The sequence below is a fragment of the Ziziphus jujuba genome, chromosome 11, assembly GCF_031755915.1.
Source record: "Ziziphus jujuba cultivar Dongzao chromosome 11, ASM3175591v1".
NCBI classification, from domain to species: domain Eukaryota; kingdom Viridiplantae; phylum Streptophyta; class Magnoliopsida; order Rosales; family Rhamnaceae; genus Ziziphus; species Ziziphus jujuba.
Window position 1 is genome coordinate 17,351,536 of NC_083389.1, and position 65,128 is coordinate 17,416,663.

Genomic DNA, 65,128 nt, shown 5'->3' on the forward strand with positions numbered 1-65,128 from the left:
ACCCATGGGTTTAACATCCAATTGGATCACCGTTGTTTTGTCCAATCCAAGCCACCATCTATCTACACATGCTAGCAACCCATGTTGCCAATCTCCGGGTGACTAAGCTGGTCAGAATTAGCGGTTTAAAGCCAAGGACTAAAGTTCCACACTTTTTAGCTGTTTGGCCATTTTTCGACCATTCCAGGCCAACTCACGCACCCATCTCCCTATTTTTGGACTTTTTGAATCCATTTCCATGCTGCTTTTACCAAGATTCATCACCTTTAAAAATATATCAAAGTAGAGTTTCACCGAACTTTTCGACAAGTTTTCCAACCATCGGAACACTTTTGGACGAAGATGAGCACACCATTGTATTCTTTATTTCTTGGGCTTTCCATTAATATAAAGTTTATAAATTTTAGATGTTATTTGATAATTTTTCTATTTTTTGGTCATTAGATAAATAACAGATAAAATTGGACTGTGTTTGGATAAAAATTGGTCAAATTGGAAAAAATTGAAGTTGAATTAGTGTAATTAAATACTAATAGGACCCATTGAAAGGTTCAATTTCATAAAATTAGCCTTTAAGTGAAAAATCCCAATTTTGGATACCGGCGTCCTAAGGGTTCATGGTATAATTGGATTGTACGGTGTTCAATTTATGTAATTTTAAAATATATAAATTATTTTAAAATATTTCATGCACATAATTATTTTTTGTTTAGTTGTTAGAGCCCAAGAAATATTTTATTATATGACAAACACTTGTATTGAGCCTGAAGACAAAACTATAGAAAGCAGGAGGGATCATTGATAGTACTATAAGTGGTTATATCTTTTTAAAATGTTTTGGGTATGCTAGTATAATATATATATATATATATATATAGTTTGAATATAATTCCATATACATTGTTTGATTTAAATATTTATTTTATACATATATGAATATTTGCTCTCACATATATGTGTTATAATTTTATGCGACTTTTGACAAGATTTTAAATAGTTTCTAACTCTATTGAATTCATAGTAAACTTGTGGATCATGGTATTTAAATATCTTAATATTTAAATTAAGATTTTATCATTTTGAAAAATAATTAATTTTGAGAAAGCAGATTGGAAATTATATATTTTTAAACATGTTTAAGTGTTTATAATTTTATGTGTTTAAAAATGATTTATGGTGATATATATTTCATTGTGGTATTTCTAATTTTGGCATTAAATGATAATTTGGAAATTTTGAAATATTTAAACAAATACTTGGATTTGAATATTAAATTATGTTTTATGATATAATATGGTTTGGAAAAGTATGATTTTACAAAGATTATTTTATAGATACTGTATTATTTACTTTTGATTGGTGTATCATATAATACCACTGTTTTGGATCAGTGTTAGATTATAATACGTAGGTTTGCCATTATGCCTATAGTATGCAAAGGGTCGTGAGCTTAGGTTTATTATTGTCACGATATATTTCGTACATTAAAAGGTGTGAAGTTGAGTTTGTCCCACAGGTTTATATTGCCAAGACACATTTAGGACGCTAAAGGTCGTAAGTTGGGTTTATCCCACAGGTTTTATTTATTTTACTGTTTGGTGGTGTTCCGAAATGCCATGCACCATTGAGCATTAGAGATATTGTATGGTACATTATTTATGCTTATGAGTATATTATTCGATTTTCTTATATTTATGGCTTTACTACATTTTTATAACTCTTTTGTGAAATTATGTTTATATTATTTTATGCTCAACATTTACAATATAATTGATCCAGTTTATATATATTTTTTTTTATGGACATTAATTTGTATTATTTGAGCATTAGTTTTATGAGCTTGCTTTGGAGTACAAGTTTAGTTGAAATGATTTTTAATCAGAGAACCTTTTAAAAGAGTGAAATGAAAGGTCTTGAGAGAAAGTCTTATAGAAATAAAATATTATTTTTTCAATTGCATCATGCTACTCACAAAGGTATTTTTATCTCACATTTTATTTGTTTTTAAATTCATTCTTCTAGGTCCAAGTAGTTAGTTCATAATCTACCTTGTGCATCGCCCATTGTCCTGCGATACCCACAGCAGCAATAGTAGTTATCTTTTCTTATTTATCTTTATTTTTCCAAGCTTACTTGCATCAATTGTATTTGTAAACTTTACAAATAGTCTTAAAATGCTATGACCTAAATATTGGACTTGTAGTGACCATATTGTGTATGTATAGTTATGGTCTGTAGTATGACAGGCTATGTTTGTGGGCTTTAGTTATGAATTTGCATGCTGTTGTGGCTTTATCTTTATATTAAGGTATTATTTTCTATGGCATTTACTGTTTGTCCATAATAAAGGTGAGGTTCCATTGGGTATTCTATAAAAATTCCCTAGCGAGACTTCATTAGGTGAGACCATCTGGGGGATCTTGGGAGGATTCCAAGGCTTTCCTGTCAATGTCGATCTGCACCTCTTCATCCAGCTTAGCTCCCATCATCTCTGCACGACTAAAATGCCCCATTATCATGAGGCAATGTCCCAAACACTTCCTCCAGTTATGCAAGAGTATATTAATATCCCTATGTAGAACCTTGACCATTTTTTATGCATCTTCTAGATTGGATATTTGCTTATGCAGATGACTGGTAATTTTGATAAGAACATAACAGCAAACTGTAGTATTCGTCCGTTAACAATCTGCATATCTCATCTTAATTTCTTCAGATGCATTAGCCGCATGTTCTTATGGCTTTGGGGTTATAAGGATAAACTTGATTCTCCCAAACTCAAGGATAATAAAAAGAGATATTGGCAGTTATACACCCCGAACTTTATCAGGGTTGATACATTGCACCCTAAACTATTTTTCCTAGCATTATGCACCCCAAACTTTTATTTCCCTTGCACCGTAAGTTCTGTTATAAAAATGTTTAACGAAATGATCACGTGCTGCGCACGTGATCATCAAGCGAGGGTAGATCAGGTCATTTTCTCGTGTGTGTGATTATGGATCAAGGACCAGTGTCCTCGGATAGGGATTTTTGGATGGGAAAATAATCTTAGGGATTCATCAAATGATCTTATTGAGTTGCATTTGATTAAAGTTAAGAGTTTGGTGAAAGAAATTTGAGCAACGTGAACAGAATTTTAAGAGTAGTTTTACTCGACCAAAAATTGAAGGAGCTGAGCTTATCTCAGAAGTGAAGTTGGCAGATAGAGAATGTGCAGAATGAAATCCCCAAATATCGTAAGTGGCTCTAAAATTTTAAATTTATACTTCTTTGTTTGGGTTGTAAGTTTTTTAGCATCTTTGTTTTTTGGCATCTTTGTTTGGGATGTAGATTTTATGCTCTGAAATTTTCATTTTTATGGTTTGAAAAGTGAAAATGACAGAGATTGTGCTAGTTTTGGGTCTCATATCCCATCTTTAGTAAAAATCTTGTTCCCCACCGCAGACACATGTTATGTATTAAATTGACTTGTTGTTAGGTTTGTGGGTGAGGCGTGGTCCCAAATATGGATTTTTTTGGGTGGGATGTGGTCTCAGGTTTGGGTTATTTTAAGAAGTTTGTATTTGTATGTGTGTAAATTGAATTAAAAAAACAATGTGAACTGCATTGTGGTTGGTGTATGTGTAATACGCCTGAATTAATTATTAATACTTTAACTTTAAGCAATATGCCAAATAATGTGACTAGTAGTAATGTAGTTGTTTACAACTATGTTTTCTTGTCCAACATCTATGTCACTACATGTCTATTTATTTATTTGTTTGTGTTGTAAAATATGACTACAATTGCTGGGTCAGGATACTTTACCTTAAAAGCTCACCATGGTGGTGACTTATTTGATAGAATTGGTAAGACAATGTACTTAGGAAGGAGTGTTGATTTTTTAGACTACTGCCATGCTGACACTATGTGTTACTTTAGCTTTGATAAGTTTGCAAAGCTAATTGGGATCAAAGGTCTCAATGTTCTTACTTCTATCAGATTCCTAAGAAGAGCCTAAATGATAGTTTGGTTAGGATACTAGGAGATCAGGATGTGGTAGACATATGCAATATTGTGCCTAGTAGTAGAGTTATGGAAGTATATTTCATTCAGCAAGTGGCTTTGGGATTTTTGACCAATAAACCTCACAATTGGGAGGAGAAACTAGGCACCCAACAACTTGAACCCCAAACTAATCCACACCAATCCCAAGACTCAGGTTTAGATACCCTTCTCCAACTAGAAAATGATATTCTTGATTTTAACCTACATGTTAGTGGAGGTGAAGAGAGTGATGAGGGCAATGTTGGTGGCAATGATTGGCCTGATTTTGACATACATGTGAGTGGAGGTGAAGAGAGTGATCATGTTAGTGAAGGTGATGATTCTGATTTTCAGCAATCTGATTATGAGTTGTCAAATGACGAGGTTATTTTTAGGGATAATGTAGACAGTAATGTTGAGTTTGCAGGTATTCAATCTTCTAAAAATCCCACTACTTCCACTGATGAAATCCACGTTGAGTCTGATCATAAGTATGATAATGATGTATTGATGAGTGGGCCATCTAGTGATGAAGAAGACATTAGTAAGCATTTTCATGAGTTTAATTCTCAAACAGATATGAGAGATCCTCAATAAAGTTTAAGAAGAATTGCAGTGATAAAGTTAGAACTGTGTGTTCGAACCCCAGATGTGAGTGGTTTGTATATGCGTCAATGTTGAAAGATAAAATGACCTTTCAGATTAAAACATTGAATAATGTACATATAGACAGATGTGCTAAGTTGTTTAGGAATTCAAATGTCACATTTACTTACCTAGCTAAGAGGTTTATAAATAACTTCAGAGCTTACCCCAAAAGGAAGTTAAACCCTTTTTTAACAACTGTGAAGGAACAGTGTAATACGGAGGTGAGTGAATGGCAGTATTACAGGGTAAGAAGAAAGGCTCTTGCTGCTATACAAAGGACTATCGAAGAGCAATATCACAGACTATGGGACTACTGTAAGGAGTTGAGAAAAACTAACCCAAATAGTATTGTGGTGATAAAAAGTGAGTTCGAAGATAATGTAAGCAAGTTTCAGAGGATTTATATATGTCTGGGAGCCTGCAAACAAGGGTATAAAGAAGGATGAAGGCCAGTAGTTAGCCTTGATGGTTGCCATATAAAATGTCACCATCAAGGTCAATTACTGGCAGCTGTTAACATTGATGGTGATAATGCAATGTTTCCAATTGCATACGCGTTAGTAAAATTAGAGAATAAGGACATCTGGAGTTGGTTTCTTGAATTTTTTATTAAAGATCTTGTGACAAGGAACTTTCATGAGATGATATTCATTTTTGATAAGCAGAAGGGTTTGGTTAATACGTTGGAGGAGTTACTACCTGAATCTGAACATAGACACTTGTACAAGAATTTTTTCCTCACATTCAAAAGTTTAGCTTTGAAACAGAGGTTGTGGTTTGTTGCCAAGGCAGAAACAGTGGCACATTTTCAAACGGAGATGGAAAAGCTAAAGGAATCGTCACTTGATGCATTTAAGTGGCTGAATGAAAAACCTCATAGATATTGGTCTAGGTCACATTTTGGCACTTGGCCAAAATGTGATATCCTTTTGAACAACCTGTGTGAGGCATTCAATGGATCAATAGTGGGGGCAAGAGATAAGCCTATTCTAACTTTGTTGGAGAAGATTAGGTGTAAAATCATGAGAAGAATGGCATTCAAATGTGAGGCAGTTGCCAAGTGGAATGGAGAGATTGGACCAAAGATTTTCAATAAGCTAGAGTCTTTAAAGGCTAATAGTAGGCAATGTATAGCAGTATGGGCTGGTGAGATGAAATTCTAGATTACAATTACCTCTGGCAATCAATATGTTGTTGATTTAAGGGCATACACATGCTCCTGTATGTACCGGGATTTAATAGGCATACCTTGTTCCCATGCAATTTTAGCCATTTTTAGTAGAAATATGGAACCTGAATCGTTTGTACATCATTGGTACAAAAAAAAATACATATTTCAAAACTTACAATCCCATTGTCAATCCAATGAGTGGTCTAGATTTATGGTCTAACACTAGAATACCCCTTTTGCATCCACCAATGTTTAGAAAACAACCAGGTAGGCCAAGAAAGGTAAGAAGAAGAGATCTAGATGAGCAACAACCTGGTACCATGAAGAAGTTGGGGAGAAAATGGATCGTCATGACATGTAGTAAATGTGGGCAGCAAGCGCATAATATGAGGTTGTGCAGGATATCCAGATGCACATCCAAGTTTCAGGTAATTATGTTCAATTCCTTTAATTTTAATATCAGCAATGGCATTACCTTGTCAATTTATATGTTTATATTCATTTAAGACATCAAGTAGCTCAACAGCCCCATCTGAGGTAATGAGGAACACAAGGAGCAGAAGGAACACAACTTAATGAGTTCTACTTTGTGCATGCAGGTTAAGAGACCACCTAGGACAACAAATGACTGTTTATTTGTGTTGTAAACACAACTTGGTTTTTATCTATCTTGTAAAACGTAGCTACTATACAACTATTTAGGGTAGTATATGTTGTTGAGTTGTGAAGTTAACCTTTTGTGACTACTATATGGCCAGGGTTGTTTATGTCCTGTTTAGGGTAGTTTATATGCGTGGTGCCATGAATTGGGCACAATGGTATTGTATAGATGTATTTTGGATTTGTAAAAAGGTTATCATGTATTTAAATACTTGGACATATATTTTACGACGTATTTGTCACTACATGCCTTAATAAATTTTATTGTATTGTTCAATACAAATTCTTTGGCCAGATTAAATTTACAAAATGGATAAACAAACTAAAAATATTAATAAGCTGGTAAATATAATCTGGTAACATATTCACAGGGTTGAATAAATACAAGAAAACATTTATAGAAGCTACTAATTATATATATATACTACATACAAAGTTGATACAAGCATACTAACATTAGGGATATTGGCAACTATTTCATTCTATCTACAAAGTTGATACAAGCATGCTATTGTCTTCATCAACTCTATTACATATAATAATAGGGATATTGGCAGCTATTACATTATCCATTTGTCATCATTCTATACACCAACAATACACATACAACAAATCCAACACAAATTATTTTCTTCAGTTTGGCCTTATCTTCCTCCAACTTCCTCCAACTTCGTAATATCTCTTAGTAATCTAGGCATAACCCTTGTTGAACGCTGACACATTGGTGGATCATACCATTGGAAGAATCCACATCCTTTTCTCACATTTTTATGCAAACATAAGCCAAAAAAATTAAGAAACAGTTAGTAGCAATGGAATTAAGAAACCAAATTTCCTACTGCATAATGATCTTATATCAACATTTCACTCAACAATATCAAAGATGTACTATCTTTAGATATAAAAATATGATCTTTGTTTTTTCTCTCTGTTTTCTTCTATATATATTTAAAAAATGTTTACAAAATTTTTAAATATTTTTCATAAATGCGTAAAATATACGTTATATTTTGGATACCCATGAAATCTCCTTCCTGGGTTAATGTTAGTCCATGAAGTTCTTTCTACGGTTGGCATTCCACAGTTGCAGAAAACTTCCTCCATCAATTTCTTTGTTTGTTAATATTTTTCAATGAAAATTCATTCATTTGCTGCAACTTGAGTTGCAGTGTCTCCACGAGGTGCTTTCTTTTGCAGCTTGAGCTACTTCGTCAACCTTCTTAAGTCCTACAGTCCCTTTCTCACCTTTTTGCAACTTTTTGTCACTTTCTGCAGCTTAACTCCTCCATTTCGCAATTAGGGCTAAAACTCCATTTTTTATGCCCTACTTTCTAAGCTCAAAACAGTAAAATACCCTGATATACCCTTGCTTGATGATCACGTGCGTAGCATGTGGTCATTCCGTTAAGCATTTTTGATAGAAGAACCAACGATGCAAGGGAAAATACAAGTTTGGGGTGCATAATGCCAGGAAAAATAGTTTAAGGTGCAATATATCAACCCCGATAAAGTTTGGGGTGCATAGCTGCGAATATCCCTAATGAAAAGGTTGGTTTTTGGTTTTTCATAATCATTTCCATCCATAGGCTTTTGACTAAAAAAGATTTAGGTTTGAAATTTTCTAAAAATAAAAAAAAGATGCTCATATATTAACACATAATTTCCACAACAAACATATAAATATGCAAATTTCTTAACTATTTATTTCTTATGTTTATTGTAATAATAATTTAGTTTTTATTACAAATACTTACATTGGGTAAAACATTCGTAATAAACTAAATTTTGAATATGGTATATCTAGAAAATGTGAGGTGGGTCTCAAAGTCCATAAAAACCTACATCCTTAGACAAAGTCTTCCTAGATACAATAACACCTACTACTTAAAATTGATTTTAGTAAAATCTACCTCTTTGAATATGATATATATAGTGTCCTACTAAGTTAACTCTGAGAAAATGTGAGGTGGGTCTCAGACTTCTTCAAAATCTACCTTTTTAAACAGAACTTTCTTAGATAACACTAAAATATACCATTTAAAATTAATTTTAGAAAAATAACCATTGTTCCAATATTTTTTGGCCTTTTAATAGTATTGACAAAGCCTCATGGGAATGATTATTAATATTATTAAAATTTAATGTATTAGCCATTAATTTCATTTCAAAATTCTCTTAATATCTAAGAATTGTCAACGTTGGGCCGTACAACCTAATTAAGATTTTGAAATTAATTTAGGCCCAATACGATAAAACCTAGTTATGCTTATTCAATGGGACATTACATAACCATTTTATTATTGGATCCTTAATGAAACCTGTAGGTTGTAAATTAATTAAATTAGTTTTAACATTTATCCATTCAATGTTTTATAATTAAATTAATTTAGGGATTTTCCATAATAATATAATCTAAAATATATATTATTATGCACATGTATATATCGTATGATGCAATATATGGCACCACCTATTATAAATGGCATACAAGCACAAATAAACATGTTATATCCATATAGTTTGAACAATTAAAAAAAAAAAAACTGAATAATAAATAGGGTTTTAATCCATGCTTTCCTAAAAAGAAAAAATACAAGCCCAATTAGGGTCACAAAAACCAAACTTGATTTTTGGCCCATTTCTCTTCCTTTCTACAAATCTTGCAAGTCCATGGGTGTGTGGGCCACGCTAGCTATAGTTTTCTAGGGTTTCTAGGGTTTTAAGCCCAACAGCACAAAACCTTAACTTCTTTATTGAACTTGAGCACTGAAAACATCATTGGTTGCAATAAAAAACTCCAATCACTGTGAAATTTTAAGATAGTAGACCATCACTAAAGGAAGCTACCAACCAAAAATTAGCGAAAATAGACCTCACACCCACCCTCATGTGCCCAAGGAAGCCATGCAAGTGAGATCCACTCGTAGCCACTTGCGGTGAAGCGTGTGGGAGCATCCAATGGCTTCTAGTGGTGTTCCAGTGCTTGTTGGCTTCATCTCTTTACATGCTATCTGTTTATGATGGTTGTGTCTCAAACCAATCTCCAAAATGTCTTGAAAATTGATGGACAATAAAGATTGCACATTTTCTATTGGGTATGTTACATATATTTTTCCTAAATCCGATTTTATTACAAAATAAAAATATTGCTAGAAAGATAAATAAATAAATCAAGGAGGAAACATAATCTTATGATTAGCCTCCTTTTCACATCCCAAAAAAGAGAAAAAAATACAAGCAAAAATCTATTATAGATTAAGGTCAAAAACCAATCATTCATTCATAATACCAAAATTATAAATAACATGAATATTGTAAACCTAGGTGCCATATATCTAATAAACATCATCTATACATGAAATTAAAATTATGGATCCAATCTATCACACGCTGATTCAATTGGTGCTCTGATAGTAATTGTTGGAATCATAAAGCGGGAAGCCAAAAATCGCACAGTTTACAAAAATATATGATAGATATATTTTTATTATCCATTATTGACATGTAGTAGTGTAGATAATATCTTCTTGAATCCATAGGACCTTCCAAACTATTCTCTATATGATAGATCTGCATGTGGGTGCACCTAACCACAAAAGAAACAAAAACATTAATCTGAATAAACACACTAAAACCTCATAGTTTCTGCTTTCTCTCAAGGTGTTTGATTTCCTTTTGAGATTTTCAATCTTTATAAAATAATATATAAAATCTTATATGACTGGAGACTAGTAAGCAGTTTATTTATAGATTGCTAACCCTAATTCTCTTACAGTTTCACAACATGTTAGACCCAATTAATTGGCTTCTTCTTGTATTTTAATAATCAGTTAAATGAGCTCTGTCATTTAACGAGATATTTTGGGAATCCTACAATCCATTATTAATCAAGATTCCTGATCAATGGATTAGCTTACTCCAAGAGCATAAATCCAACAGTTCTTACCGATGAAGTTTTCTTTAAAAAGAAATCAAGATCACTAAGAGTTGTCGCTGTAAGATTTGTGGTGCTGTAGTTGAAGATCGTCTTCATTTGTCTAAAGATTGTATGAAAGGTAAACATATCTGGTTGCTACTTGCAACTTGGAGATCTAAGTTTTAATCTTAATTTTTTCATCCAAGATTGAAGAAGTTGGTTTACTAGAAATTTGAAAGAGGTTTTCAATTTACTTGATAGTAGTAGGATGGAGTGTAAATGGAGGCATATTCTTATTACTTGTTGCTAGTTCTTTTGGAAATGGAGATGTAATTCCATTTTTTGTAAGCATTTTATGCTTCCTAAAAATGCTAGAAATATAATTCTGGATTATGAATGGTAAAGATATGATGAAAAGCTTTTGTAAAGATATTAGATATCCCAAAATTTCAAAGCTTTTAAGGTGTGAATTTCCAACAAATAGGTGGGTCAGACTAAATATTGATGGCTGTTGGAAACCCAATTTTGGCTCCTACTAGCTCTAGAGGTGTGATAAGGAAGTCTTCTTTTTTGTGGGTAGCTGATTTTATGGTTTCTTTGGGTAGAGCCTCATGTAATGTTGCTGAATGTCGGGGTCATTATTATGGTCCCAATTTGAGTTGGAAGCTGGAAATTAAAAACTTATTGTTGAAAGGTATTCCTTGGTTGTTATTAACCGGGTGAAGGAACGTGTGTGAACTGTTGGTTCATGATTTTGATTGCAAAAGAGTGGGAGGTGGTTTGGCATCATTAGTGACTAACAACTTCAATCTTAGTTGTGTTTTAGGAGTTAAAATACTTTTAGGAAGCTCCCCTGCATGAGCTAGCATGTAAATACAATGACTGACACCGAAACACCTCCTATCCACTCAAATCCCTAAATTATTTCCATTTTATATATAGCTGTTTTCAAGTTTCTCTCGTGCATTTCAATTTCATGCTGTGCTTTGATGTTGTTGTATTTGATAACGATCAAAACCATCAAATATATTGGACAATATTCATGATAGCTAGCCGCGATTCCAAATAAGACCAATTTGAAAAAAATACCATATACTTATCGTGAATAATGGAGCCAAATTAAACAATATATATATATATATATATATATATCTATTGGTTACAACATTTTCCTCCAAAAAGAAAAACGTTTTCAAGATTTTTCATATATATATATATATATATTTTGGATGGGTTTTCATAATAAGAAAAAAACAAAACCAAAATGCCGTGTATAATTTTGGATGGGTTTTCATAATAAGAAAAACAAAACCAAAATGCCGTGGTACATACGTTTGTGCTATATATATATATATATATATATATATAATTAGTGCCTGAATTCGATGTATGTATAAAATCAAACCCATTTCAAATTGATTCAAATGCCAAACCACATGAACACAGATGTACACATACATAATTTATAGAGCAAAACATTAGGTCTAAAATTCCATCTAAACAAAACATTACATCTAAAATTACTACTACGTACACCAATTTCCATACATATACTAAATACCATATACTTATCGTTAATAATGGAGCCAAATTAAACAATATATATATATATATATGTATATTGGTTTCAACATTTTCCTCCAAAAAGAAAAACGTTTTCGAGATTTTTCATATATATATATATATATATATATATATCTATTGGATAGGTTTTCATAATAAGAAAAACAAAACCAAAATGCCGTGTATAATTTACATACACACATACGTTTGTGCTATATATATATATATATAATTAGTGCCTGAATTCGATGTATGTATAAAATCAACCCCATTTCAAATTGATCCAAATGCCAAACCACACGAACACAGACATACACATGCACAATTTATAGAGCAAAACATGAGGTCTAAAATTCCATCTAAAAAAACATTACATCCTAAAATTACTGCTACGTACACCAATTTAGAACCTATGAATCCATTGGCATCCTTTGTTTGTCGACATTCTGTACGGTTTAAGAAATCCATCAACATCAAATTTGGCCGAATTTTTGACGTGTTTTTTTGTTACTGGCGATATTCTTAGACCAAAGTGATCTTAGATTCTTGTTATCTATTCCACAAGATTTCCATTAATATAAAATTTATAAATTTTAAATATCATTTGATGATTTTTCACTTTTTAGATTAATTAATTTAATATCGGATAAATTTGGACTATGTTTGGACATAATTGAACAAATTGGACAAAATTGAAGCTCGAATAGTGAAATTAGGTGTTAATGTGATCCAATAGAACATTATTTCAATAAATTGGCTTCCAGATTAAAAATCTCAATTTTGGATATCAGGTATTTTGGGTTCACAGAATAACTGGACTGTGCAGTGTACAATTTTAAAAATTTTAGAGTTATTAAATTATTTTGGGACATTGGTATGCATCCAATGTTTTTGGTTTAATTTTTTGAGCCTAAAGAATATTTTATTATTATTTTAGATACAAGATATTGGAGCTAACTTCATGAAAAAACTGATTTGAGCTGTGATCTGTAAGTGAACTTTATATTCTGATATGATTTTGAAAATTATTTGTTTAGTTACATGTGATATATAAGCTACTCTATTATTATTATTTCTAGAATTATTTGAATTATATACTTTATCACATACAGTGAAATAATTATTTAATTTATCATATTATAGTATACAAAAAAGAATGGTTTGACTTAAATAACTTATGGATTATGGTTATATAAGTACATATATATATAGATATATCTATATATATATATATATGTGTGTGTGTGTGTGTGTGTGTGTGTGTGTTTATAGTCGTATGTGTGGGAACATTTTAATAAGATGATTATGAGTATTATTTAAATAGCTATATAAATATACTTGGTTGTGCATTATTATACTATACTATGGATATTAATTTGTTGGACTATGGCTACGCGCGCTTATTTGACCATTCTCTGCTTAATCACAAGTATCTTGAGGTTGGATGGGAAGTCCCAGTCTACAATGCCTCTAGGATGTCGAGGGTTGAATTAACAGTTTCCCCTCTCTTTGGTAGTCGACGTCACATTAAGACACTAGTACGATTGAGAGATAGGCTCTGGTAGTGGATATGGTACACAAGGTTGTTGTTATATTGTGTTATAGTATATAGTTCTTTATTTTAATTTTATTACCAATAGTTATAATTCATAACTTGTAAAAATATTATTTTATTATAAGGTGGAATATATCATCTGATTTTAATTTTCTTATCCTACAATTTATGAAATTGTTATGCTGGAAATAATTAAAGATTTTGTGAAAACTTTGTCAAAATATGATAACTTTCAAAGAGTGAAAGTGAGGTCTTGAGATAAATTATTTTTAAGAATAATATTTATTTTCATAATACTGTAACTGTTCACTCATTGAGCTCGTCTCATAGTTTTGTATATTTTTTTTTTTTAAATTGTTTCCCTTAGGCTTCGGCTGACAATTAGTGTGTACTATATTTGGGCATTATTCCATCATCATCATCACCTTTATATATTGTGTCATTATCGCATCTTTATACTCGACACTTTTCCACTACTAATGTATTGTTGTTTTCTTGCTTTCTTATAAGACTATCATTTATTTTATTTTATTATTCTGTGGTAGATTGACCTCATAAGTATGCTCATTTCTATTTTTCTTTCTCTTGAATTTGAACCCTTAATGGGCATGACTATGATTTCAGAATTCCTATTAAAAACAATTATTTTTTTCTTTTATATTATTGGATTATATCCAATTTATGTGGAGTACCACTAAACTCTTGGTATCGACTTAGTGGAATTTCCATAGGTGAGGCCATCTTGGTGCCTTGAAAGGGATCCGAGAGTGGTCATGTCAAAAACAATAAAGCTTTAGATAACATATTTGATAATGTACATTGTTGGTTTTTAGGGATTGATTAAATAAATACCTTTATATATAAACATATACACACAGAGCTATTATGTTACAAACATGTTTCTAGTATAAAATGAAAATCTTATAACATTTAAATATAGAATGTGATTTAAATTAATCAATTAATGTTAAAATTCTACTTAAATAAGTAGAAACTCTTAGCATTTTGTCATGTCATTAGGTACTAAACATAAGGTGCAAACTATGTTTCTAATCGATCGAAACTATATATATATATATATATATACACACATAGTCGGGTTCACATTAGGCTAACCTGATAGTTTTAGTATATTTTCCTTTACAAATCATTGGATTACTTTAGACGTACTAAAATTTTATTTGATGAAAATGAACTTTGTATAGATCCAATAAACAATAAATAAATTTTTAAATTCTAGCATTTGAAGAATCTGAGATATTAATGCTAAAGAAATATTCCTTGACTTGGAGGTTTAGTAATAACAGTAAATTCTATTTTGATTTTGGTTATTTTCTAGCAAGTGGAGAAAATGGTTTTCAAATTTATGATTGGAGAAATATTTGTTGTCTCAAGGTTATTAATCCTAGAAAAATGCATTTTGGATGGCTTTTAAATCACAATAAACTTCTTAGCAATGAAGTTTGTTTTAAAAGAAATCAAGATCTCACTAGTTAGTACTTGTATGATTTGTGGTACTGTAGTTGAAGATCGTCTTCATCTGTCTAAAGATTGTATGAAAGTTAAACATATGTCGTTGCAACTTGCAACTTGGAGTGCTAAGTTTTAATCTTAATTTTTTCATCCGGGACTGGAGAAGGTGGTTTACTAGAAATCTGAAAGAGGTTTTCAATTTCTTACTTGATAGTAATAGGATGGAGTGTAAATGGAAGCATATTCTTGCTACTTGTTGCTAGATTTTTGGGAAAAATTGAGATGTAATTCCCTTTTTTGTAAGCGTTTTACGTTTCCTAAAAATGCTAGAAATATAATTCTAGATTATATATGGTAAAGATACGATGAAAAGCTTTTGTAAAGATATTAGAAATCCCAAAATTTCAAAGCATTTAAGGTTTGAATTTCCAACAAATAGGTGGGTCAAACTAAATATTGATGGCCGCTGTAAACCCAGTCTTGTGTCCAGCTAGTTCTAGAGGTGTGATAAGGAAGTCTTCTTGTTTGTGGGTAGTTGATTTTATGGGTTTTTTGGGTAAGGCCTCGAGTAATGTTGATGAAATGTCGGGGTCATTATTATGGTCCCAATTTCAGTTGGAAGCTGGAAATTAAAAACTTATTGTTGAGAGGTATTCCTTGGTTGTACTTAACCGGGTGAAGGAAGGTGTGTGTAACTGTTGGAACTGTTAGGTTCTTGATTTTGATTGCAAAAGAGTGGGAGGTGGTTTTGCACCATTACTTTGGAGCGTGTAACAGAGTTGCTGATAATTAAAGGGACCAACGACTTAAGTCTTACTTGTGTTTTTAGGAGGTAAAATACTTTTAGGAAGCTGCCATGCATGAGCTAGCATGTGCATTCAATGACTGACACCGCAACCCCTCCAACCCAATCAAATCCCTAAATTATGTTCATTTTATGTATAGCTGTATTTAAGTTTCTCTCATGCATTTCAATTTCATGCTGTGCTTTGATGTTGTGGTACTTGACAGACATCAAGAAAATCAAATGTGTTGGACCACTTTTTATCCATGATAGCTAGCCGATCAATATCCTTTCAGCAAACAAAGATAGCTAGCCCCTATTCCAAAAAAGACCAAAAGTTATGGTTGAAAAAAAAAAAAAAAAACCATATACTTATCGCTAATAATGGCGCCAGATTAAATAATATATATTAGTTTCAACATTTTCCTCCAAAAAGAAAAACATTTTCAAGATTTTTCATATATATATGTATATATATTTGGATAGGTTTTCAAAATAAGAAAGAAAAAACCAAAATGCCATGTATAATTTACATACATACATACGTTTGCGCTATATATATATAATTAGTGCCTGAATTCGTATATATCTATAAAATCAACCCCATTAAATCGATTCAAATGCCAAACCAAACGAACATAGACATATACACAATTTATAGAGCAAAACATTAGGTATAAAATTACATCTTAAAAAAAACATTACATAAAAAACTACCACTACGTACGCCAATTTCCATACATATACCAATATACCATAAAACCTCTCCCAGTTCACACAAGCATTCATGCATGCAAGCATGTATAGATCATTCAAAGGGCCGATGTGATAAAAGTTTTCGACGTCCCGGCGCCGACGCCGTTGGTATTCAACAAGCCGTCCAACTCCTTCACAAATCTCTCCATCGCCGGAGCCGGCAAGCAAACAGGCACAACAATCCCACTTTCCCCTTTGTGATTCTTAAAGGGTATATAAAAGCTAGCCACACCAGGAATAGCTCCGACCCCACCTTTGGCTGGCCCACCATAAGCCGCTTTGCCCCACCCAAAATCCACCTCTCCAAACCCGGCACGTGTAACATCCGACACCAGATAGGACCGTACAACAGTGAAGTGGGGCCGACCTTTGATCACCATCAAATCAGCCAGCGATTTCATATACTCCTCGGTCACATCGTCCTTCGCTTTCTTCACCAACTCCAATGCGTACCCCAACGGCTTCTGACAAAGCTTCCCGGCGTTGGTGAGCGCCACCGGGAAAGCAAACCCGTTGCCGTAAAACCCCTCCGGCAAAGGAGGGTTGAATTTGGCACGTGCGTTGACTATGCACAGCACGCGTACCTCTTCCTCCGGATCCGGCTGAAGTGCTATTGTACGGCAGCGCCAGAGACAGGCCGTGAGGACTTCGAAGGTGGAGCACTTTCGTAGGTTCGGAGGGACGAAGCGACGTAGTGCGGAGACCTCGGTGGGCCCGAAGAAGAAGGATCGGTGGGTCATGTCGTCTAGTGGGATTATGGTTCCCTTCGTGTCAGCAACCTCATCGTACTCGTGGTGTGTGCACGTCACGCGCGGTGGGACCCGCGAGTTTAGTAGTTCTCTTCGCCATAATGGTGTGACAGATGGTGCACACGCGCCGCGTGCCATTTCGCCTATGGCCGCCATGAATTGAACAAGTCCTGCTGCGTCGCTCATTGTGTGGTTCAGGCGTAGTGCGAATATAAAGCCACCGCACTTGAGTCGCGTAACCTGCAAACTCCATCCCACGCGATACACGTACATTATGTGAACTAAATTAATGAGAATAAAAAAAAAAAATCATAAGCTTTTTTTTTTTTTATCATTGTAAAGATCATAAACATAAACCTATCTTTTTTTCTTCAATTATTATAATTTAAATATATATATATATATATATATCTGTAACAACAATTCAAACTTGAATTTGGCAATTATATCTATGGTTTTTATACTAGCTTAGCTTAAAAAGTTTAAGATTACTAGTTAAAATGAATAACTCATTAATTTGACTTTTAGTTTAAATTGTGAAGGTGTGAACAAAAGAAGGCATGGATAGTGAGGTTAATTAATTTAAAAGACATATTTTATAATTTGGAAAATCTTTTCTTACAATAATAATATGCTGAAAGTTGTTAGAAAAAGATTAGTTTGTGGTGTTGAGAGTGCTCAGTATGATGATCTTTCCCATGCGTTTCTGCCACCTATTGGAGTTCCTTTCAAGCTAGAAAACAAATAATATTGCGGGCACAGTAGGATACTCATATATATATATATATATTATGTGTGTGCGTTGTTTGTTTGTTTATAGAAATGGAATGTGGTTAATATTTTATATTAGTTTGATTGAACCGGCCTCTCAATAATTATTTGTTGTCGCTGCGGTGCGATGTGCCGTTTAATTTTCCGTTCAGTTTGTTTCTTGTCAGCTCCTTTTAATGGTGATTGAATATTTTTTATCAGTTACAACAATTCATCCTCTGTTGTCTAGAATTTACCCTTTCATAAATATAGATTTTTATAAATATACATGTGAGAGGCATAAACACAATCTAAGGTTTGAGGTTTGACCTGCATGATCTGTCACTAATTGATGTTTACGGAAACATAAGAGGGTTTGATACCGATTGCGTTAGCTATGAACCGATTCATGATTTTTTCTTTAATTTCAGATGGACAACATATTAAATTGAAAAAGCAATTCTACAAAAGCATAGAATTATTTTCCCGTTTTGTGGGACATATATACCCCACACATATTATTTCATTTTTCATTATCAGATGTCTTATAAAGCTAGGTATTAGAAGGTAAGGTATACAAAAGAACTAATTAAAAAGATATTACTCAAATAAATTGTGTTATAAACTTCATATGTTTCAAAAATATCAACGATATGTATATATATTTGAAGTATTTCTTAAATAATTTTATTCTCTGTAAAAACATAAATCATAAAAAAGAATATCATATACCACAATGATTGTGTGTGCTTTCGAGTCCCTATAAATTCCCGGACAAACGAAATAAAAAAAGAAACTGAGACATCCTACCATAAATTTAAAAAGAATGACTAATAATAAAATATAATTAGTTGTAGCGCTTGCAAATTTTTGTATGGATTCTAATAGCAAAAGCATATGAGTTTAGTAGATAATATTACCTGAATAAGCAACAGAGGACAATCAAGAACTCCTCCAGAACCAGGAACATCAAAAAGAAGCTCTTCCAAACAAGGAAATGGAGGCTGAAGAGCATCTCCAAATTCCTCCAACCTAACATCCGCGTCTGCCTCGATAAACATAACACCTTCGCCCGTACAATCCACCGAAAGCTTCCGTTGAGGCCCTTCCCTGAGTCTACCGGCGAAAGGGTAATAATAAACGAGTGTCTGTGAAAGTGCCCTTCTTATAACTTTTACAGGGTCTTTTCCTTCCATGGAAGGGTCATATTTGTAGAACTGTATCACCGGAATCTGAAACCTGAGACCTTCTTGGTCATCAATGTCGGAGAGGGGTTTAAGCTCGCGGGGCGTCGGCATTGCCGGAGCAACCAGTTCCGGCTGCTGCCTCCTCACTGTGAAAGTTAAAGAGGTGGGTGGTTGAGCCATGATGGAAAAACTAAAAGGTAGGTACAGTGAATAGAGGGAAAGTAGTGATGGATAGTGTTGGAATGTCTTTTTTGGGATGTTAGGATGGAACCTGTATTTATAAAGGCCAAGAAGACATATATGTATATACATAAAAAATAAAATAAAATAAATGAAGAGACTGGACTATACTCCATGTCTTTTATGTAAATTATTTCTAATTGGACTGGCGTGCGGTGGGCTGACGTGGGGTTGGGTGGTTGTGTGAAATTGCGCAGAAGACTTACTAGGATAATGAAAACGTATTGACTCAATAATGGACTTTAGACTTCGACCACCACATTCTTTTGCTTTTAACTTTTATACTGTTTTTTTTTGCTTTAAAAAGGTAAAGCTATAGATTCTATTAAATGAGATATCAATTTTTATTTGGTACGTGCTAAGTGTCACATTAATATCTAGCTATGCACCTTGCCATTTAGTTAATTATTTCTTATTTATTTGAATTAGTGATAACTCATAAAATATTGTCTATAGATATATTATTTTTTTATATGGACTCCATGAGCATCTAAAATTTTGAGATTTCCTATTTGTCATTTTTACATTGGTGATTAGTATAAGTAAAATCCATTATTGCGAGGATAAATATTAGTTGAATGTGTTTAATTATATTTTAATATTATAAACTAAAAAACTTAATATCAAAAAGTGTACTTTCTTAACAATCAATGAAACTGTTATATAGTGTTTGGATTTCACTTGTAATGTTTAATAATGATGATAGATAATATTAGTTTTAAAAAAAATCCAATCAAACATTAATTATATTACTAATTAATGGTTGCCACCTCGATTTTATATGTTATTCTTTCCTATTTAAGTATATTTTTAAAAAAATAAAAAAATATATATTTAAATGATATGTTATCTTTTAGATGATATGGGTCGCAAAAATAAATAATTTTTATCCACAATAATTGGTTTTAACTATAATATTTATAGCTAAAATTTTCTAACCAAATTATTATTGGTCATAACATAGTAACGACACTTATCAGGCTAAAAACATTTGGCCACAACATTTCTTGGGGCTAATACCTTGTTCTTTTTTAGTGATATATATTACATATTTTGCATTTAAGTTCTTTGAACTATTACATGTTTTGCAATTTATCCCCAAATTATAGAAAGTGTGTGTCTCCCCAAATTGAGATTGCCTGAATGGGGAATGTCTAAGGTTAGCTTGTCTTGGGAAGGCCGAGGTATGCATCTAAGTTATATGATTGGCGTTCTACTTAATGGTTTCTAAAATACGACATCATTTCTACCTATTCCATGTGGGAATTTTACCTTCGTAAAATATGGTTATGTGGTTCAGCTTATTAGGGTTTAGTGAGCCGGTTTCCTTATTACACAAGGATTCTAATGCTAATATAAATCTCACTATAATCACGATATAGATACACAACTCTTTCGAAACCTTAATTAATAGCAATTTAGCATCCAAAACATTTTTACTGACTTAAATTTCGAAGTGTGTTTGATCGGTACCATATCGGTAACTCAAAGATCTTCACATTCATTTATTTTCATGCAAGAATCAAGCCAGAGATCCATAAAATTTAGTATTGCAAAAAGGCATTTCTATAAATAATACTCGAAAAGGATGGCGTTATTCGTTCTTCTGCTTTTGATTCTTAATAAAATGTATACTTTCTTTAAAAATAAGGGAGAAAAAAAAAATGGAAGAAGAAGAAGAAGAAAGAAGGAGGGAGTTATAGTAATGGTTTTAATTAGTTAATAAAAATAAAAATAAAATTTTGTGAAATATGAGAATGTGCTAAAAATAATTTATTATAGATAAAATAACAAGAGGGACACATATTCTTTTTTTATCTTTTGTTGTGAAGACACAAACTTTATATCGAAGAATGAAAATTTCCATATCTTTAAGCATTTCATCAGATTTATTTTATTTTTTTTTTTTTTTTTTGGGAATATTCTCAATCAAATTCCCTTCTAAGGAAAAAAAAAAAAAAAATTCCTTCTGTCAAAACACAGAACGAAATATATTGGGGATCATTTGAATGTTATATTTTTGGGGCTTACTTTACTTTTTTAGGAAAAAAATTTCCATTGCTATGGGAGAATGCTTCCTCCTCTCGTAAGCATGTGCACCCACAGGTGTGGATCCAACATAGATTGAACCTGTTTGTCATACGAGGGAGTAGTGCTCCCAGGAGAACTGAAAATTTGCTTATTTTTCAGAGTTTTCTTTCTTTTTTTTTTTTTTTTTCCCTGAATATATAATCAATGCCTCTCGACTTTGGCCCAAGTTGGCAGATTTCCCCACACAAACAATGAAATTAATAACTACAAAAAGGATTTTCAACCAGTTCAGAAGTTTAAACATTAAATATTAAAATATATTTTTAATGGTTTTACCATTTGATAAAATTTATGGATGCAACACCTTTTATTTATTTATTTATTTTATTTTACGCATGATGCATATGGGACAACTTGGCATTTTAAAAATAATTTTTTGAATCAATTCCTTTTACATGATTCTTTTTTTGTTTTTTTTGTTTTTTTTGTTTTTTTGTTTTTTTGTTTTTGTTTTTTTTTTTTTCTTTTTAATAAGCTCGCTAGAATCCTTTTACATGATTCATGAAATTGCAATTGTCCTTGAACCATGAAATTAACAGCGTTACCTCAGCTCAAAAATAAACAATAATGTGAAACAGGTATTCTTAGGGAGCACAATTTTTGAAGGTTCCAAAGGCTTGACTCTTTACAACTTTAAGCATAATTCAGGATGGATTGGTGAAAATAACCCATTAAAAAAAGGAGATTTATCAATTTACTGGCCTGATAGAAAACAACAAAAGAACTACCCGAGATCTTTATCACTTTCCCTAAAAAGACCTTAAACTCCAGCTCAATGCTTGGTTGGTGGCCTTCATATTGCAATTAAGAATTTCAGTAGCTACGTACGGCCGGGGATAATTGGTGAAAGATGAGACAAATTCCAGTGGCTAAAGGGGATAAGTATTGGTGGATGATGAGACAAATCTTTTTTATTTTTCTAAAAATTTTTTATACTTGGGGAATTCAGTATGAAAATTATTATCTAAATAAAAATAATAATTTTATCATCGACGCAAATCATATTCAATTAATTATTTTATATTCTTTCTATAATTATATTGTTGAAATATATAAAAAAAAATTTCCTCTTTTTTTTTTTTCTATTTATTGTAACTCAATCAGGTGAATATAATGTTGTTTGAAACATTTATTTGTTACCTCTTAGAATTTTATATTTTCTTTAATTTTGTTTGATCAGTACCTACGAGGACTTCAATTCAGATATTGAAGGGCATTGGTGTAGACATAGGAACATATATATATATATATATATATATATATGAAATATGTAAGTGTGGACATAGGAATATATATATATATATATATATATATATATATATATATATGTATATGAAACATGTAAGTGTAGACATAGGAATATATAAATGAATATGTAAGTGTGGACATAGGAATATATATATATATATATATGTATATGAAACATGTAAGTGTAGACATAGGAATATATAAATGAATATATATATATATATATATTATATTAGCGTATATAAGCACCTAGTGTTTCTTATAAGTAAGAAATATGCTGTCTTACGTTGCAGTTCATAGGGCTTTATTAAATATCCAAAATTAATGGAAAAGCCAAAGATAGAGACCATTTCCAACCCAATGAAAAGAATGAAAGAGCAAAGACTAGCGAAGAGTCTTTAGTCCTAGAATTCTCATTTGACTAGTTTTATTTTTTTCACACACCTTGACTCATTCAAACGCCTTGGTTGTTGACATCAAATATCATTTTGTCATGTTCTTTGGAATAACTTTATATCTTTATTTACCAAAATTATAGTATTATTCCTATAGGCTAAAGGAACCATGATATGATTTAGTAATCGCACAAAGATAAAATGTTAGTCAAATAACATACACCATGAAATTTCCAAGTAAAAAATGAGCTCGACTTCAATTGGCTAATTAGTTATAATTGAATTCATTCATTTGAAGGTTATAAATTTCTCTTTAAAATATGTGGGTATAAAGACCCATTATACTTAGCCCTGAGAAATTTAATATGCGGAACGAGAACAAGAAAGAAATTGCAGAGAATTTTCCTGGGAAAACAAGGAAGAAAGAAGGAAAAAGACAAAAAGCAAAAAAAAAAAAAAAAACAAAAGAGAGAGAGAGAGAGAGAGAGAGAGAGAGAAGGATTTAGAGGAAAGAGGAAAGGTGTCTTTATTATTGTGAGATTCATTAATTGCACAAGGAAAGCTCTAGATGATGTTTTTTATACATATATATATGATCTAAGTGGACGTTTTCCACTTCCAACAAGAAGTTTATCTATAACAAACCACACAGTTAGGAATCCAGCTACAAGCTGAGCTGTACAAAGATTAGTAACATACAAAATTACATAAAAAGAGCTTAGCTTAACTTAACAGAACAACTCTGAGAAGCCAAAAAAAATAATAAAAATAAAAATTTAGTATTCTAACAGTACTTACATATGGTCAATAAATTGCCAATTGATGTGACTGTACGTCATTAGAACTTTTATTTACATTATAAAATATTGCAAAGATTGCATTCATAGAGAAATTGCCTGGAAAATATCATATATCGCTTTTAAATTAAATACTGTTCAAAGTAAACTAATTTCTTGTAAATTTATGAGGGAGTATATTTAATTTGATATTTAATAAATTTTAAAAAGATGTTTTATATTTTATAGGTTGTTATAGAATTCTATAAATTTCGATGATATTTTTTTCATAATTTTATTTTTTAATTATTTTATATGTATTAAAATTTATTATTTTTTAAAAATATTTTAAAATTAATAATTTTTTAAATACTTTTAAATTTTATAAAAATTTTACAAAATCCTTATTGAAATATATTTGAATTTTAATGAATTTTTATAAAATTCATTAAAATTTTTATTGAATATTACTGAATTTATATGAACTTCTTTAAAATCATAATCTAGATTTTAAAACTTTTTTAAAATCTTCCATATGCTAAATTGAATACAACTCTTCAGTATTAAACTTGTACAACATTTTTGTCTCACCTATTAGCTTAGGTCTTTATAAGATGTGTTTAATGGTGCTTTGGCTTTTGGATTTATTTTACAGTCTGCAAGATTTTAAAAGAATTTTAAAATTTAGAGATATTTGATTTAGATTTTAAAAGAATTTATATAATTTAAAAAAATTTTAATTTAAATTTTAATATATTTTATAAAATATTTATTAAAATTCAGACGTATTTAATCAAGATTTTATAGAAGTTTTTTAAAATTTAATAGTATTTAAAAAATTATTAGTTTAAAAAATAAATAAAAATAATGGATTTTAATGGATTTGAAGATATTTTAAAAGTGAAATTCTAAAAATTTAGAGTTGAAAGGATTGTAAAAGAATTTAGAAGTATAGAGGCTTTCAATTTAAATTTTAAAAAAATTCATTCAAGTCAAGGGGTATTTAATTCAAATTTCAATGCATTTTATAATAGCATCTCCAATGGCTCAGTTTATTGCTGGATTTTTTTTATCACATCGAAAAATAGATAGCCTAAAAAAACTATCCCAATGGTTTAATATAACTACTCTGACAAGCTGATGTGGTAAGAAAAAAATTTGCACCGTCAAAGTAAACTTCTACTTTTAGAATTTCTATTAAATATTATGAAATTTTCTCAAAAGCAAATATTTTTGAATTTTTTTTTAAAAAAAAATTTAATTAATAAAATATATATAATAATTAATAGTCATAAATAATTTTTTATATATTACAATTGAAGAATAGTTTTAAAATTAATTTTATATTTATACTAGTAAATTTAGATGATAATTTTCTATATGATTTCTATGTTATATAGAAATTAATAGACATTTGCAATTAAAGATATTCTCAAAGCTTATTAAAATCCAAATATATTTAATTAAGAATTTACAGAAATCTTTTAAAATTTAAAAATTTTCAAAAAGCTATTAATTTTATAAAATAATAAATTTTAAAAATAAAATTGTAAAAAAAAATATAATATAAATAGATTTTTATTCTAAAAATTTTATTGCATTCTATAAAATTTTATAATAATCCATAAAATTCTTTAAAATCTATACTACCATTTAAATACATGTAATTATATATAAATTGAAACATCCCTAACCACTTGGCAAAACCAAAGTTTTTTCAGTAGAGTATGTTCTGAATTCAAATTATTTTGAAAAAAATAAACTAAAATAATGATAAATATTAAGTATTTTATGTTGTACTTAATTTAGCTTCGATTGAAATTTTTGTTATTGAACATTTACGTTTTTATTTTAGCTTATATCATGCATGATCGTCTCGTCTAAATATTTTAAACGAATAAAAAAAAAAAAGTCATACAGCATATGATATAATTATCTATATTATTCTTTTTCAATATTTTAAAAAATCTGACCCCAATATTAACTTCGTGATTGGTCGCTTTCTTCAAAACATTTGGCCCTGTCTTACTCAATTATTTATTTATTTTGAACAACTTACTCAATTCTTTAACATTAAAATTCAGAACATAATTGCCATATGCATATAATATATACATAAATGCATTATATGAATCATGATTTACTTTTTATTTTAGCCAAAAAAAAAAAAGATTTACTTTTTATTAAAATTCATAAAATCGTACCTTTTTTTTTTTAAATATTAATTGATCGTTCTTGTTCTTGTTGTTAGAAGGAAAGAAGACAAGACTTGATACACCTGCTGCATAGAACTGCTTCTCTTGTATTTAAATATCTTATTTTCATTTTAGAAAAATATAAATAAAATAAAGAAAACAGTCTTTTGGATGCAGTTATTGGTCGGTGATCTGAAAGATGCTTTCACATGGATGAGAGTACCATGTGTTGCAGGGTCCTATATTCGAGAGCAGCTTTGCACTAAGAAATTAAAGAGGCAAAGACATAAGCCCAACATTTATTTTTTTTTTTTATTTTTTCAACTACTAACTGGGCCAATTTCATTTATTAAATCAACATAAACAACATCTTACTTGATTGCAACTCTTCACGTGCTTTTTTGAATGACAGCTCAAAACAAATTATTATCAAGATATAAGATTCTAAATTGAATTTAGTACTTCAAGAATTATATACCCTTAATTATCCTTGAATTTTTTCTTTTTAAGGGATGTAAATGATGAAAAATAATTTTATTGGAATTTATGTGAAATTATAGTAAACTTCAAATGAGGTGCATGGTGTTGCTCCGTAGCAAAATGTCTGTCGTATTCTTTCGCCGTCATTTTTAACTAATTTGGATAGAGGGCAAGCTATGTAATTGATGAAAAACAATTTTGTTGGGATTTATATATAATTATAGCAAACTTCAATAAAGATAAATGATATTTACTTTAAAGTAAATAATAAAATAATAATTTAATATTTGTTAAGGCATATAAGATATAATTCTTATAGGAACTTGGTAAAAGATTATTATTATCATTATTATTATTATTATTATTATAAGATAATTTACATAATTCCAAATTTTGCCACTAATTATAAGTAGTTCCTAAAATATTTTTTTTTAGCATTTTAGTCTTCAAACTCATAGGAACTCACTACTGTTAGCCCCAACCATTTTCCATTTGTTTTAGTAATAAATTTCTAGTACCTTGAGAGTACTATAGATTTTTTTCCCTTGTAAACCATTTAGGTCACATAAAATATAGAACAATTTACATAATTAGTTTCCAAATATTATTGCAAGTTATAAGTTGATCTCTAAACTATATCACGAATGACAAATTCATTGTTAAATTAATTTTTTGGCATCTTAATCCCTGAATATAAATATAGTTCATATAATTTTAACAATCTAAAATGGATAGAAAATTTATTGGGGACTAACAAGTTTGCGTTTCTACAGATTTGGTGAGTAAATGCTAAAAAAAAATACTTTAGAAACTGGTTTATAATAAGCAATATAGTTTGAGGTTCAATTACGTAAATTATCTTCTTCTTTTTTTTTCTTTTTTTTTTTTTATGGTAAGTAGAACTAAACCCAAAGTGCTAAGTGATCATTTCCAAACATGAGAAGGCCTGTTGATAATTACTTAGAATCTGGAGGGTTAGGTATACTTTTGTCAAAAACAAGGAGATAAATAAAAATTTCTTTATCATATATATATTTTCCATATGGTTTATTGTTATGGGTGGTGAAGATTTTTAAAATCATGCGTACATTAAATAATCTCATCATATTATAACTTGTCTCTCTTTTTTTTGAATAGATTATAACTTGTTTTTCATATGAGCTTTTCACCTTTGAATATCCATTAATCATTTATATCCTATAATCATTAGCCTCCAGCTCATCAAGATTCAAGAGATGGAATATTTTTCATCAACATGCCAACCAAAAAAACATATATATATATATATATTTAATAATAATTGAAGCAGAACAAAAATTTTAAAAAAAAATGGTAATAATGTTAGACACTCATAACATAATATTTTATACTATTAGAATATTATTTACTTACAACTATTTAAATCTTTTAGAATTTTTAATTGAGGAGCTATTACCAATGGGACAATTGTATGTATATGTTTTCCTCCACCTTTAAGCAAAAAGGTTAATTGCTCCACCAACCCTACTTTCTCCTTTTAGTTGTTGAAGAGATCGAGAGTGGTTAGAAAAGAAAATGCAGTCCCAGTTCTTATCAATTTAGCAAATTATTTAATTTTTAACATAAAAATTATCTATATTAATTTTTGTTTGCAATACCCAATATATTGTTTTTAATTCAGTGACATAGCTGCGCAACATTCAATCTAAAAAAAAAAATTATTGATATAGCTGCGCAACAACAACAAATATCCTTTTATTACACTAAAGCCCAAGTACATTACTTTTATAGTGCCATTCTTGGAAAGGCATATATAACTCGCTCATGTTCAATGTTCCATTAATAATAATAATAACTCGCTCATGTTCTCTCTGAAATTAATTAAACAATTTCATTTATGTTCTCTAATTCCTAGAACTAATATTTCTGAACTTTTTACTTTTTCCTAAAAGGGTGGAATGACGTGTAAGGCCTTGCAGAGTTCTAATTTTAATTATAATATATTGTTTGACTACTTTAACATTTCTCGTTTTCGTTTATCTTTTTTTATTAAAAAAATTTAACATACATAAATAATAAATGATTTCTAAGACAATTAATAATGACCAAAAAAACATTTATCAAAATAAATCTTATTTATGAAAATTTTGAAATACTTTTTAATTCATTTTTTTTTTAAGTTTTTGTAGCTAGTATTTGTAACTTGTAGCTTAGAAGCCTAACTATATTTTGTTTTAAAAGATATGTATCATAAATATAAAACCAAAAATATAAAATTACGTATAGTTTTTTTAATTTTATCTATTATTTATAAATTTGCTAATTAGTAAATTTCACAATTTCACATCTTCCATACAAATATGGTGACTCGTGATGGACTTCAAATAATCTTGCAAGGAAGTTGGCCCAGTCTTGTCTTCACCCTCACAAACCAATCTTGGCTTCATGCTTACAGTGGCCGAGTCCAACTCGTCTTTTAAACCCAACAGGGTCCAATAAGGTATATTTGTCCTGGAAACGGAAATAAAAAAAAAATATTATTGAAATACAAATACAAAATGCAAAATCTAAAACATCTTATATATGGGGAAACAAATTGCAATTAACAGAAACTATGTGATGTATCTACAAAAAATGCGAAATAAAAAAGGCTATCTTGAAATTTAAGAAAACAATACCTAAAATTGACTTGAATAAAATAAAAGGTAACTGTCTATAATATTCAAAGACAATCCTAATTTTCCATTATTAAATAGATGACGTAGGGGGATAGATTTTAATTAACAAAATTCAAAATTTTAATTGAAGAAATTGTGATTTTGTCATACATGTTTAAAGGTTGTATTTTGATACCTCTAATTTTAGGATATTGGAATTTTGATCCTAAATTTTAAGATCTACTACATTGAGCCTTTATTTTTGATTTTGTGCACATGGATTCAATTGAATTGAATTTTTAAATACATAATTTAAATATGTCATATTAAATCATTAACGTCATGTCAATTCAATTTTTGGCATCATGTTAATTGGATCAATGTGCTCTAAATAATAAATAAATAAATAAAAAGGATTTAATATGACGGGTTTTAAAATCAACGGTCTAAATTTCAAAACTTCAAAATTAGATTGTGCCAATTGCAGGTAAAAACTTTAAAAGAATTTGTCACTATTTTATGTTCTCAATTAGCTACATGTTGGTCGTAAGTTGGCTGCATGCTACTCAAAAATTGCCAGTATACACCATCAGGCTTCACCACACTAAGAAAGTCACCAATCGATAGAATGGTATATTGTAGGCAGAATTTTTCTTTTTCTTTATTTGAATTTAGGGATGTTTTGGGAAAAAAAAAAAAAAAGGGGAATAATGCAAAGAATAATATAAAATAGAAGTCAAAACCTTTTACCCTGTTTTATAGGAAAAACAAAGAGAGAAAAGAACTTTGAATTATCAAACTAAATAAATTTGAATTGAACTGAAAATTTATCTTTCTGAAACCACCTTCTTCTTTTTTTTTCCTTTTTTTTTTTTTTTGCCTGCCTCTTCTCGAACCTGTAATATGGTGGACTCTAATCACCCACTCGACCACAGGACTAGAAGGTTGGGCTTCTGAAACCACCTTTGAAAATATACGAGATATGGGTTTGCATGCCAAGATCATCCCACGAAAGTGATGCAGTAGAATAATTGACACAATATACATGAAACGTCAAATGTAGAAAACGTGACTCTCGAAGGAAGGAAAAAAAAAAAGAATAAAAAATGTAGAACATATGACCTTTAGTAGCCTTATGTATTCATATATATATATATATATATATATATAGTCAGCTTCTTATCTTATATGGGGATCTTGAGGTATTTAATTTAGTTAAATAAAAAATATTAAGTAAGAACTTAATCGTTTAACTCATTGATTAATATTTGAATTTAAATTTAAAAAATTAAATGAGATGTAATAATCATTAGCATCTTTTACATAAACATGAGAAATTATATATATAATTATCAGTTTTCCTATGAGGATGTGTGTCATATTCTGATAGTAAAATTATTAATATCATCATTATTAATTTTTAAATTATTTTAAAAATTGAGATTTAAAAATACAATCTTAAACTATATAAATTAAATAAAATCTTATAAAGGTCAAAGTGCATGTAAGAATTGGATTTTAATTGGAGGATCATTTGTGGGCCAAAAATTGACATTTTGTATGATCAAACTTTGATTTTGATTGTTATATTATTGGGTATAGCTTATCGGCACGGATTCAAAAAATGACGGTATGCTAAAAATAAATAAATAAATAAAAGTTTAAAAATTATGGATTTGTGAAACTCTATTCTTTATTATTTTATCATTGTCAATAACAATATTAGTATTGTTTTAAAAGGGTCTGAGTCTATATAAATACATGGTCATGTGTTGCTTGTAAGGACATGACACAAAATTACAATCTGTCCATTTTAAGCCACATATGCTCTACAGCTACATTACCCATAGAATTTTTGGCCTACCCAACGAAAATCACACATGAAAACCGCCGCATGCACGAGCATCCATCGGCCAAGTTTTCCAATAAGGCCAAACTTTCCTATGAATTTATATAATATAGGCACTGTCCTCCCAAAGCCTAATTTTTCAATTAGTATTCAAATCCACACTCTCCATTTTTCACACCTTATTGTTTTTCACACTTCTCTGTACATATAATGTAAATAAATTTTATACACAATTTCTCCCCTACCAGAGACTTTAATAAAAGAAACTCTCCAATAATATCTCGTGCCATTTTTCATCCTGTGGTCTAGATGACATTGTGTTTTGGAGTTTTGAATTCAATTAAAAAAATAAAAAAAAAAGGGATCATGAAGACATATCGAAGCTATAAAATTTCGATAATATATTGTGTATATTATTTCAAATTACTATATATATATATATAATTTTTTTTTCTTACTCTCTTCATAATTTTATTCCATTAATATAGATTTAATTTTCAAACTCCAAATATAATGTGATAGATTGTGTTTGATATCTCCTTTTTTATCATGGGGTAATGATACTCCTTAAAACTTTAGATTGAAAGTAGAGAAGTTTATTTCTTATTTCTTTTGTCTTTTTTGGAATTCTTCGAAAATATTTCAATTAATTAACATAAATATTTTTTTAGTATGAAGATTAAATTCTGAAATTACATTATATTTGCATTCCCTTACAATAAACAAGACATATAATTTTCTTGGTTTCTCCCTTTTTCATATTTGTTACTTATGTTCTATTTGGGATAATTTTTTTTTTTTTTGGTTTTAGGTATGAAGCTTTTTTAACAGATTTTTAAATATTTTCAAAAATAGTTTTTAAACTCTAAAAACTAGAAGGAGCTCACAATTAAAAAGCTATATCAGTTAGCTTTTTATACATACTTTTTCTTTTAATAGTTGATTACATATCACGGTTACCTCATACATATATATATATATATATATATATCCTCTACGGAACAACAACCCACCCAAAAAAATTAATAAACAAAAAAAGGAAAACAGCTATCTCGTCTCTTATATATAATTAATGTCCCAAAAAAATGAAAAGAATTTATACTTTACACTACTTGCAAATTGAAATGCATTAATTTCCAAGGTAGCAATATATATAGAACATATCTAATCCACTAATCATTAAGAATAACTTGCATGTTATATATATATATATATATATATATATCTACATATATGCATATACACATACCCCATTAAAGACATACATATGTATTATATTAACAACCTTCTCACACCCTATAATGGCAATATATATATATATATATATATATATATATATATATATATATATATATATATATATATATATATGTATATATTAACATGGAAGTTTTAAAAGGGTTGCATAACAATGCATAATTAAAAACTATAAATTTATATACAGTGAAATAACAAACTATAATAAAATATCATTTATAAAAAATTGTGTTTAAATAATTAAACATCAAATGAACAAAATATCTAGAAAATAATAAATTAATATTTATTTGATACATATAACAGTATTGTACAATAAATTTTTGGCATTTACCAACCATTGATAAAGACTTATAATCACTAATAAAACTGTTATTTATATGATATTAATTAAAGGCATTTAATTATTTTTTACATTTTAGTATTAAAAATTTAATATAGAAATACAAATGCTTTAATATTAGCCGATTAAATAGCTACAAACTAGTGCTCCATCATCATGGGTGACAAAATAGTATTTTTTAATATATATATATATATATATATATATATTTTTTTTTTCCTAAAATCAATTTAGTCAAAAAGTAAAACTTTCCAAGTATGATTAACTTTATAAATACTAAGTGACAATTTTCCAAATTTTAAGGTTTTAAATATGATGATCCCCCAATTTAGAGAAAACTTCGAATTTTATTGATATAAGAAATTTCTATTGCTTGCTTCCCCACAATATTGCCCACAATATTTCAATACAACCATAAATTAGGTGAGAATCAGATATTTTATCCCATTTTTCTTATTTCTTTGTCCATCAACCATATATGATATCACCTAATTTCAAAACTCAATAAAGAAATGAAACAAATCAAATGAAAAATAATAACTACTTCTAAAGATAATATAAGATCTTATCATTCATCAGATAAAAATGAAAATGGAAAAAAAGATGGAAGATTCCCTTCTAATTAGGTGTGATATAGGTACATACTGCCGACGTATCTTTGTTTCTCGTGACTTTTTTCTATTGACAATTGGCCCTCGTGTATTTTTATTTTATTCAATATATAGAAACTGTCCTCTCAAAACCTTAAAGTTTTCAACTAATATTCAAATCTACACTCTTCCATTTTTCACATTTGATTGTTTTTCACACTTTTCTGTACGTATAATATAAAATACATTTTGCACACAATTTCTCCCCCACCAGACACCTTAATATCAGAAACTCTCCAAAAATGTCTAGTGCCATCTTTCATCCTGTGGTCTGGATGACCTTGCTTTTTCCAGTTTTGAATTCCATAAAGGAAAACAAAAAACCCAAAAAAAAAAAAAAAAATCAAGAGAAGAGATATTACAATAACATATTATATATATTATTTCAAATTATATATGTTTCTTTTCTTTTCTTCATAATTTTATTTTAATCAAAGAACAAAAAAAATATCTATATTTTTTGTTTACCTTTTTCCGTTACTATAGATTTAATTTTCAAACTCCAAATATAATGTGATTGCATTTGAGTTTTGTTATTATTTGTCATTGCTATTACGAAAAATAACTTACCTAACAAATTTTAATTTGAATATTTAATTATATATTTTTTATTCTAAAATTTTAAAAATAAATCTTTTAATGACAACTAATTAATTTTTTTTAATTTTAGAGTAATAATAAGATTGAAAGTAATGATACTCCTTATAAAATTAAAGGTTGAAAGTAGAGAAATGTATTTCTTATTTCTTTAACCTCTTTTGGAACTTTTTGAAAATATTTCAAAAAAAAAATCTCTTATATAAAATTATATATCATAAAAAATGAAATGAATTTATATTTATTATATATCCCAAAAAATGAAAAGAATTTATAGTTTATACTAATTGCAAATTGAACTGCATTCAATTACCAAAGCGTATAGAATATATCTAATCCATTAATTAATTAAGCATAACTTGCATGTTAACAAAGAAATAATTTTATTACAAAGTATGTAAATGATCAAACCAAATTGTACATCAAATTAATGAATGAATTTCAATATTTCCAAAAAAAAAAAAAAAGTAATAATAATAACAACAAATGATAAAATAAAATCAACTAGCCATCTACGAAACAAAAGCATCAACTTTGGGTGCCATTTTCCCGAACAACAACTTCAAATCATTCTCTAAAGGTGTGAGGTTCAAATCCATCCACAAAACCTTCACACTGTTCGACCTCTTCAGCACCACCGGAGCTTTAGAAACAACAGGAACGACGGAAGAAAACTCCGCCATGTCCATGGCGACGGTTCTGTGCCGCCTCATATGTCCACCCAAAGCTTGTCCCATTGCAAACTCTAATCCACATATGGAGCATTCATGCATTTTCGGTTTGTCCACCGAGATTCGGTTTCCAAACTTGGTCTCATTTTTGGGTTCTTCACCAACCAACCTCGGCTTCTTGTGGCTAGCTCGGTGGCCTCCGAGCGCTTGGAACGACGGGAATCGCCGGTTACAAGTTTTGCACTCGAAGATCTCGGCGGGGCCTGCTGTAAATTGCTTTGTAGGCTTGGTTTGAAGGCCATGAGAGAGCATTATTAGACATTGAGCCAAGTCTAAGCTCTGCTGCTGTATACCACCTTCTTCTTCTCTGGTTCTCTTCATGATGAACGCGCAAAAATGGAGATTTCCTTTTTTTTTCCCTGGAAATTGGCAACGTAAATAGAATGCAATCTGTTTGTGTTCACAGAAAAAATGAAGCTTGGAACATGGTATTTATAAGGGTTTGAAGTTGTGTACTTTGACTGATTTTTTTCTTTGACTTGAATTTTTGACGACATTCTATCTTTTAGAATACATCAAAAAGGGTGTGTATGAGAAAGAGACGTAGGTATTGCTCCTATCAAACATTTAGTATTTATTGCGTCACGGCTTACATGATTATTAGTATATTACTAAGTTCAAACTGAATCTAAATTTAATAACTAATTCATAAATTTAATAAAAAATCACACTAATATAATATCTATATATTATATATACCAAAGTACTAGCAAGGCTGCTTCTAAATAAATAATAATTTTCTTATCCAATATTAAATTCTTTTAAAAAATTTATTATATACAATATAATTATCACTACGTGCAAAGAAAAAAAAATTGTTTATCACAATAATTTTCAAATCATACCGTTATTAGTAAGTAATGGTAATTTACTTAAAACCATTAATTGACGAAAAAGTCGAACACACCGCGTGGGGGCGATTTCGGTAATTGAACGGTTTGACTTTTCCTTTGACAACACAAAATGACTATAATATCCTTAGTACTTACACGTGAAGAATGGTAAAAGGCCTTGTCCTTTTCGTAATAAATAGGATGATATAATATCATACCCTTTTACACACGGTAGTCTTTGGTAAAACAGTGGTTAGAAATCGAGTTTGCGACCAAAAGACAAAGAGTCGTTAGTGGTGAGCTATATCTAATTGTCTAAGGAAGCCAAAAAGCAGCATCTTGGATGTTTCGCTTGGTTTCTTGAAGGATATTCCAGAAATTGTTTTGTCATTGATGATGTTTGGTATGGTTTTTGTGCTTTGGAAAAAAAAAAAAATTTATTTTTTATTTACTTTGATTAAAAGCTATTCTAGAATTCTTAAAGACCGTTAAATATTTTCTCAAACAACTATTGGATCTTAAAAATTTAATTCAAAAAATATTTCAATTTTTCAAAAACTATACCAAATAGGACCCAAAAAAAATAAAATAAAAAGTACTTTCATTTCGTTTTGTCATGCCGTGGGCCAGAATATTATTCCGTTTACTTTTTACTTTTTAAGTTTTGTTTTGTTTGTATTAAATTGTTGTTAAGATAGTAGTGAGACATTTTTCCAAGGCATATTTATTTATGAAGCAGAGCAAGTAGTGGAGAATAGTATAAAAGGCCTAGACACATGCTATGTTTTCACACTTTTATTATATTATTTGAAATTTGCTGCACACTAGAATTGAAAAAGCCATCAATATGACTGCCAATGCTCTTGGGCCAAATGCAGATGTACAATTGATGACCTATCCAACAAACTTCAGCCCCAGATATGGAAAAATTCCTAGTCAAAGCTCTGGTTTTTCATTAGTTTAGACTCGGTTCTATACACATACATACATACATATATATATATATATATATATATATATGTATATATATATATATATATATAGATGTAGATAAAGACACACACACACACCCCATCTAACTCCAAACCTAAACTTTAGCAACTTCGAGGTGATTTTGCTTAGGATTAAAGAAAGCTTGTACCAAGTTTCCCAACTACCTATATTCCTCTCTACCTACCAAGAAAAGGAACTATCCCAGAACATTACTGGGTGAATCTTTAATAAATGACTAAAATTTTAGCAGAATAAATGTATTAGTGCTGGACTCATCAGTTGACGGCATGATTCATTACTTTTTTAATATAAATTGGAAAAAATGCTTCTTTTTTTTTTTTTTGGTAATGTAAAAAAATAAAAAATGCTATTTGACCACATTTCGATTTGCATATTGATATGACAATTTAATTGTCTGGCCATGATCGTCTCTAGCATTATTTCATTCTAAACAGTATTTTGGGAAAAGAAAAAGCAGGCAAAACCTACTAAACAAGGTGACGTATATGCACGTAGGAAAATGGATAACTTCGCTGGAGAGCCAGGAAAGACACGTCAGTGAACAATAAAATTTATAAATTAAAATCTTTTGTTGACATGGAAAAATAGATATGGAGAGGAAAATGCATTGGTTTGTGGTACCATTTTAATGAGAATGATGTGGTGCGTGCCAACCTTTTCATTGAAGAATATTTCTCTTCTCTTGGTAGTTTGGTAAGGACCTTAGATCCCTGTCATGCCTTTCGGTCATTGACTCCTTATCCATGCTATTATTTTAATAATAACCATTTTTTTAAAATCAATTTAATTTAATGGCCATAATATGTGCACATAACTTGTACATGATCCGATTTTCTTTTTCTTTTTTTTTTCTTTTTTTTTCCTTTCTTTCATCTAAGTACAGAAATTTATAGAAGATAAAATTCCATTAAAAAAAAAAGAAAAAAGAAAAGAAATAGAGAAGCCAAGAAACCTGGAAGATTTGAAGCTTATAAACCAATAGTCATCTCCAGCTCAGTGAGAAAAAAATCCCTTCTTTGAATTTGAACAATAGGTTTTGATTTTTTTTTTTCTTCTATTATTTTTATTTATTTAATTATTTATTTTTTTCACAAAACGTCAAGCTTTCCTTTCCCATGACCTAATAGCAGATCCAAGAGAAATAAATAAAAATAAAACATCGAAACTCATAACAAACGTAGGTTCAGAAGGCAAAACAAACGCAAAACCCATCCTTTTAGAAAAATAAATAAATAAAAAGATGCAAACCCATCAAAGCTTTCAATCTTGATTCCTAGGGGTCCTCTCATATGCATTGCATATGAATGAATGAGTTGAGTTTTAATGATCATGTGCAAATCATGTGTTCATTTAATGACGAATCATGTATTTTGATCATTAGATTAAATGATTTCAAAAAGAATAGATAGGATTGTTAAAATAGTATAAATAAGGGCCAAAAAAAATATAAAAGAGGATATAGGACTGTTTAGCAAAAAAGTGCCATGTGGGAAAATACTCAGATATGATAATAAATAAAAATAAAACATTGATAGAAAACAAATGCAAAAAGTAGGTTCAGAAGGCAAAACAAATGTAAATCCATCCTCTTAGAAAAATAAATAAATAAATAAATAAAAAGATGCAAACCCATCAAAGCTTTCAATCTTGATCCCAACGGATCTTCTGTTTTTTCGAAAATTCTATCTTTGTGATAGATTGGGGGAACTTAGACAAAAAATAGAAAAAGGAGAAATCACATGCAAATATTTCATAGGAGTGAGTTAAATTTGAATGATCATGTGCAAATCATATGTTGTTGAAGAATGTATCATGTATTTTAGCCACTACATTAAATAATTTTAAAAAAATAGTAAAGATTGAAAAAATAGCATAAACTGTTTGGCAAAAAAGTGTCATGTGGAAAAATACTCACATATGCATGAAAATGATTTCCACTTCCAAATTGCATGAAAATAGTCTTATTATTATTATTTATTTATTTATCTTAAAGAGAATGAAAAAAGATTTAAGCTTGCATTATTGAACTACCAACCATAAAGGTATGTTTTCTAGCAAATGCTAACAAATGAGATAACAAATAGAGATAGAATGAAACTTGTAGAGAAGACAAATTTCATGTACTTTGTCTTCTGACTAAAACTAATTTATATCTACGAAGGGGGTTCTGATGGGTGATAGACGAGGTATCTTGCTTTCTATACGACTTGCCGTTTTGTTGTTTAGATTTTCAAATGCAGGGCTTCTCATCTCCTCTATAGATGCCAGACTTGGTACTGCTATAACTTTTTTATTAGGCATATGGTTTTCATCAACCTGTTGATAAAAATTTCAATTAAGAATTAGTGAAAATTGCTCAAAATAGTGGAATTTCTATTGAGAAAATTTTGTCAAATACCAAAACAAAAACATACCAAATAATCTTTTGTAAGGCTCTTCTCTGCCTGGCTTCTAATGCTTGATATGCTTTCGCCATGCTTGTCTTGTATTGAGTCAAGCTGATCTAAGCACAAGGTCGTCATTGATTCTATTTCTTTCTTATTTTCGAGGTCCAGTAAGAGTGAATCTGCCATTTCTTTACAGTTAGGCATCGGACTATATAATATAAATATAATACACGCTGAAGACTTTTAAATTACCATTAATAGCTGCCAAAGTGTCAGAGACTCTAGCATTAAAATCTGCATCAGCACATGAAGATGTAGAAACAAATTCCTCATGTGCAACTTGGTTTTCATGAATATTTGTCCTGTTAAACCAAAAAGGCCAGAAAATTATTGTAAGAAAAAAAAAAATTTTGAGTTAACTGAGAACAAAAATGGAAATTTGACCCATTGGAACATGGACTTACCTGACAGTAGATTCTACCTCAGCAAAACTGTCTCTGTTAATATTGGTTATGGATGACTCGGCATTTTCCCATTGTTGCTTAGAATGCTCTGCTTTCTTTGAGCTGCACATAGTACCATGAGATAGAATATTAGTCTGGTATTTCCAAAATAGGATAATGAAATTAGGTATGGTCCAATCTCATGACTCATATGGAGTCCGGAGTCCCATTAAAATAGTGCTCAAAAAGACTGCAACCACACTATAAGCCTTTAGGCAATTTTGTATAAAAAGATATGAAAAGTCACATGTAATGTTTTAAAAGCATACCACTCCTGAAGGCAATTTTGCATAGCAAGACTACACTCAGCTGCTGAGAATGTTTCTTCCATGAAGCGACTTTCTGCGTTCTGCAAGTATTCTCCCAACTCATTCGTAGCATCAGTTGAAACTTGTTGCATGTCAGACATCTCCTGTAGCAACCTCTCATTCTCTTGTTTATTTGAGTCCTCAATCTTTCTTGATGCCTCTGATACCTAATTTAGAGTTCTTATGTCAAGTACAGATACATGATCGTTGATGGTTTCAAAATCAAGAAAAAGTAGGAATATCGGATTTTACCATAGCAATTTTCTTAGATGTTGCAGTTGCTAATAGCTTTGCAATGTTTTCCAAAACCTGTCTTTCTTCTCTTGCTGCTTCTTCCTGTTTCAAGTTGGTGATAGATCAGCCTCCAATACAGCTCACCACTAACAATTCATAAAGTACACATTGAGGTGGGCATACCTTAAACTTCTTCTCAAAATCTACTAATTGGTTGGATCTTTTACTATGGTTTTCTTCAAGAATTGTCATAACTTGAGAAGCGCGACCACGGATGTCACTAAAAAAATTCACACTTGCTTCTGAAATTACTTTCGCTGAAGCCAAACTTTGTTTGATTGCCTACAGTTTTCCACAATATAGAGGTTTAAGAATTGCCTTTTTTATTTTCATATAGACAGTATCTAGACACATTAGAATAATTAAAAACGAACCTCCTCTCGTTGTTGAGTTGAGAAAGCCAATAGTTCTTTCTGCTCATTGAGAGATTTCTGGATATGGCAGATAACCTCCTTGGCCTCCATAACAGCGGTGACAAGAAACTAAGAGAACAATTTTATTATACTCGGTCATTAATTCTAGGAGGAATATAATATTAATAAAAGTCTCAATAATCAAACTGAAATGAATTATAAAAATCCTTTACATTTTCAACAGCCATTGTTTGTGATGATATTGTAGCCTTCATCTGCTCCAGGTCAGAAGATGCTTTTCTTTGCAGCATGTAGGCAAGCTCCTCCAAGGTTGTGGCTCCTGTACTATATGTCTCGGTCATTTTTTTAATCTTTGACTCTAGTACCTGTGTTGCCTGGTGAAAAGGAAAAACAACATTAATTGAGCAACATTAATTGAACCTGTGGAAACAAGATTCAAATGTCATATAAATTGAGCAGCCAAAAAAAAATGTCATGTAAATTATAAAATAGCAAAATCTTCTCTTACATCAGATTTACTGGCCATATGTGTACGAACATGCTCTTCCATACATCTTAATTGTTGCTTTTGGTTAGAAACAGATCCTAGAATTGTTTTATGGAGATCTTTCAAACTCTGATCAAGCTGAGACCCAAATGTCAATACTAAGCTCTGATTTTCCGCTTCCATCTTGCTTTTGTGATCTGCAGACGATAGAACATAATCAGTCATTCTTAATATGGAACTAGATTGTAAGGGTGTGATTCAGATCAGACATGAAGGGCATAGGATTACAATAATTTTATAATTTAAAGGAGAGAGGCCATGACTTAAACCCACGACCGGGTGTGTGTGAGAGTGCATACCACTTGGCCAATCTCACTTGTCAACTAAAAAGAATGTGAATGAGGAGTAAACGGGGCATACTGCATTTAAATTGTCAGCCTTCAAAACAAACTTTCAAGTATATTTCCTTACCTAATTTTGCAAAAAGGGAACTTATATCATCTGATGCATCCTTCAAATCAGTACGCAACTCCTTGGCGCGTTCAATTAAAGAATTTTCTGTTTATGTATTGATATGTATACAAACCTTTGTCAACAGTTTTCAAAATAAAGAAACATGATAATTTTTTTTTTTTTTTTTTGGCCAATGGCATTTAATTTCTTTACCTGACTGCAGCAGTTTTGAGATGATAAACTCTTTCTCCTTCAGTGTTAAGATGGCTACCCTATAATTCTCTTGAACTTCAAGTAATTCTTTGTTTCTGGTCTCCAGATTCATCTGGAAAAAGTAGAAAATATAAATCCAAGATAGGTACAAAAAGCTGAAGAATAGCCATAAACAATCATTTCAAGCCCATGTTAGATCACCTTGCAATCTTTGAGCTCACTTTCTATATCCAATTTCTGCTCTTGCTCAGTAAGATATAGCTCCCGGAACTTGTCCACTTGCTGCAGGATGAAATTAGTGGTTGAAAATTATATTATTCATTTAGATATTCTACCTGAATTTGTTTAAGTTTCCAAAGAGCAAGGAAAATGTACCTTCTCTGTAAGGTCAAGATCATTCTCCAATTGTTCTATTTTTTCATTCCTAGCCTGCAGGATTTTCAAATTTTGAATGGGTCAGGCTATGTGCAAGAGAGAAATATTATAGGACGTTATAGATTTCACTGTTTATAGTTTCATTTATAATTCTGAAAAGTTTTTTCTTTGGATCCAACTTCAATTAAGTAAAAATCAAGGATCTAAACTTTCGAGTTTGGCTTGTGTCTTCAAAAATAATATATATATATATATATATATATATAAACTGTTAAATTGTTCTGTGTATAAAACTGGCATAGACCTTCTTTTCAGCTTCATCCAGCACAAATCTTTCACGTGGAACGTAAACACCATTTTTTTCCCTTGCAGCTCGAACATCTGTTTCAATTTTATGCATTTAAAAAATTAATTTCGACCTTTTTTCTCTTTTATAAAAGCAATATAGAAATGATAGTGCACCACCAAACCTTCTTTCATTCTCTCAATCTCTAAATACAAATCCTTGAGCAACACAGCCTTGGACATTTTCTGGTTTGCCTGCAAATATAAGCTTCATCATCAGCAAACGGTAATAACACAAAGAAATTTGAGAAGGTCAACAAAGTAGTCAATCAAACCTCAGGTTTGTTTTTAATGTTTTTGGCACGATAGGCATAATCAAGTGTGCTTAGTGTTTCTTCCAAACAATGAGCGGATGGAGATATTGTAGCAATGATGCAAGTTTTTGTTTTCCCTCCCAAAGAATCTCGTAACAGTCTTGTAAGTTTACTATCCCTGATATAGAAGGCACATATGGGAAATAATTTGAGAAAAAAAAAAAAAAAAAAAAGATTATGAAGATCAAAATGCTAACAAGGATAGATATGCCTATTAGGATTAACCTGTAAGGTATATGAGTGGAATGTTCTACTAGTGCATTTATGACACGGCCCAGGGTGAGTAAGCTCTTATTTATCTCCCCTGCTTCTCTTGCACGGCCCTGCAATTTAAACATGAATTTATATCAAATTTCGATTTCCATTCTAACTGCATAATATGAAGGGAAGTATACAAACTTAAAAGCAAAATATGAACAGATTTGTTGAATTTGTAATATGATAGACTGTGACAAACTGATGTATTAAAAGAAAATTTGAAGATGCAAAATATGAAGGAAACTACTAAAGGATTAATGTGACATTTTTCTGCTATCAACTTGTCAAAAAAGTTGAGAGAAAAGAAAAAGGTCCATTTCATTGAACATAGAGGACCAGCTAACTCAGTATCCTGAGGTTATATTCAGTGGAAAGATACCAATTCTTGTTTGATTGATCAAGAAACCATACCTCTCTTGCACCTGAACGAGATATGTTTTCTGATCCTGCGAGATCAACAAGATTAAGTTTTCCACATTTAATTAGCTCCTCATCCCCAATAACTGCTTCTTTTACATGGATAGTGATGGAAAAGACAGAATGAGATCGGCTGCAACAAACATGAGATTCTGTAAGACATCATTTCTTCTAAAGTTAAGAATATCGTTAAGTGGATTAGCAAAAATATACCTGCTGCGCTTGTTTAACAATGTGTCTGCTGTTCGCCTTTTGGCGGCCCCTCGTTCTAAGAGAGTATAAATTTCATTTACACTATACACAGCCTCTTCTTCCAGGCCTCTTACGATCACACAACCCTTTCCATCCTCCATCAAGGAAATAGGTTTTTTCTGCCTATCCTCCGCAGATTTTGAATATTCTTCCGGAGCAAGTAAATCAGTTACTTCTTCATTGTACAGCTCTAAAAATGTCACCTTCATACTATAATCGGCATTTTGGGCTTCAAGCGTATCAAAAATTTGACGAACTGCTCTTGGAATAACACCTGCCTCAGCTGGCAAGTCACCACCCTACAAACAATAGCATAAACTAAGCATGATAGCCATTTTAAAGCAAGTATGTTTTACCAGCTCTAAATAGCCTATCCATACCTTGTTTTTCATCCCACCTTCCATGGTGTATGTTTTACCAGTTCCTGTCTGCCCATATGCGAAGACAGTGCAGTTAAAACCCTCAAGAACTTCATTGACAATTGGAGCAATTGCCTGGTCATATATTGATCTTTGTTGTGCTTTTGGCCCAAAAACCTTCAAATGATTTGAGTAAATAAATATTAACGATCAAACAAGACCAAGAGGTAAAGAAAATCAGAATAAAGGCTGAAATCTTACCTTGTCAAAGGTGAAAACTCTATCAATTTGCTTGTTGGCTAGATTTTGCAAAACAGTGACCTCTTTTTTGTGTTCGTTACATGATATCGCCTTTTGGACGTTCAACTTTTGCTCATCATCACTTAAAGGCCTGGCATTAAAACCAAATGAATTTGAAACGTATTAAAAGATTGAAATTATGTTCTGCTGTTTGTGAAGCATAGGGCAAAACAAATCATGATCACAGCAGAAGCTGCTTTCACTATTGGAAAATTAAGATAGAATGTTGAAACTTTTCCCTGCTAATTTATAAATGTTTATCCATAATCCATTATGAAGGAATCAAAAACAGAAGGAAAGCGTTAATTCACTATAAAGATAATTAGTGACTGAAAAAATTTAGCACAGGGTCATCAACGAATAAGAAATGATTGCCAATAACCTAAGTCCAGATGACAAAAATTAAAGTGACCACTAGTAAAATATGCAACAATTACTTGTATAAACAAGTGCAACAAGTGGGTTAAATATTTCTATAAATCCACCTGCATCTTAGCACAACTTGCACGTTAACCTCTTTGTCCTTGTCCTGACGATTTGAGTTCCACTCGACCCCTCTTAGATCCACACGCCGCCGTTCCGGACGAGGTGTGAGGAAAGGAGATGGAGATGCAGCCATTCCCATCCCTACTTTTTTAGATAGATCAGGAGTGATGGACATTCTTTTACACTCTTTAACAAACTGCATAAAAAGGAGAAAGTTAAAAATGAAAAACGGAGATAGTGCAAACGAAATCAACTCAGCTTTCAATAAAGAAGAAAATTACTAAGAATTTAGACTGAACAAGATATAAATTAAGTAATGGCAAGCAAATCCTAATCCTTGGACCCTTTAAATTTTTCAAAACTGAAAATACTGAAAAAAAAAATTAGAAATTAGAATGAGATTGAAGAAAATGAAATTAGAAATCAGAATGAGATTGAAGAAAATGAACATATTTAAATAGAAAACTATAAGTATGTGGAACCAGTAAACGTTCCACGGGGGGGGGGGGGGGGTAAGTACAGGGAAGCCTTAATAGCATAACCAGGAAACCTAATCCCAAGCCTTCGTTTGGTCGCTGAGAAAGAGCAGGAAAAATGTAGAAAAAATATTTTGGGTGTGTCATATCCCTTGATTTGGGACAGAAGAAAGAAATTAGCTCTACTCTTTATCTGATTCAACTAGGGAATTTTATTTTTTGAAAAAGCAATACCAACATAGTCGAAGAACAATCACAAACAATTTTACTATTTTCCCGTAAATTTTCTCACAAAGCAAACAGAAAGCGATTCCATAATACTATTTGAGTTTTGAAAAGAAAAAAAAAAAAAAATTGCACTTACGGAGTTCTAGGGTTTAAGTGCAAAACACAGATCGATCAGAGAATCAGGAGTGAGAGAACTTTAAGAATCTCGGGGGTATTCTTTTTCCTGGAGAGTGAAAGTTTGCTCTTTTGGAAAAATCGCTGTGTTTTTCCCTCTTGGATTTCAAATTAAGGAAGCGAAGCGTTGTCAAAATTCGCCAACGGCTACTTGGGGTACTTTGTAGTATATAAAAAAAAATAAATAAATAAAAAATAGCCGTTGAGGATAAGCAGATTCAAGCTGTTTCAAAAAGTGGGACCCGAAAGGTGGAATTTTCAATTGGGAGCGTTGCCTTTTTTTTTTTTTTCTGATTTTGGTAAATTTCAAAAGAGTAATTCATATTTTGGGGATTTGGAAAGGGTATTCCAGTTTTTTTAAACTTTATTTTTAAAATTCAATTATTCATGTGGTGACACGTTTAAAGAAAAAAATTATATAAAAAAACCATGTAAAATCTATTTTCATATCACCAGTCAATTGTGAAGGTTCAAATTGTCAACAAGTAATGAAGGCTTTTTTTTTAACCTAAAAAAAAAAAAAAAAAAAGGGCCTACTCTCAAAGAGGAAAAAATAAAGAAATTATGAAGCTTTAAACTTAAAAGTTAACATAAAAAAAAATTAAAAAAAAAAATCTATTTATATAATAAAAATAATGTTAGAAGCATCGAATAAATCCATTAAATACTATATATCAATATTTTATTCGTTTGACATATTAATATTTTTTGAAATTAGAGGTGAGAGATTGAACTAACATCATTATCAAAGAAAATTTGAACCTAGATGATTATCAAAGGAAACAATAATAGTTATCATTGAACTATTTCCATAAGAACAGTTAACATTTTAACATATTTCCACAAATAGCATATATGATATGCATCATTGAAAAATTATATATATATATATATATATATATATATATTTAAAAGAAAAGTTAGACAGAATATGTCATTAAAACATGCCAAGTAAGATATACTAATTGGGAGGTTTTAGGTTAAAAGTTCCCGGGTTGGAGGTAAGATAAGATTCCCAAATGAGACCAAGATAGGTTGGACCTCCCAAATATAGACTTCCAGGTAGATGATAGGAAAACGGGAGAAGAAATGTAATATGAAGTCATCTAATGAAGATGGAATTGTGTAAGCCTATGAAGAAATGCAGTTCTCTGTCTTAGAAAGCTCCAAGTGAGACTTTTTTGTTTTTTTTTTTGGTAGGAAGCTCCAAGTGAGTCTTTGATCCAAATAAAGTCAATAATTTACAAAAGAATAAAATAAAATCAATATTGATGGAAAAACTCAGCCTGGGTGGAGTATTGTGAGTCTATACGGCTGTACACAAGTTGGATTGGGCGATTTTAAAATAAGTCAACCCATCTTAGCTATATGAGGTTTGAAAAATCCACACCCAAAACCAATTGGGGTCACATAAATAAGCCCATTATTTTGAATCATTTGCCCAAAGTTGAAAAGGAAGGTTGTTTCGGTTTATCGAAATTTAAAAAAAAAAAAAAAAAGAGGTTGTTTCTTTATGCTCTCTATGTATATAAGAGAAGAGCACCAAAAGCTGTAGATTTCGCACTGACGTCGAACGAGTTTCAACTTTTTGTCTTTTAAAGCACTTACTAGTTAATTCAATAAGGGGATAATATTATCAAAAGTCCTTAATTTATATTCTTTAGGATATTTTAATCTTTAAATTATTTTTTGTAACAATTACATCCTTAAATTTTTTAAAACAATATACCATTGATCCAAATTCAAACTCAATTTAAATATTGAATAAAATAAATACATGCTTTTCATATGCAAATTTTATGATAGCATTAAGATCATTTTAACTTAGTAACATTTTGTTTCTCCATTACCTTCATAGATCATGAATGAAAAACAGTCACATATCATAAACTCTGCAGTCTTGGTTTTGAAATTCATAACCATGGACTAAAAAAATTTCTCAATTCTAAACATCTCATTAATTAAAAATATCTCATTAATTTACAAAATAAGAAAAATTCAAAACTATTTTTATGCAACTTCATCATACAAGGTTGCAACAAAAAAATACAAATAATTTAATATTCAAATCCAAGTTAATTAATAGAGTTGGATAAAAATAAATATATTAGATATCAAATTTAATCAATTCCCAAAAAAAGAAAAAAAAATCAAATTTGCCATTGTTTTGGCAACTAAACCCATGGAGAAAACCAAATTGAATTTAACCATCATTGGTTTGGATTGATTCAAATTAATATAGTCAATTTGGATCTTCACCCATTATAGATTTTAAAAAAAACTATTACATGTTTTAAGATTAAGCTTATAGAATGTGAACTTCTTTGTAGATTCTAACATGTGTTTTTAATTTATTATTTATTTTTGGTAAAATTGTTGAATTTTAAACTCTTATTCTGATAACATATTGAATTACCATTAATCTCAAAAGCTTAAGTATGCTTTTATTTTATTTATGTTTTCTCTAATTATATAAATAAAATTACTTGAAAATAATTAATTATGATAAAAATATTTTAAAATGTAAATATTTATATGTTCAGTTTGGTCAATTTGGTTTGGAATAAAAATTGTTAAAACCCATTTCAACCATAAATGAAACAAAAACTGAACCAAACCATACCAGTTTAGTTTGGCAATCTCACCCCTTCTATCAATCGTATCCAGCAGAGAAATATCTTAGTAGAAGACTATCAAAATCAAAATCGAATGTTCATTGCTACTGGTCAATGCCATCTGAAAATAACCTTTTTTTTTTCTTTTTCTTTTTTTGTTTTTTTTTTTTGTTTTTGTGTTTGGTCGAATGGGAATAGCCAGTTCGATCATAAATAAATAAAGCCCGAACCAAGCTCAATCTTTAACCTGCTAAGATCGCGTGCTTAATATTTTAGAGCACTCCTAAGTTTGGCTTAATTTCAATTAGAGACCCTTCAAAAAAAAAAAAAAAAATCTTTCAATTAAAATCCTCAATTTCTTAATTAGTTTCAAGTAAAAACAAACAATTAACACTGGTGGTTTGGGGCAAACACAAACATAATAACCACCGCCCCTATAAATCAAAGATGCCAATTGATGTTGATTAAAAATAATTTGGGTACAAAAACACATCTGAATTAGTCACATGGAAGAAAGGAATATATTAGTATTTCCCCGGCTATTAAACCCCATAATTCACTATCCTTAATTGAAACTTAATGAAAAATCAAAAACCCTGATCCAAAAAATAAATAAATACATCAAATTGAGCCCTACATCAAAATTGTATCAAACAAATGGTACTAAAATTTATTAAACTAAAAAAAACAAGAGAGATCTCCTTTAAGCATGTTTACAGACTCGAAATAATATTTGAATGATGTGATACAGTTTAGACTTCAGATCCAAATTGTTGATGTCAAATTGCAATGCAATGAGCCTTATGATGGCTGATTGTCACGCTGAGAACCTCAACGGCTTGTTTCTCAACTCAACAACAGGTCCACCATAAGTATCTTATGCAATTAGCTAAAACTCAAGAAAAAAGTGAAGGGGAACCATTGTATGCTAGAGAAACATAGCCTCTCCACAATTTTCTATTTAACATCCAGTTCTACAAAAGTCAGATGAATTTAAATAATGATACCTTCTCTTCCATGAATAACAATTTAAGGGAGACACATCAGAGGGACAGATATCCATAGAATGCCACTTCAGCTGGGCCTGTCATGTACACGTGATTGTCTTCCTCTCTCCATTCAATTTGCAACGGTCCTCCTGGTAGATCAACCGTGCAATTCTATTCCAGGACAAAACGAAGAATAACAAAAGAAAAAACAAATGATGAGGAAAGATAAACGAAAGCAATAAGTAATTTTGGAGAGCAATGCAATATTCATTTGTCAAAGTTCTACTTAAGTTGTAACTATATGAAAAATAAGAAAAACAGAAAATGTGTCCTATGCTACACATTACTATGTTTTGCACATTCATTAATCTAATATAAGAGTTATCATCATATTCATAACAGTATCGCTCTGTCTATGTCTTTGCAGCAGGAAATTTGCAGTTTATCGCAAATAAAGCTTCAAAGTAAATGACTACCACATAGGAAATGAAATAATTTTGTTTCTATGCAAACCATATGGATCAACTAGCTGACATTTTATTGATTCAAGTAAGACATGCCAAAGCTTACCCTCCCAGCACGACCCTCAAGAACAGCTGCTACAACTGTTGCACAAGCACCAGTTCCACAGGCCAACGTGGCTCCTACAGTTAACATTAACATAGTTAAGCATCCTGGTCAGATAATGGATAACAGATAGGTAAACAATAAAACTTATTTCATTTTTCAAGACAAACCTGCCCCACGCTCCCAAACACGCATTTTAAGGTGTGACGGAGAGAGAACTTCCACAAATTCTGTCAATCAAAATCCATGATATTAATGAATACCATTTCATATATGAGAAGAAAATGAGAAATTGCATGTTATAATGTACTAGACAGCAATATACCCCAAGTTCAGTGGAATTGAAACATTTTATCTGCACATATATATAGTCCTTCAATGGTGCGGATACACATCACGCAACATGTTGCTGTCACTTTTTTCAAGCAACATGTTGCGTGATGTGCATCCGTAAGATAAGAACAGATGTCCACACCATAGAAAAATCATATATATGTATGTATATATTTGTTGGTTTGCTTAACTTTTTCATCACCAACAGCTACCATTTCGGAGAAGCGGAAAAAAGTGTGTTTGTGTGTGTCAATGAGTATAGAATATATATATATATATATATAGACCACATTTTTTATAAATAAAAACCCTTAAGTCTCATATACAACATTTTTCCAACTCCACATTAAAATTTCTCTATATTTCTTATTCACCAGAACAAGCATAACTTTTCATATCCTGTAAACAAAGAAGCATTGAGGGGTGCAAAGCAAGAAGTGAAATAATAGTGCTTGAAAATTCACAAGAATCCTCAACATGGCTAATGAGTCATTTCGAATGATGAGCTTTGTGGAACTTGCCTGATTGACCGTATTAAAGGTAGGTATGATATAGGTTTCAATTTTTCATTTCTTCATACTTACAAACATAAGAATATCTTGAAGGATGCTGCAGTGTTAGCTCATTAGTAGTTGCTTAAGTAACAGAGCATTGAGTTTTTATACAAGCACACTTAGGATTGAGCATCACTTCTTTTTTTCATTGAATTGAAAAAGACAACTCAGAGTCAAGCCAAATTAGGGTGCAGATGCAAAATCCTAAATAGTCCAACATGGTCAGGAGAAAAAGAAATATGATGCATAAAAAAAAAAAGAAAGGTCAAAGTTAAATACATCCAAATCCTAAGCGAAGCTTGAAGAATAATGTTAGGGATATAAACCTCAAACTAACTGCTACCAATAATAATAAAAACAAAAATTCACGGCTAAATTAATTTATATAAAATCATGATAAGATTCTAGGGTAAACCTGTATTGGTTCGTGCTGGGAACATTTCATGATGTTCAAATTTGTGCCCAATTTTGGCTAAGTTTATTTCATCGACCTGCAAATTCTGCAGAAGTACAAGTATAAGCATATATGTCAAAGTAGCATTCTCACAAGGTATGAGACACTCTTTCAACATAAAATGGAAGTATGATAGAAAATATTTTTTACTCTGGACATTTGCAAATTTGAAGGCAAGGAAAGGAATATTCCAACATTCAAATCAAGTACTTTCACATGTCAAGCCATGGAGCTCTCATGATAATCTAAACTAATGTAAATAGCATAAAAAAACTGGTGTTGGCCCAACTATGAACATCCTCAAAAAGACTGTTCCTCACCAATCTTTTAACATAATTTTCATTTTGAAATGTGATATCAGGTACAAACATACATCTTTGAGAAAATTTTCAGTCGTTAATTAATCATAAGAAAACAATGAGATAATGGATACACATTATACAATCAATCAAAAAATGTTTTGGCTTGATGATAGATATCTTTGCTTCTACCAAAAGTCACTTTTCAATTTGGCTATTAACTTCACATAAATGAAAAGCACCAAAATCTAGATTCAAGGAAACATTTCCCAGTTATTCTAACAACATCTACCTGGCCTCCTTTTGTACCAAAAGTCACACAATGAGGATTCCCCATGCTAACACAAGTCACATTCCAGGTTACTCCATCAACATCTAGGTCTGACTTAACAACAGATTGATCATTATTTGCAGATAGTCTTGTAGGCACGTCTGATGCTTTAAGTATCGGTTCACCCATATCAACTGTAACCTGAAATTAATTAAGGATCAAAAAATCAATACTCATAGTGAAGTTTTAAAAAAAAGAAAAAGAAAAAAAAAATGCATCTCATCCCAACTATATTTGGCTAACTTGCTATATAAGGTACCATAGACATACCTGTCCATCATCTTGAATTTCTGGAATAATTAAACCAGCACCAGTATGTACAGTAAAACTGAGATGATGAACATACAGACATAGTCAAACATCAGACCTACTTAATAACTAAAACTGAGATGATGAACATACAGACATAGTCAAACATCAGACCTACTTAATAACTAAAACTGAGATGATGAACATACAGACATAGTCAAACATCAGACCTACTTAATAACTAAAAATTAAGGTGAAAAATATATCATTTTCCAATTTTAAAATTTTATTAAATAGTTAACAAATTCTTCTTCGTCCTACATTAATCTTTTGCGCAGAGATCATTTTCCTTCAAAGTCAGTAGAAAAATATTACAGAAGTTGATAAACATGTCAAATCACCTGCACAAAGCATCAACTTGGCAATAATCGTTAATGAATAAAATTATCAAAGATATAGAGTCAGCTTATCCAACCTTTGCCTTCCCTGCAGATTCTCGAGCTCAGCAACGAATCGAGCAAAGCATCGCACTCCGTTACCGCACATCTAGAAGATAATATTTACTATCAATTTTTCTGAAATTTTAATTACAAAAAAAAAAAAAAAATGCATAAAGTAAAAAGACATACACGGTTGCCACAAACAGCCCACAAAGGGAAAATAAAACCGGAATTCTATATATATCTAATTAGAGGAAATAATTCAAATTAAGTTGCATTAATGGAAAATGCATTGTGGGAAAAGAGTCACCTCAGGCTCGCTACCATCAGAATTAAAAATTCTCATCGTGTAGTCAGTGCCATTGATACCCGGCAACACAAAGATAACACCATCAGCACCAATCCCAAAGTTTCGATCACACAGCTTCACTGCTTTCTCTGGCGTAATCTTAGGCTCTGAAGAATCCCTATTATCAACCTAAAAAAACCAAATAATCAATAATAAGAAATTGATCAACAATGAACAGATGAAAAAAAAAAAAAATTTCAACAACTCCTACACTTTCCAACACTTTCTGAGGAAACGAACGAACAGAGTATTTAACTCACCAGGACGAAGTCATTGCCAAGACCGTGATACTTGACGAAATGAAGGAAACCACTTTCCCTGCGATCCAAAAAAGAGACCGGCGAAGCTTTCTCGGCGGCTTCGAGTTTCATGGAAGAAGCGGATACGCGAAGATTAGGGCTTCTTGAACTGTTGTTTGCTCTGAGAAAATTAAGTTGCGTGGTAGTAGGAGAAGAACAGCACCGGAAGAGGAGGCTGGTGGAGGTGAGAGAGCAGCGGCGAGCAGAACCTGCAATGGTGGTGGTGGTGGTGGCGGCTATTGCCATGACTTTTGACTTTCCAAACTGTTTTTCGCTCTCTTTGACCGTCTCTCACACAGGCACAAAAAGCCGAGCCAGAGCTCCTTTCCTCTTCTTCTCTCTCTGTCCGTCTCAAAACTGCGTGCCGTTAAAAATTAAAGAGTTTTTTCGATAAATAGCCCTTGCAACTCTAAAAAAAAAATTTGTTATTTTGCGACAAAAATATCTTTGATAAAATTAAAAATTACGTAAAAGGTTTTTTTTTTTTTATCCTTTCCTTTCTTCCTCTACACAGCCGTTCATGGGATTTCTCTAAGGTCACTTTTTGCATTTCATCGCCTCTCACTCTCATTTTTTTGTATTTTCTCATATCTCAAACTAAAATCAGATAAAATTTTTATCTTTTTTCTTATTAGATGAAAGTAAGGAAATATGTGTTTTTTTTGTTTTTTCTCTTTCTCTTTTTTCTTGTAATTTTTATTAGTTTAGGGTTTTTTAAGCTTTTTATTTGATATGGGTATGCAAGAAATTAATTTATGAGCTGTTATATGTGATTTTAAAGATACTTAGGTGGCATATGGTTTCAAAATTGGAGAAATTTTGTGTAAAACTGAAAAATCGTGAAATTTCTGCCAATTTTCCGTCAGTTTTCCTCCAGTTTTCCGCCAGTTTTCCGCCATTTTTCCGCCAATTTTCCGCCAGTAAGAAAAAGCTATATTTGGCCCGAAAAAAAAAAACAGAATCAACTTTTTTAATACAGTTAATATGTTTGTTTGGTATTATTCAAAATTTTATATAGTTATTGATTTAGTTTAATGTTATTCATTTAATTTTGTAGTAAAATGGAAAATGATGACATTGTAATTGCGGTTTTATACAATGGAACATTGGTACAAAATGATAGTGGTAATTGGGAATATCGAAATGGTAAAAATATAATGGTTTCCGTCGGCAAGAGATGCACAAAATCATAGTTAGAGGATGAGATTTTCAATTCTATTGAGATAGATCGAAATGAATATTTGCTAAAGCTAAAATGGATATATGGACGATGTGCAGAAAAGTTGGATCCTACAGAAATACGATGTGATAGGGATGTGAAATGCTTTCTTCAAGAAGTGAGGAATGGAGGGATGACAATGATGCGGCCTCCATTGTATGTTGAGGTGATTTCGAAAGTTGAATATGTATGTAGAAATGTTCATCAAACAGCATTTGCTTCGGATAGTGGGAGCAATCTTCATTCTTTTTCTTGTCCTCCAATTGGCGCTCGTCTACCACAAGCTTCCAGTACTGAACCTATTCAGGCTACATCTCAGGAAATTATGGTTCAAGAAACTCAGTTTAGAGATCAAGTTGATGTTCGTGGGGCCTGGACATTATTTAACATCCACGAAGGAGTTGATGTTGGAGGTGACTATGCTGAACGGTTTCCTAAAGACGAGGAGTATGAGCAGTTGCATCATATTGATCATGATGAGAATTACAATGCAGCAGGGGATGATGTTGATCATAATGATGTAGATTTTGATCATGAGTTGCCGGACAATGATAATGATATGCATCCTGAAATGAACAATGAAGGAGTTGATGATGTTAGGGTTCATCGTGCTACAAGTGACCACATATCATCGAGCAACAGAAGTGGTTCTATGGCCATATTTTCGTCAAAGTTCACTGGTTGTGAGAGCATAGTAGTTGGACAATTATTTCGCAACAAACGTGACCTACAGAATAAACTGAGTATCTATTGCATGCGAGAAAATAAGGAGTTCAAGGTGACACGGTCAACTACATAACGGTATGAGGTTGTATGCTTGGAAAATACTTGTAAATGGCGACTACGTGCAACCACATTTAAAAATGGAGAAATATTTGTTGTGAGAATTTTTGATAATGTACACAGTTGCTCGTTAGATATCGTGCATCGAGAACACAAGCAAGCCAATAGCCGGGTTATCGGGCAATGAATCAAATCTAAATATAAAGGTATTGCACGTGTTTACAAACCCAAAAAAATTCAACATGATTTTTTGCAGAAATATGGGGTGAATATAAGCTACAACAAAGCATGGAGAGGTAAAAAGTATGCATTTAATAGTGTTAGGGGATCTCCAGAGGAGAATTTTGCTAAGTTACCTGCCTATTGTTATGAGTTAGTGTCGAAGAACCCTAGGACTGTTACACGTATCAAAACAAACGATAATAACAATTTTGTATATTTCTTTATGGTGATTGGAGCAAGCATTAGGGGATTTAAATCCCACATAAGACCTGTGTTGGCTGTTGATGCAACTACATTGAAAGGGAAATACAAAGGGTACATGTATATTGCATCGGGCATGGATGACAATAAGCAAATATATCTTTTGGCTTTCGGTATTGGAGATGGAGAGAACGAGCAAGCATATACATGGTTTTTCCAAAACCTGAAGGATGCCATCGGAGATTTTCCAGATTTGGTGTTTGTGAGTGATAGACACCCCGCTATTAAAAGGGCATTACGCAAAATTTTTCCCAATGCATACCATGCGTTGTGCACGTACCATATAAGCAGAAATATTAAAACAAATGGACATGCGAAAGATGAATCAATAATACAATGTTTCATGCTCGCAGCTAGTGCATATTTGGTTGAAGATTTTGAGTTTTATATGGGGCAAATTGAGGCAAAAAACAGTAGGGCTGCCCAGTACATTCGATCATGTGACCCTACAAGGTGGGCACGTTTTCTTTGTCCATGTAGAAGGTACACTATCATGACCACCAATATTGCAGAAAGCTTGAATGGCATTCTGCTAGATGCTAGAGAGATGTCAATAGTAGCATTAATAGAGCACATACGGGATTTACTGCAAAGGTGGTTTTATGAGCGACGTACTGCAGGTGCAAAATTGACAAAGCCTGTGACTGACCATATGGAAGAGCAACTCAAACTACGAAATTTGGAGTCCACCGGACTACGTGTGAAAGCCATTAATATGCATGAATTTCTTGTGGAAGGTGGGAGTTTGAGGGGTACAGTTAATCTCCAATCAAAAACATGCTCATGCAAAGTCTTCGATCTTGATCAATATCCTTGTGATCATTGTATTGCCGCTTGCATAGACCGAAAAATTGCTCCTTATGGCATGTGTTCTCATTACTACACCGCGGATGCATATCGTGCAGCTTATGCTGAATCCATTTATCCTTTGTTAGATGAAAAATAGTGGCATGTCCCAGATGACGTGGCAAGTCGCATTGTTCTTCCACCAAGATGGACACGTAGGCGAGCCGGTAGACCGAGGATGCAACGCATACCATCCGAAGGTGAAGATGTTATTGGACGTAGATGTAGCCGATGCGGTGGTGTTGAACATTATAGGCAGAGATGTACGAATCCATTGTCTTATACTTCGAATTAGAAAGTTTTAATTTAGTGTTATGGTTTAATATGTTTTAATAATTATTTCATATATTGGATATAATATTTTCTACTTCACGGTGGAAGATTTATTAGTAATCTTTTTTTTTTTTTAATTTAATCCCAAATGAAAAGAGGCTTTCTCGAGTTGATTTTAAATCTTTAGTTTACATATCATTTTATGAAATGTCCAAATGATTTTGAAAAGAAAAATAAACATATATCATTTTTTTCTTTTATTTAAAATGGTTATTGATTTTAAATGTTAATACATTTTTTGTTAATTTCATGTTCATCTTATATAACATTTTTCTTCACTCTGAATTTTTTTACCCCACTATCAACTTAAATAATCTATTAGAAATTGATTTTCCAAGTAGAAAAAATTAATTTCCGATAGGAGTAAATATTATTCAACAATTTTCGCTTGGAGGAAATTTTTTTCAACCGGAGGAAAACGATTTCCGCTTTGAGGAAAAAATTTTCGCCTCGCGGAAAATTATCCAGAAACTTCAATTGGTCTCCATATGGGATTTTCGACTGGAGGAAAATATTTCCTTCAGGAGGAAAACAGGAGAAAAATTTTTCCTCCTGGAGGAAATATTTTCCGACAAACGGAAAATTTTTCAGAATCTGCAATTGAGCTCATAAGATACTTGTGCATAATGAAATTCTAATAAATAAATATGGCACATTTTCTATAAGGTCAATTAGTTATCCTTATATCAATAACACATCGTTATCTTCGTTAAATGAGCATTATAAGCCACCATTATCTTTACAATTAAAAGTGTAATATAATAAAGAATATGCATCTATAAACATGATAAAAGAAAAGAAAAATGCATCACCACCTAACTTATATGCTTAGTTCTTTGTTGTACGCCTCATATGCATATTTCCTCCTGAAAAACTCTATTTCATCTTATGTGAATGTCACTGGTAATCTGCACTTTGTGAGCAATGGCTTTTGGAATTTTGTTCTCTGTTTTCTTTTGAATGCAAAAAATGTCATTGATGGTTATCATTATGTCTTAGCAGAAACCTGGCCATTCATATTGAACGTAAAATAAAATAGGACTTATGGATTCTTAATCAGGAGTGCTAAGGAGAATGGGCAAGTCTAAATTTTTCAAAACTTAACCTCCAAACAATATTTGTAATAATAATAAATCGAATTAGAAGTTGGCATCTTTTTCGAGTTCTTGGAAATGAACTAGTATTTCATTATTAGATTAACTGAACTTGATTTGATGAGTACCTATGTAAAATTTCAGCCTAAAGTTTGAAATTTGTGGTTAAATTGAGAGATTCACATACAACCTAATAAGTTATCAACTCCCCAATACCTTCTTGATAGAAAGATATTCAGACTAACTTTAAATTCATCTCTAAATTCTGAAACATTGTTTTATTTTATATAACAGTAAGAATGATGTCTTTTTATGTTTGCTCAAATATTGGCAATTAGCATTCATAAAAACCTTTAAAATGCACCAATCAAATGCCCTAAAATCAAGGTTGAAGAAAATAGACACAAGTCAGAATTGCCGAAAATGTAATTGGTGCTTTTATTTGGATTAAATTTTGCCCTGTCATTTTCTTTAGAATGCTCATGGCCCTCATTTAATATTTTTGAAAGAATCTAAAAAATCAACAATTGAAAAATGCTACACTCTTCCTGAAGGTCCAATATCAAAAAAGTCTACGAGCATAAAGAACTATGTACCAATTTAACTCCAAGCATCTTATTAACAAATTCCTTATATAAACATGGGCTTCCATAAACATGGTTCTTTTTGTTTACCAAATCAATCATTTAAAGGGTATCTTAGTGATTAACAAGCTTAGGTTACAAGGAGAGAAGAAATAATAGGACTTGCTCTCTGAATACATTTTAGTCAATAAGAGATTGGAACAAAATAACATTGAAAGGTAAAAAAGAAAACGAAAAGAACGAATGAATCTTGCTGCTTATAAGAAAAGTAACATAATAATGATTTCCTTCTGTGTTGACCACATACAAGAACGGAAGGACAGCAAGCATCTACAATCATACAATTGTCCTCCTTCCCTATTGAACTGACCAGGCTTAAGCAGGATAATATAGCAAGGATTACCTTGGTCATTCATTTCTTTCCTCTTTTCATATTCTCTGTCACCTCAAACAATCTGTCTTCTGTCGAACAAAACTTGGTTTCATGTAATTGAATGCGAGGTCCAGACAAAAACAGAAACCATAAACATGGGAATGGAAGTTGCATTAGTTATAGAACAAAGAAACTCATATGCATAAGTATATATGATAATGAGAGCCATGAGCTTTCTAGACTGAAAATACATTTTTAACCAGAAGCTTTTTAGCCATTTCCAATTAGAATTCAATTAGATCATGTATTTTTAAAAAAGAAAATTCAAGAAGGGAAAGATTTATAGTACCTGAAGAAGCATGGATGGAACAGCAAAGGGTCCAGAAATGACATGGCTTCTAGTTTTCCTTCCATTTAATGAAGCAATTGAAGGACTGTTAGCCGTTGTTATGTCCCAAAAGCTTCGTTTCATAGCTGTTGGGACTGGTGACCGAAAACGGTGACTTGGGCTCTTCAACTCCCCTGTGCTTGGCTCCTTTGACCTCAATCTGGCCTTTGTGACTACCCTCTTTGCCCCCTCCCCTTGTAGTCCTTCCACTGGTTTTTCATTCTTCCTCGAAAGCTTGCGAATGAGGTCATCCTTTTTCTTTAATTGTGAAGTGTGATCTTTTTTTGATTTTCTCAATTTCTGCTTCTAATGCCTTCACTGTCCGGCAAAGCTCTTTAACTGCTTCATCAGCCCCTTTTTTCTTAGACTCTGAAGTGAAACAATTTCCACCTAAGAAAGAGGATCTGGATTTGTGTTTCTCATTTGGTTGGGCAGAAGATGGAGGAGTCAATAGAGAGGTAACTGAAGAAAGGGTTGGGGAGGCATGTACTGCAAAGGACTGTGCTTGAAGAGTCAATAGGTTCTGTTGTTGATGTGCCAGTTGTACACACAAGTCACGATTCAGGTTACAGTGATCTGATCGAGCTTTTCGAAAGGACAAGGGGAAAGAAACCCTAGCTGTTGAAAGGGAAAGCGTCGAAAGGGAAAGTAAGAAGCAACCAAAAACCACAAAACAAAACAAAAGAAAAACATGCTTTTTGATAGAGAAGAAAAACAAAAATAAACAAAATCTTCATTAAGGGTATCTTCGTCCAAATAAGTAAAAAATTGGCTATATTTTAAAAAAAAAAAAATTTTTGCTATTTTTCAAGTGTGCTTTTATACGGTGGTTATTTTTGACAAAAACCCAAAATTAAAATCGATGATAAAAGTTGGCCTTCGTTAACCTATCGTTGCCTTCCTAATGGACCAGCCCAAAAGCACTCAAGCCCAAAGAGTTTTTTTTTTTTTTTTTTTTTTTTTTTTTTTTTTTGGGTTGTTGTTGTTGTTGTTGGAAACAACCCAAAGAGTTATTTATTTATTCATTTATTTTTCTGTTGGGCACCCGCAACTACTATAGTTTTAATATTCTTGCATTTTATCTTATATAGCATATAATTAGCACCAACAAGTTTTATAAATAGTGAAATTTTTATATGAAGTTATTTAATTACATTAATTATAACAGAATTTTCGTTTTTCAATTTTATCCTCATTAGAAATATGGAAAACATGAACTTTAATAATTAAAAAGTTACCGTATAAAAGTTTTGAAGTGATCCTGCGCTGTTTACAAACTTCAATGTTGGTAATAATTTGATTTATATGAGGCAAAGTATAAAAATATTGCAATTACAGGGATATTGGTGTCCAAAACTTTTATTTGCAAAATTTCTTTCAAATGCATGACAACAGAAAGATGACAATTTGAGTTTATCATCTTGACAAAGAAAGCCTAGTTTTTCAAATGCAAACATGAAATTGTAGTCTAAATCAGGATGATTAAAATAATTTATCTTTTTTATTTTATTATTATTATTTGTCTATGAAAGCGAAAGGAGAAAGAGATTTGTTTTTCAAATCACAATTTTTAGCTTTCTCTTAAGAAACAAATCGTATCTGATGATGTAAGGATTGTGATTTTGTCTGGAAATATAACTGCTTAATGATAATGATTATTATTCTTTTATTATTCTTTTTATTATTTTTATTAATTTATTTCAAGGCTCAACTTTAATAGAAATCCCAGTTAAATTAGCCAAAGAGCTGTCCAAGTGCAAATCATAGATTCTCTTGATCCAACGTAACTCATTTCCTTATTCCACTTTGACCAAAAAAACAAAACCAAATATATATATATCCTTATTCACTATATTCTTATTGCATGGCGTTATAAACTTATAATCACTCGGACATAAAATTTTTGCCATCAAATTTCGACCATCGAGTATACAGTTCTCTTCTATTACAGTTCACCGTAAGGTTCACCACCAGGTCCACCACCATTTAATTTATCGATCCATCCATTTAATAATCTTTTTTTTATTTTAATACTAAAAATGTTTTTAGTCCATTTTGCTAAACCTACTTGTCCAAGTTTAAATAAGGTTCCAACTCAAAATTAATTAGCGATAAATAAAATGATTTATTTATGTTATATGATAGAGACTTTGTATTTTTTACTAACATAAACTTTTTACATTTTTCAATAATTGCATAATATATTCGTTAAATTATTATATAGATCGTTATTAAGAATATATACATATGTAGAGTACGAATTTAGATAAGTGTCAAATTCAAGATGGACATCTTCAAAATTATTATACTTGTAAAATTATAAAAATACTTTCACTAATGACTTAATGGATTTATTGAATAAGGATTTTATTAGATTTCACTAATAAATGCTGGACATGAGATAGATCATATAGTTAATCCGAACAAGAAAGAAAATTATTTCATGTGTGTGTGAGACTTTGTGAAACTAAATATTAAATAAACGCTTTCATTAAAAAACATTAAAAAAAAAAAAAAGCATAAATACATGCTGTCGTTAAGGGAGAAAAAAAGAAAAAAAAAACAGTAATTGGGATTTACGCCATATGTTTGACAAAAAAAATGCTTGGTGCTATTTTTTATTTTTTTTTAATTTTTTGTTAATAGAAAAGCAATAAGTGGTGCAAGTCACTTTTTTATCACGCAAAGTTCGAATCCTCCTGCCCTCAATAAAAATAAATAAATAAATTAAGGTATTTATGTGCTATTTTTCAAATGTTACAGATGAATAAGTGCCATAGAATACAAAGAACTTGGAAAAAAACACTATCAAAGGTAAGTTTGGATTTGAATCAGCAGAGAAGCAAAGGGTAATGAATATTTTGAGAGGGGACAGAATCCCTTCAAGCACGGAAAATATTTCAAAGGAATTGTTCAAAATGAGACAAAAATTAGGATGTGAACCTTATTATTCTAAATAATCTATGGAAGGCTTAGTGGACATTCCTTATACTAATCAATAAATTATATTATTATGTTTAAGGAAAGTTTGCTAACTATAAAATCAGCATTCAGCACCGCCCTTTCCAAAAAACCCACCTTAATTTCTCCTTCTGAGTTTCGTTTATTAGGCCCTCTTAAATTGCTAACCTTGGTATATTGTATTTGTTCATGCGAGAAAATAAAAGGAATGCATTCCATGTGGGGTGGCCAAGAGGTACGTATGATTTTTTTATTATTTTTTTTCATACTTTTATTGTGCTATATGTAATTCCACTTTTTTTTTTTAATTTTAATTTTTTTAGTTTATAGATCTTCATTTGCAATGGGATTTTATGTTTTTTTTCTTTTATGACATATTCTCAAAGTTTCTGGTAGAGATTTATGCCCCAAAGAGTGAATTGTGCAAATTTATAAGTTGATTTTGGAGCGACAAGAACTGCTTTTGTCATGCGCCCAAGTGAATTGAAAAGTACTAAAAGCTATATACTAATAGATATTTGCTTGATATCATTTTAATTAGAAAGTACACGATCATTAAATACCAAAGAATGTAACAAGCGCTGTGGTTTTTTAGTTCTGAGAAAAAATATGACACACAGAAGCATAAAGGATTTTCGAGTTTTGAGTAAATAAGAAAAGTATAGCCTTTGGATATGTGTTTTTTGAGGGGTATAATATGTTCCTTCTTATTATTAGGCTAACAACTATCCACTTAATTTGACCATTAGCTTTTCTGAAAAAAGTATGTGATTTATATTTCAGATTTTAGACAAAAAAGAATTGAAAAAAAAAAAAGTGTTTTTCTCCCATGATATTTGATTAAAGAGTAAAATATGAGAAAAATAGTGATAACTTTTTTTTTTTTTTTCTCTATCTTCCATTCCCTTATGAATTCCAAAATGGTTAGAATAGAAGTTCAATTTGGATTGTTGTATTTGTCTTTTCGAATTCTAAATTATCAATCTCAAAATGTTTATTTCCATGGTTAGCACATTTTTCACTTAACATTTATCTCTGCTAAATGAGATTGTTTTCCCGTATCATCCATAACTTACATATAACCATTGCAAAATTGTTACTCTGACAGAACATTAACGATCTAAAACACAAGCTTCTCTGCAGCAACTTGGAGCTAGAAACTGTAAGAATGGTGGCAAAAGAAGAAATAGGCAAAAACGAGCAAACCATAAAACAATTGCTCCATCTCTTGAAGATAGCTTACCATGAAAGAGATGAAGCAAGAGACCAATTGCAGAGACTTATCAAGTACTTGATACCCACAGAGCCTGATCGTCAAATCATCACCAATACACCTATCACTTACAAATTTCCAACCACAATCGAAGAATCCAATAACATGTCAGAAACATTGTCTCAAGTCTATGGATTGTCTTCCAAAGAATGCAATTACAATGTTGGTGTTTATTCCTCATTCCAAGGCTTTAACCACGGCACCAAATACCCTGTTGTTCAACAAGGCAAGGAGTTTTTGCAAATGGGTTCGGTTGCCATTGATAATCTTATACAAGGGAAACCATTGCCAGAGAAAGGGAAGCTTCAGCAGGCTGTGTTTGAAGCTGGACCATTGCTTCAGACACTTCTTGTTGCACCTCCACCTCAATGGCGAATTCCTCCTCCTCCACGTCCTCTTCCTCCTTCGTTAATGTTGCAAAACCCATCGGATTTCAGGAATCACAATAATAACTTTGGGATTAATGTTTGCAGCTCGAAGAATTGCCAGAAAGCAGCTTCCAATAACAACTCTTGTTTAGCTGCAGTGCAAAGTTCATCATCGAGTTCTTCACACCTTGATGAGATTATTCCTCATGGAGTTCCTTCTAGCTCATGTTTGAGCAATGGGAAACCCAACAGTGGTGGTAGAAATTCCGATTTTGTCGAGTGTACAAAATCTCAGCAGGGAGTAGAAGAATGTAACAATTTGAGAGCAGTCAAAAAAGAGCTTATTGGTAAATCTAATTGAGGATTGCTCATAGTTTATTAGTCTTGGTCTTGGACCTCTAAATAAGTTGGGAATCTCATACATATTAAACATTTTCCCTTTTGGAAGGCTGGCATATGTAAATGAAAAGCCAATTATTTTGGAATTAGTTTTTGTTAGCTATTTTTCCTTGTGTATATACAGTGGGTTTGTACTTTATTTTATTTTGTTATTTTTTTGTTATTATTATTTTTATTATTTGTGATAAGAATGAAAATTGACCAACGGAAAAAAAATAAAAATAAAAAAATAAACCATTGACTTTAATTCTGTAAACAAAGGGTTGGAAATCATTCCACATTCCTTAATGGATATTTATATGTGGAGAGAAGAAAATACCTAGAATGGATATTTAATTGCCTTTAACATGTTAACTGCACTTTTATTGAATAAGGATTTTATTACATTTCACTAATAAATGCTGGACATGAGATAGATCATATAGTTAATCCGAACGAGAAAGAAAATTATTTCATGTGTGTGTGAGACTTTGTGAAGCTAAATATTAAATAAACGCTTTCATTAAAAAGCATTAAAAAAAAAAAAGAAGCATAAATACATTCTGTCGTTAAGGGAGAGAAAAAAAAAAAAAAGGATTTGGGATTTACGTCATATGTTTGACAAAAAAAATGCTCGGTGCTATTTTTATTTTTATTTTTTTTGTTAATAGAAAAGCAATAAGTGGTAAAAGTCACTTTTTTTCACGCAAAGTTGGAATCCTTCTGCCCTCAATAAAAATAAATCTCAATAAAAATAAATAAATAAATTAAGGTATTTATGTGCTATTTTCAAATGTTACAGATGAATTTGTGCCATAGAATACAAAGTACTTGGAAAAAAACACTATCAAAGGTAAGTTTGGATTTGAATCAGCAGAGAAACAAAGGGTAATGAATATTTTGAGAGGGGACAGAATCCCTTCAAGCACGGAAAATATTTCTAAGGAATTGTCCAAAATGAGACAAAAATCAGGATGTGAACCTTAT

General features: G+C 31.1%; 5 protein-coding genes and 1 long non-coding RNA gene across 6 annotated transcripts in view; 1 reads left to right on the forward strand and 5 right to left on the reverse strand.

Moving 5' to 3' along the window:
- Window positions 1-16,387: 16,387 nt before the first annotated feature.
- Window positions 16,388-19,509, reverse strand: LOC107432782 (benzyl alcohol O-benzoyltransferase). Its single transcript, XM_016043971.4, has 2 exons — window positions 18,975-19,509; window positions 16,388-17,544 (listed from the first exon to the last, which is right to left on the reverse strand). Exons 1-2 carry the CDS (start codon window positions 19,419-19,421, stop codon window positions 16,612-16,614), a joined length of 1,380 nt encoding a protein of 459 aa, XP_015899457.1. The 5' UTR covers window positions 19,422-19,509; the 3' UTR covers window positions 16,388-16,611.
- Window positions 19,510-34,307: 14,798 nt separating this feature from the next.
- Window positions 34,308-35,125, reverse strand: LOC107432814 (zinc finger protein ZAT11). Its single transcript, XM_016044012.2, has one exon. The coding sequence runs from the start codon at window positions 35,048-35,050 to the stop codon at window positions 34,511-34,513; it is 540 nt and encodes a 179-aa protein (XP_015899498.1). The 5' UTR covers window positions 35,051-35,125; the 3' UTR covers window positions 34,308-34,510.
- A 3,396-nt stretch (window positions 35,126-38,521) lies between these two features.
- LOC107432808 (kinesin-like protein KIN-5B) lies at window positions 38,522-45,725 on the reverse strand. Its single transcript, XM_016044003.4, has 24 exons — window positions 45,542-45,725; window positions 44,701-44,897; window positions 44,177-44,306; window positions 43,937-44,092; window positions 43,518-43,855; window positions 43,299-43,437; window positions 42,855-42,952; window positions 42,591-42,747; window positions 42,441-42,510; window positions 42,275-42,351; window positions 41,971-42,024; window positions 41,797-41,877; window positions 41,596-41,707; window positions 41,401-41,487; window positions 40,951-41,126; window positions 40,655-40,816; window positions 40,443-40,550; window positions 40,192-40,350; window positions 40,027-40,110; window positions 39,736-39,941; window positions 39,428-39,529; window positions 39,216-39,325; window positions 38,991-39,142; window positions 38,522-38,892 (listed from the first exon to the last, which is right to left on the reverse strand). Exons 2-24 carry the CDS (start codon window positions 44,874-44,876, stop codon window positions 38,719-38,721), a joined length of 3,108 nt encoding a protein of 1,035 aa, XP_015899489.1. The 5' UTR covers window positions 44,877-44,897; window positions 45,542-45,725; the 3' UTR covers window positions 38,522-38,718.
- Window positions 45,726-48,838: 3,113 nt separating this feature from the next.
- On the reverse strand, window positions 48,839-53,425 carry LOC107432792 (diaminopimelate epimerase, chloroplastic). Its single transcript, XM_048466036.2, has 9 exons — window positions 53,020-53,425; window positions 52,721-52,888; window positions 52,446-52,516; window positions 51,992-52,049; window positions 51,683-51,862; window positions 51,053-51,137; window positions 49,921-49,980; window positions 49,754-49,827; window positions 48,839-49,354 (listed from the first exon to the last, which is right to left on the reverse strand). Exons 1-9 carry the CDS (start codon window positions 53,302-53,304, stop codon window positions 49,238-49,240), a joined length of 1,098 nt encoding a protein of 365 aa, XP_048321993.1. The 5' UTR covers window positions 53,305-53,425; the 3' UTR covers window positions 48,839-49,237.
- A 4,984-nt stretch (window positions 53,426-58,409) lies between these two features.
- LOC125419625 (uncharacterized) lies at window positions 58,410-59,817 on the reverse strand. The gene is made up of 2 exons (XR_007238485.2): window positions 59,123-59,817; window positions 58,410-58,862 (listed from the first exon to the last, which is right to left on the reverse strand). It is a non-coding gene; the product is annotated as an uncharacterized LOC125419625 (long non-coding RNA).
- Window positions 59,818-62,330: 2,513 nt separating this feature from the next.
- Window positions 62,331-65,128, forward strand: part of LOC125419546 (uncharacterized) — a 4,709-nt gene continuing 1,911 nt past the window's right edge. The window contains exons 1-2 of the mRNA XM_048465747.1: window positions 62,331-62,357; window positions 63,231-64,110. Of these exons, the coding sequence (XP_048321704.1) occupies window positions 62,331-62,357; window positions 63,231-64,110 (907 nt within the window). The remainder of the gene's footprint in view (window positions 62,358-63,230; window positions 64,111-65,128) is intronic.

Bases quoted from the DNA above. Each gene is read 5' to 3' on its own strand.
- LOC107432782 (XM_016043971.4), bottom strand. From the start codon at position 19,421: ATGGCTCAACCACCCACCTCTTTAACTTTCACAGTGAGGAGGCAGCAG. The intron at 17,545-18,974 runs GTAATATTATCT...TGGAGTTTGCAG, and splicing joins GTCCTCTGTTGCTTATTCAG to GTTACGCGACTCAAGTGCGG.
- LOC107432814 (XM_016044012.2), bottom strand. From the start codon at position 35,050: ATGAAGAGAACCAGAGAAGAAGAAGGTGGTATACAGCAGCAGAGCTTA.
- LOC107432808 (XM_016044003.4), bottom strand. From the start codon at position 44,876: ATGTCCATCACTCCTGATCTATCTAAAAAAGTAGGGATGGGAATGGCT. The intron at 41,488-41,595 runs GTAAAGAAATTA...ATACATAAACAG, and splicing joins CTCAAAACTGCTGCAGTCAG to AAAATTCTTTAATTGAACGC. The intron at 39,326-39,427 runs GTAAGTCCATGT...TTGGTTTAACAG, and splicing joins GAGGTAGAATCTACTGTCAG to GACAAATATTCATGAAAACC.
- LOC107432792 (XM_048466036.2), bottom strand. From the start codon at position 53,304: ATGGCAATAGCCGCCACCACCACCACCACCATTGCAGGTTCTGCTCGC. The intron at 52,889-53,019 runs GTGAGTTAAATA...TGGTTTTTTTAG, and splicing joins TTGGCAATGACTTCGTCCTG to GTTGATAATAGGGATTCTTC. The intron at 51,863-51,991 runs GTATGTCTATGG...AATTAATTTCAG, and splicing joins AAATTCAAGATGATGGACAG to GTTACAGTTGATATGGGTGA.